Consider the following 72,089-nt stretch of genomic DNA (forward strand, 5'->3'; position numbering starts at 1 on the left):
ATACTTAAACGCATCGGATTTCGTTCACCATAGATTGGTTTCAACAGGTGATGTACATTTCATCATGTTCATTGTTATGTATCTTTCTCCGCCAGATAAGAGGCCTTTTGGAAAGTGGTTTTTCCCCAAAATTTAAATCAAATAGATAACAATAACAATATAACAACAATTATAAAGATTTTTTTCCTAGATAGCAGAGCTTTTCCCCCGTTTCGGATCGAATCCTTTCATCGCTGATATGTCAAGTTAATGCACTATTATAGTATTGTCTATTTATTTCACTTCTCTTGATTTTTCTAATACCCGTAACGCTGTAAAGTACGTGACTACATAGAAAATACTTTTAAATAAAATTCATCTGTAAAAGACAATAATGATAGGACATTCAGTATAATAAATTAAATAACACCTTTGCCGCGGTTGACAATGTTTTCTCGGGTACCAATCTGCTCTATATCACCCTCTCAGCTATGTGTTATTTATGTAGTGTTTTCATGAGACATTTTAAGGTGAAGCATTCAATATCTGTCTCGCCGGTTTTTAAAATGTACATGTGTTATAAATGTAGATACACGTACTGTCAGTTTAATCGCAACTTCCAGATTCTAAATGCTCTAACTGTTTCTTTTGGATCACATCCGTAAAACGATTAATTTACAAAATTGTTCGTTACACATCGACGTGTATCATTATTCTATTACACGAAACGGTAGTGTATTCGTTTGCCTATAAATCAAATAAATTGTTTGATAATGAAGAACATTGAGGACTAAACATTTCGACAGTTTCTACCAAATACAGCAATGTTAAATCATATTTTTATTTATTTATTTCCGGAATTTTCTTTTTCCTTCAATTTGTACGATGCATCAGCGTATAATAACTTATGAACATTTTATTGATAAATCTTCATTAACACAGTTGAAAAATCAAATACTTGAATCAATAAATTTATAAAGAAACGTGTAAACTCTTTCTGTAACATAAGAACGTCAATACTATTATCCGTAGTCTATACGGCCACGTGGTTAGCTGATGTGCAACAGCCGGTGTCATCATTGACCATACTTTCCGTCCCATTCAACATGGCGAATATCTGTTTTAATTTAGTTTTTATCTTACTTTTATATGTTTTAGAAATTTTATCATTGGATTTAAAAAACGGTAAGTCTAACTATTTAAGATCCATTTTCTATGTTTACATGAAATACTTATAATATTATATTATGTGTATATGTCATGGTACACATTAATATGCATGATTGGAAATTATTACATTATTTACTAAAGCCGTGAATATTTTTTTCTGGTTGAAAAGAAATCCTAACCGCATCATATTCACTAACACTAACTTATCTGGTGCAGTTTAGGAAGGTTTTAATGTTCTGAAATGTAGTTCACTGCGCTTGCGTTACAGGAAACGTCAACTTACATTGGTGTCTATTTGTTTATTTGATAAATTTCGCTTCAGATGTAAGACGTGCCATCGTATGTATGTAGAATGAAATTCAAAACAGTGTGGCTGTGGCCATTGATTGACACATTAAATTTACCCATTGACTGGGACAATTTGCGTGAACGTTTGTATGTAACGACTACTGTTCACGACGTATCTACGATAGACATTTAAACTGTGGGGTCACCAAAAGTTCTCAACACCTTAATAAAGTAATTCGAAAAATTAATCAGAAATAACACGATGTTTTGATTTATATCAATTATATAAATCAAAACATAAAGGTTATTCCTGATTAATTTTTCGAATTATTTTATAATTAAAGGCGTTAAGAAACCTTTGGTGACCCCACAGTTTAAATGTCTATCGTAGGTACGTCGCGAACAGTGGTCTTTACATACAAACGTTCACGTAAATTGTCCCAGTCAATGGATGAATTTAATGTGTCAATCAATGGCCACAGCCACACTGTTTTGAATTTCATTCTATGTATCATGTGTATGTACTCGAGATTCCGCCAATTTAGACACACCCCTTGATTGACTGCAAGGGTACAGCGGATCCATGTACACTCCCTAAGGATTAATGGAGATGTGTCCTTTACAATATTATCCCACCACCAGAACAATCCCCACCCAACACCGCCCAAGAGGGCGTGTAGGACACAGGGAAGTCTGTTAATATGGTGGAGGAAGCCGAAGTACTCGGAGAGAACCACCGGGCCACTCGGTGGAAACAGACAAACCAGAGAGATATCAGAAGATTGATCTCCAGGTAAAAGTAGGGGACAACTTTGACCAACCGAGGCCCCCGAAGTACCCATTCTAGTTAAAACTCCTGTCTGGGTACCAGAGATGTGTGTGGGAGGGTGAAAATTACCCTTCTAATGTACTGATATTTTTAGCACCCCGAGTGAGAATCGAACTTGGGACCTTCAGCACAGTAGCAATCGGTCTTAACCACTAGACCACAAACTCACACACATATTCGGATACATCATGAAAATACAGAATGCACATCACTTTACAACTTCTAGTGAACGATCATAACTAATACCATATTAATAATATAACCATTAATTGAACATTGTAATGTGTGACACTATAGCTTTATAACAAATAGTCCAATAATATAATGTAAAGCCTTCGTAGATCCATATCATTAACATTCAGCGATTTTTGATTGTTTTTTTTTTTTGTACTAGCAATGCTGCAATAGTCTGACATATTGACCTGTAATTGGTTGCTTGTGACACTTATAGGTGTCTTGCAAGGGCACATGTATACGACCGGACGTGGCTGCGTATTTATACCTCCTTTTTGCTAAAAGGAGGACCCTTCTAAGCCTGTGTTTAACCATGAAAAAAATCCTCGAGAATATATTTTCATACCCATGTCAACAAATGTGAGGACATTTTTGTCTCATTTCCGTTCATGCTAAACAATTCCATTAAACTAATGAATCAAATTGTGGAAGGGTTAATCGTTGGTTTGCAAATAAAATGAAAGAATATCAGTCATACGTATGAATACATGTATATTAATAAGATAGGACAATAATATTAATGCTGTTCACCTTAATCTAGTCTGTATGTGTGTTTGATTAAAAGGGGTAGGGGGAAATGGGGGGGGGGGGGGTAAAAACATATCTAATGTTACAGTATGGTAAGTTTTCCACTTTAAAATGAATATAATAGAGACAATTGCATGTACGACACAATAATCCTTCTAGGTATATGTAAAATGCAATAAGTGTTATCAATAATTCAATACGGTGAACAATATAAATTAAGTACTTTGTAATTGTGTGATTCGCTGTTATACAATTGAATTAAGTACAGATTTGGATCTGTATTATATATATTTCATTGATCGTAAAGTTGACATATTTTCGGTATGATAACGATTAAATAAGTAATAGTATATGCACAATGAACAAATGTGATTTCATATATATATATATTAACAGAATTTGCACTTCCAGTTAAATTGGGACGTTTAGTCCTATGGAACGTATAGGGGTAGTGCAACGATCTCCTCGGGTCAAAATATCTTGACAAAATCTCTCTACATAAGCGTGAGTTATATATGCAAACGAAAACGTCTGTCCCAATATAGAATTCCCTCTGTCTTCAGTAACAGTCTTAATTTCCCGTCTTTCGTCTAGTTAAATTATTTTACTGAGGCATAATCGTCTCCTTTACAAAGTAATTTGTAAGGCTTGGGTAATCATAATTTAAGTGCTTTCTTGGATTTAATATATTTTTTGTTGTCAAATGTTCTCATTTTGAAAGCAATTTAAGAAGTTTAGGTTAAGGATCAGTTACCATAATTCTGAAAGCTTGACCAAAAGCGTTGTAGAAAATGTTTTAACACCTTTATGGAAAGTGACATTTCTTATTCTGATGAGCAGTATATGTAATAACATTTTCTGTAAATAAAAGGAAGATATTGTATATCTATTCGAAGTACTACAAGGTTCGTATTTGAATAAGCGTTCAAACTTATTTCGCTCTCAAATCGCTTTTACCAGGTTTGACACATCAAGTGTTCTGGTTTCATTTTAAAGTGAATTTGTATTTCTAAATTTCAACATTACTTTGGAATTGTGCATGTCTAATTTATTTATTTTCAGTTATTGATCATTATGAGAGATACAACTTAATGAAAGTTTTAGAAGGTGGTAAATTTCTTAAAGGAATAAATGATCCGAAATCGGAGACGGGAGAATATCCGGTAGAGGTAGCAGAGGTGAAGCCATTCTATATTGATGTGTATCCCGTTACAAATGCACAGTTTTGGTAAGTTGTTATCTCCATCTATCATTAATATATATCATTGTAGTATATATAGCCAATTCTAATTTTCGATGATTATATCGATTTTCAGATTCTTGTCATGTTATTTTCGAACCAATAACACAATATCCGACCCAACAACATCATATAATAACCAAAACTATATCCTAGCCAACATCATTAACTAATCAACAGTACGATAGCCTAATTAACCACACTATATCCCGACCAAATACACGATATTCTAACAAAAATCACAAAAGCCTAACCAACAACCCAATATACTAACCAATAGTATCACATCGCAACCTACAACATATATATGATATCCTAACCATCACCAATATAGCCTGACCTATAATACGATATCATGAACAACAAGACTAATATCCTAACAAACAAGATAATATCCTAACCAAAACATTTTGTCATAACCAATATCACAATAACATAAACAAACAAAACACCCGCTATAGGGAAAACGGTACTATTACATTTTCCCAGCATTAGGTTGGCCTTTTGTGTACCCAAGACAGGTGAAGGAAGTCAACTTAGGGGCGCCGTGGTTGGATGCAAGGGTACAATATATTTTTTTATTTATCTACGAATAAATGGAGTGTTTATATTTACAATATACATTTTAAAACCTATTGAAATATTTCCTAGAGAATTATTCGAAAAGGCTTTCAAAATTTTATAAATTTGGTGCATAATGACAGTGGGCATGGATGACATAAACAAGCTCCGTTGAAAATTGGCCATGATGCTATTTGGCTTTTGATCGGGAGAGGAGCGCGAGATATTTCGATGGAAATTCCCAGGCGTTCGTCCCCTCCACAAGTCGTACTAACACCACACATAACTGTTTTATCCAGGTTTTTATTATAAAAAGTGGTAAAATTAGAAAATGTTAGTATTTTCACCTATGGCAGAATAAATAGTACCGTTTTCCCTATACGATATCAGTATGTAGACAACCTGATAATTGATACATATCCATCCTGGTTAATGTATCAAATAAGCAAAAACTCTTCGTACGTTTTGGCAAAGTAAAAGGTAGTTTATATTAGTCCCTAATTATGCTAAGTGGCAAATGTATAATAATAATAAAGAAAAATGATGTACTTGTAGTTTTTGTTTGAAAAGCATAATTATTTTCAGGAAGTTTAAACAATTAAGATCCGGATACAAAACTGATGCAGAAACTCAAAACTGGTCATATGTACTGAGGCCATTTGTGAACGGAACTGATATAGCACAGTTCAAAGATGCTCCATGGGTTGAAGTCAAAGGCGCACAGTGGGATAAGGTACACACAATTTTGTTTTTTTTTATGTTGTTTAAACTACTGTCAAATTTATTCAGAAAAAAAATTAACAGATGTTAAAACTATAAATGTTACTTATGCAATATAATACATAAAAGATTAAGCATGGAGAACTATGAACGATGTTTATATTAACAAAACATAATTAAACTTTAAGAAAGGGACGTATTTTAAATTGAGAATGGCGTACGATCAAAGTAACATGATTAAATACAACACGGAAACGATATATATTATATAAAATTTTAAAACACATCATACAGGGTTCCCATTCTTTTCTAAATTAGTTATAGCAAGCTTAGGTTGTTCGGGTTTGGCTTACAGTAGAATCACTGTTGATTTTGATAATCACCAGCTAAAATAACTAGCTCTATAAACATTTGGTAGCGACCATGACGAAAATGAAGACTATACTTCAATAGATCCTAGAAAAGCCATGTAAGGGAGCTACCATTTGATTTTTATGGGGGGGGGGGGGCTAGGATGAAATTTGAAAAAAATAGGCAGGACAGGAGTTTTGAGTAAAAAAAAAGGCAGGATGAGACACTTGCAAAAAAAAAAAGTCAGGACTACAATTTAGGTAATAAAAAGTTAGGATAAACTAAAAAAAAAGCAGGACCGAACAGAGTGAAAAATAAAAAGGCAGGACAGAGATTACAGCTAAAAAAAATGCAGGACAAAATTTTTCATCCTAGCCCCCCCATAAAAATCAAATGGTAGCTCCCTAATTGGTATCATGTATATATATTGCTTAAAGCAATAGCATTTTTTATTGAGGAAACTACAAAATAATTTTAATATATGTTTCATAAAATATATTAATTATGTGAAGATGATTTATTAGTACAAGACAGATTATTAACGATACATAATTTTTTTGATTTCTAGCCAGAAGGTCCTAATTCCACCGTCGTAGATAGACTGGATTATCCCGTTGTACATGTTAGTTACCATGACGCCAAAGCTTTCTGTGAACATTATAAGAAACGTATACCATTGGAAGTGGAATGGGAGTTTGCAGCACGTGGAGGATATTATGGTATATATTCATATTTGCTCATTAAGGACGAGGCAATTAAAAAAAAATCTAGAATTTAAAAATGATAATGTAATTCAGAAAAAAACATTAGATATGGAACGAAATAAACTTAACATATTGACAGGTTATTGAATTCCTTTTTTAAGATTTTGATTCATAGAGTTTGAGGAAAGTTAATCGAAACACCGTATACCTCTTGCTCATACTTACAGATCGTTATCTTAAAAAACGCAATTCATTTCATTCAATATTTCATAATATTGTGTTTAACATTGAAGCACTTAGTTGAAGTTGAATCCTGTAACAAATATAGCATTTTATAATAACTGCAAACATTAAAAGCAAACCCAACTGAGTAGAAAGCATTGGGTGTAAAAATACGTCCGTTGCGAAACCCATTTGTGTAAACTCTTTAACTTGTAGCAATTATCATCACTTGAAAGAAAAGTTGACTAAGGAACCTCAGTTATATTTTCATACTTTTGTTTTTTCAGCAAAAGATTATCCTTGGGGAGACAGATATCAAAAGAACAGAGCTAATTTGTGGCAGGTAAAATGGGTCGATCATTAACAATGATATTAGATAGGGCTACAGCAACTATAATAAATCTAAATCAAGCTGCGATTTGAAAGAAAGAAACAAAACACGTATAAAAGTTGATCAAATAATTAGGATCAAAGTTTGGATTTTGGTTTTTATCTCAGTTTAACAATTTTAACGATATAATTAATTTTGCAATTTCTTTTTTGTCAAATCGCACTATAATTTTAGTAATAGGAAATGGGAGATAACTCGAAATAGAAACAGAAGAACATTGTATACATTGTTACCTGTAATACTGTAATCAAAATTAAATACAAAGTATTTTGCTTCTTCTTTTCTGTGGTATATTGCAACTGTGATATATAAAGAATTTTTTAAAGGATGACTATCTTCGATCAATCGTCTACACCCCTGATATCACGATAGGCAGTCAATGCATTGCTTTTTAATAGAAATTTAATTTGTATTAAAAATTACAAGGCACTCAATACTTACCAACAAAATTTGTATTACCAATTAATTTATGATTCTATAATATTTGATTCTGTCACACTGACATATATACATGTGCGCTTAAATGGGCTTTGGCTATTTTAATTTCCGCTAAAAATGGTAAAAAATCTTGCGCTAAAATGGATTATACTTTGGCGCTAAAACGTCCAATTTGTTTCGCAAAAATGTCCTCTCAATACGCTTAAATGTCCTCCTCCGAACAGTTTCTACTGCAATTTTATGTACAGAATTGTATAGGGGCCATTACGTACGCTCTTTATGATATAAATTCTATGCTAGAACGGACTTTTATCATTTGATTTAACCTTTTATTCTTTTAGTGCTGTATATTAATGGACATGATACTTTTTATATTGTGCTGCCTTGTTTATGTTGGAAAAAATTATTTATTATTTGTTATAAAATTGGTTAAAAAATATTGCTCTTAAATGGGCATTGATTATTTTAATTTTCGCTTAAATGGGTTAAAAATCTTGCGCTAAAATGGGTTATACTAGCTTTAACGCTAAAACGTCCGATTTGTTTGGCAGAAATGTGATATCAATGCGCCAAAATGTCCTCTGCCGGTCACACCCGCATATTTTTATAGAGTAAAGAATTGACTTTTAATTACTCATTCAAATCATCTATTAAATTACAATGTCATATGAACAGACACATATTACACATACATGTTTTACTACGTTATTATTTGCGTGAATGTTGCAGGGAAAGTTTCCAAATGGAAATACTAAAGCAGACAAATGGGAAGGATTGAGTCCTGTTCATGCATTTTCTGCTCAAAATGATTTTGGTAGGTATGAACAAGAGATAAATTTGATTTTCATAGACTTCTTAACTTCTAATAAAAGACAAAAGGCAGGAAAGGTTTGACTTGAAACTCAAAATTTCGACTTTTTTAAAACTCGAAATTTCGACTTTTTCTAAACTCCAAATTTCGACTTCTTTTAAACTCAACATTTCGACTTTTTTTAAACTCAAAATTTTCAGTATTTATACGTTTGCGATTATCACATTCACAGTCATAGCGGAGAGCCATATACATTATAAACTTAATAGAATGAAATTCAAAACAGTGTGGCTGTGGGCATTGGTTGACACATTAAATTCATCCCTTGACTGGGACAATTTAGGTGAACGTTTGTATGTAACGACCACTGCTCACTATGTACTTTTTAAAGACACTTAAACTATGGTGTCACCAAAGGTTCTGAACACCTTAATAAAGTAATTCGAGAAATTAATCAGAAATAACACGATGTTTTGATTTATATCAATTATATAAATCAAAACATAAAGGTTATTCCTGATTATTTTTTCGAATTATTTTATAATTAAAGGCGTTAAGAAACCTTTGGTAACCCCACAGTTTAAATGTCTATCGTAGGTACGTCGTAAACAGTGGTCGTTACAGACAAACGTTCACGTAAATTGTACCAGTCAATGGATGAATTTAATGTGTCAATCAATGGCCACAGCCACACTGTTTTGAATTTCATTCTAATAGATAAAGACAGATGTGGTATGAGTGCCAATGAGACAACCCCGTTATTCCGACACACCTATATTACGACATAGTTTTATTTAACAGTCTAATATATATAAAGACAAGGGGTAATAGTTGTGTCATAAGAATGCCAACTTGTAGAGAATGTTCCAGAAAAAAGAACCAACATTTCAAAATTTCAAAACTAGAAAACTGAGCAGCTCATTGGTAATCCTGAAAATGCATGGCGTTTTTGGCTACTTGATTTAAACAAAACAAAGTCAGTGACTTGCAATTGCTATTGGGAAACTAAACAGGACTTTGAAACTGTGATGCTAAATGTCCTCAGATATGACGATCCTATAACAGTGTCGTGGAAACTAAAACATGGAATATGGGAAAATATTTTTTTTCTGTCAACATGCATGTTCTTTCCGAATGAAACTCTTCTATATTAAATGCTAATCCATCTCTTAATTTAAAAACAAAACCAATTTCTGAATATAAATTGCCAAAATGTGTGGATGACGCTTTAATAATTTGCGCCCTTGTATACTCCTTTTAAATTGTAATAGCTCTTTTTGAATACTAACATCCAAGTTTTAAAAGTACTTAGAAAATTAGTCAAAATTTTAACTTTAAAATAAAAATTTCGAGATTTAAAAAGATGAAATTTTGAGTTCAAAGTCGAAATTTCGAGTTTAAAAAAGTTGAAACTTTGAGTTTAAAGTGGAAATTTCTACTTTTTATAAAGTCGAAATTTCGAGTTTAAAAAAGGTCAACATTTCGACTTTTCAAAAAGTTAAAATTTCAAGTTTAAGTCAAAATTTCGAGATTTGAAAAGTCAAAATTTCAAGTTATAGTCAAAATTTATTTATCTCGAAAAACTAAGGATTTTCTTATCCCAGGCATAGATTACCTTAGCCGTATTTGGCACAACTTTTTGGAATTTTGGATCCTCAATGCTCTTCAACTTTGTACTTGTTTGGCTTTATAAATGTTTTGATATGAGCATCACTGATGAGTCTTATGCAGACGAAACGCGCGTCTGGCGTACAAAATTATAATCCTGGAACCTTTGACAACTATTTACACCACTTGGTCGATGCCACTGCTGGTGGACCTTTCGTCCCCGAGGGTATCACCAGCCCAGTAGTCAACACTTCGGTGTTGACATGAATATCAATAATGTGGTCATTTTTATAAATTTCTTGTTTAGTACAAAACTTTGAATTTCTCGAAAAACTAAGGATTTTCTTATCCCAGGCGTAGATTACCTTAGCCGTATTTGGCATTACTTTTTGGAATTTTGGATCCTCAATGCTCTTTAACTTTGTACTTGTTTGGCTTTATAAATGTTTTGATATGAGCATCACTGATGAGTCTTATGCAGACGAAATGCGCGTGTGGCGTACAAAATTGTAATCCTGGTACCTTTGACAACTATTTATAGTCAATAAATAAACAAACATTTTCCGTATAGAAAAGAGCTACGGAATTTCAATCTGGTGACAAACAGGTAGTGGCTGCACGACAGATGTCAAAATCACGTACACACTACAACTCAATATCATCAAGCTCCAGACCAAATGAAAAAATATTCACTTCCAATAAAGCCGCGAAAGTTTTCTGCACAATGTCTTTCTAGTGTAAACATATTTTATTAATTAAATTCAGTAATGTACACAAATAGGCATTTACTTAATAATACATGTGAAATAATTAATAGGATCCAGAAACAAGCTGTTACCTTATATTAATCTGCTTGATGTCTTTCTGATGGAAGGACAGAGTTGGGCGGTAACCATGTACACTGTCATCATTGACGCTGCCGCTATAAAGCACAAAGAAAAAACATCTATGATAATAAAATGTAAAATATTAAAGGAAAGTACTTAACAAAATCGCAGAAAGTTTTTTAATCGGTACCAAACATAACTCCGGAGTATATACTATTATTTCACATACGATACAGGGACTTTCTATACTAAGTTAGTATAGAAAGTCCTTGTCAGTCACATATGACAATCATAATATTCTATATTCCTTATAATTAAAGCGTATTTAACCCTATATTTTTTCAGGATTATATGATATGCAAGGCAATGTATGGGAATGGACTGACACTAGATATTATGAGCGAGTAGTACCTCGACACGTACAAGACCGGATGTATGTTGTCAAAGGTTGCTCCTTTGTGGATACTAGAGATGGTAGAGCAAACAGCATAGTTAGAGTTGCTCAAAGGTAAAATCTAAGATATATCAAAACCATTGACCGTGTTATATTCCTATAATATGTGGTTAAGTCATGCAACACTCACCCTGGTCTCCTTAATTTCTAGCTACTTAAGTTAACACTTACAGAATTGCGTGTAATGGTTCAGTAAGATCGGGAGGCAGCACTGAATAGGACAGTACCATGCATATTATGACCATACAAATATTTATTTTGATTATGGCATAATGATGTTTCCATGATACAAGCGCATACAAGAGACAACTTTTAAATCGCTCGAGACTAATTGAAAAAAAAAGAGATATGTCGGATAACAAGGTAGCTCCGTACGATCCAAATAATTAAGACAGTTTTTTAACTTTCTTTTGACCATAGGTAAATAAATTTTAACAACCATTGACAACATCCAATTTTGGTTACTTTGAATTCCTTGTTCGTTGGAACCCTTTGGGTCCAAAATAGGTAAAACTCAGAAAATTAAAAGGGCACCAAGCGATGTAACAACATTGTAAATTTTCAATCAATGCAACAGATTTCAAAATGTACTTAGTTGTAAAAAAAGTATTACAAAATACTGAACACTAAGGCAAATTCAAAACTGAAAAAAAAAAACGTAATAAAAAACAAGTGTACATTGTAATGAACCATTATTGCTATTTGTTGAATTTTTCATCTTGTATATCAGTATACTGAATGTGTTTATATAGTACATGTATATATTAAACCTAAAGTAAATACAATTCATTGGAATTACAGAATGGGTCTTGTACCGAGCTACACAGCACAAAACGTAGGGTTTAGATGTGCAAAAAGTGCAAAGCATTATTGGAAGCCACCAGTTGCTCCACCGAAAAAGGTCCTGCCAATGGATAGACCATCAGGACCAAGACATCATCTAAGATCGGAAATGGCGGACCCTGATTTAGCAGAAAAATTAAAACAACAAAGATTGAAAAGGAAAGAAGAATTATGATGAAATGAAACTTATAGATACTTTAAAATTACTTAATTCATGTTCAATGTGTACTTAATAAGAAACTTGCAGTTTGCTTGTTTAGATTTTTTATATTAAAATGCATTTCTGAAAAAAATGATATTTTTCAATTTGTTTCATCCTCCTCACTTTAAAGAAATAATGTTCTATAATTGGATTATGCACACCTTGTCTGTATGGCTTTATGTTCAATTGTAACACTTTCCTGTTGTCTATATGTGCAGTGATTTGACATTTTCATAAATGGTAAGCAGCTGTATTTTGTCTTATGTCATAATGAAACAAGTGACCTGTGTTCACCAATGTTTATCTCTGCTCTGACTCTTGACTGATTTATTTACTACACAAAATATACAAACATTACATAAAGATGCAAAGGTTAATCCCTACAGTGTGTTCTTAAATGTGTATTTCTGTAATTACTCTGACTAAATTCTTTTCCACAAACACCACTTTCATAAGGTTTTTCTCCAGTGTGTGTTCTTAAATTTCTATCTCTGCCATTTCTCTCAATAAATCTTTTTCCAAACACATCACATATATGAGGTTTGTCTCCAGTGTGTGTTCTCATGTGTCTCTGTAAGTCAACCCTTTGAATGAATTCTTTATCACATTCTCCACATTTATAAGGTTTATCTCCAGTGTGTATAAGCTCGTGTCGACGCAAGTTTCGAGGTTACTAGTCGGTATAATTTCGGTTTGTGCCCTTTGAACTTAAGGACGCTTAACTATGGCAACAGAATACGCATGCTCGAATATCCTTTCTGTGATTGGAAAAAAATGCTGTCTTGTTAATTATATCGTGATGGAAAGCAAGTGAAAAACTATAAATATTTGAACTAGATCTTACAAAGATTTATATTTTTATTAAAATAATTGTTTCTCCAATAGCTCTTTGCATCCATGACAGCTGTTTATTCGGGACAATTATATAATTTTTAATGTTTACTTTGTTGTACGAACGTACATGACTTTGAGAACGCACCTACGCATGTGAGATTTCCGCGGGGTTTTGGTGAATGTAAACAGAAAGATACGACTCGACATAGAATACTGAACAAAAACAGAAAACACGTTATATTTAAATGGTAAATCACTTATTTAAATATAATCGGAATATTCACAAACCAATTTGTAACGTTCTTTTGTTGGTAATTCATTGATTTTTAGATAGTTAGAGCATTGTTGTTCACAACATGAAGGTAGTGAACGGGCGTTGCCACCAAGGACAAATTGTGTCAAACTATGCAGATTTTCAGTGCACTGCAATCGCCATCTTGTAGTTACATTCAGATGGAGATTTAATTAAAGAGGTCATGCATCATTAAGTCACGGTGCTTCTGAAGGTCATCGAAATGATAGTTTTAAACATATACTCAAATTTAAATACGTCGGATATCTTTTTTAAAGATAGTTCTTGTTTAGGAATGTCACCTGTATGTATTCTCATGTTGCCCTTTGAGTAATGATTCATACTAAACCTTTTACCACATCCTGTACATTCATGGGGTTTTCATCCAGTATGTGTTCTTATGTGATCCTTCAAATTATGACTTCTACTGAACCCTTTACAGTATACAGTACATTCAAAGGATTTTTCACCAGTATGTATTTTCATGTGCTCTTTCCATTTTACACAAACTAAACCCTTTACTGTACATTCATGGGGTTTATCATTAAATGTATCAGACATTTCTTTGTTTTCTATATGAATTGCCATCTTTTTGTTTCATCAGAATGGCATGAAATAATCATAAGATAGTGAGAAGCACCCTGTGGGCAAAAGCATATTTGTAATCTATATGGCTTTTGTCAACTCAGTACATGTACATCATGCACAAAAAGTGACATGCAACAGAAAAACTTTTTTTGTCAAGAATCAAGGATATAATGATTTTTAAAGGCAGTGCTTTAAGGCCTGAATTTCAAGTCATGAGGTTCATCTTTCCTTACGCGACATCCAACAAATCTATGCTGGGGGTCATTTGGCCAGAAATAGATCCGGAGATGTTTGATTTTCTCCTCTTCTTTTTGTGGTGTGAAAGGGTTTTTGTTTCTTTCATTTACATTGGGAAATAAATAAACGATCAGTGTGTATTGTTCGTTTTAAAAACTTTTTATTAATGTGTATTTTGCATTATAAGCAGTCAACCTGATTACAAACTATCATTATTTGAATTCCGTGTGGAAAGAGGTCGGGTCAATTTCGAGTACTATCTGCGATCTAAAGATATTTTAAAATCATTTCAGTCGTTGATTTTACAACTAAAAGTCGACTGAACATAAATTATATTGCATATTATTCAATTTTAAGCATTTCTGTACGTGAAGCCGTATGCATAGTTATTTCGGTCTCAGTTATATAACGTATGAAATTATCGTTCCTGAATCTGGGTCTCACTAATTAGAGACAAGAAACGTCAAAAAGTGATAAGAAGTGACAATAAAATTAATTTAGCGATAAGAAGCGTCAAGAAGACTATTTAGCGACGATACATAAATAAAAAATATCATTGCAACAACTTATTCCCAATAGATATTTAAAATAAAATGCATTATTTTTATTACAGGGGCGGTTATAAAACATTTTTTTTTATATATTACATTGATAGATAAAAAAAAAAAATTAAAAAATTATAAACAAGAAAGTGATTGTCTAGTTTTTATTAGATATAAAGAATATGTTTAATGCAAACGCTAAAAATTGGAATCAAAACAAAGATTTCCCAACTTCCCTTTAAAGAATGTTTTTAATCTAAACCATGCAATATCATTTCCTTTCTAGTAAACAGTGAAATTCGTCGTTCTTATATTTATATAGGTGTGGCTTCACAATATCACACCAAATGAGAATAACCTCGTGAGAGAATAGCGATTTGCTTGTCCCTTGTTTGTTATTGTCGTTTCGTCACTAAATTATTCTTCTTGTCGCTGTTTGTCGCTAAAATTCTCCTTGTCTCTTATTAGTGAGACCGGTCAGTTCCGTCCTTAACTTCCATTTCTGCACTGCAAAACAACCACACAACTAACGATGCATAGTCCTTGTTGTTGTGTACCTGAGTGTCATTTAAGAGGAGGACATGCATTTCCAAATGACATAATAAGAAGGAAAAGATGGATCAACGCCATGGCTCATACGTAGATTGTCATGATGAAATCGTAGGGGTCCATCTCAATCAGCTGTTGTTTGCAAGGCACATTTTACCGAAAATGACTACGTTCAGGAAACTATTCATGGTAAAACTTTATTTTCTTTAAGAAATATATACTGTTATTTATATAACCGCCATGCAATTAAACCAAAGTCTGTTTGCAACCGCAATTATCGTTTTAGAATAAAAAAAAGGGGGTTACGATTCAATGTCATCTGTTTGAGATTTTTTGGTGAATGCTACAATAATAAGGTTTTCCTACAAGAGGTAAATCATACTGATAATTATTTTAGCAGTAATTATGTTAATTTAGGATGTAATGACAAGAATTCATGAGCTATATGCCTCAGGCTTTCTTGAAAAATATCAATGACAATGTAAACAGGAACAAAACATTGACATGAATGATGCTCTTTTCTATGTTATAGTTATATAGGGGTATCGGATCCATTTGCCCTAGTAACATGTTCGCCCTAGGTCCGTCCGCCCTACTAAAATAATATTCAGGTCATTGAAGTTGGATAAACTTATTTAAATATTTATATGGTACCGTATATATTTTTGAAATTTAGGAAAACGTATGGAATTATTTAAAAGTTTATGGCTTTTTTTTTTAGGATTGTTAATTGTTCAATGACACAATAATTCTCACTGATAGTTGCACTGGCACTTGTCTCAGATTTGTTTTTCCTATATCCCTTAATATAACAATCTCAAACAATGAGAAAAAGTCATACCGTGAAGAGAATTTAATATTTACAAGTAAGTTTTGTTTTTGCGTTGAATAATTTTCTTCTATTGTCTCAATTGCAAATATGGGAAGTGGTTTGAATGCTAATGAGACAGCTATTATGGCCACCAGATGTCATTGTTTCCTTAATTAAAAACTCCTTATTATTCATACCGGTAGATTACTTTTTATCATGTTTATACTGAAAAATAGTTTTGCTTGAAGTTAGAAACATACCTGCCAACTTTTCAAAATGCCCATGGGGGTTTTACATGAAAGATGGTTATTATAGTCCTACAAAACCTTCAAGGGGGCCTTCAAATATATTCTAATGTGGTTTTTTGGTTTCTTCATGCTTTAACAAGCTCATAGCCATTGTTAGATTAATTGTTTTCTTTAAAATAGTGGACGAAATTGCTCTTACAAAACTTCCACTTGGGAGCCTCCATGGGTGAAATCCCCCGCAAATAGTGACAGTTGGCGGGTATGTAGAAAAAGTATGGGCATCAAAAGAGTTGACATGTTACTATGTACATTTATTATTATGTTACTTGATGTTCTTGCAATACACACAGTACGGAGACTAGTCAATCTTTGTGAACTATTTTTCATAGGATGGGAGTCATTGAATATGCGTATATAATCAATAATTAAAAATAGTCTATTTACATGTATATTAAAAAGGAAAAGTTCTTTTATGACCTAAAAATGCATTTCATGGCGAGGTACAGACAATATACTGTAAACAGTAGACTAAAGATATAGGTGACCTAGGTACAAGAGAACTCTAAATCTTAAATACTACAAACCACCTCTGTTCTATGGAAGATAATGATATAACTGGACCAGATATACACACAACCTATAATTAACTGCCTTTACAGCGCTTTCGCGCTTTGATTATTTTCTATTATGCATTTTTTATATATTTGAGGATGAGCAAATCAGGTGAGTAGGTGTGTTCGTATGCTTTATTACATTTATTGTTTTGGGGAAGGTTAACTTTCTGGTAGTAAGACCTGTCACAGCCAGACTGGGGAAACTGGATAGGCAAATGCTCACATTAAATCTATACCGATACAGTGTGTTAAATGTCTTCCTTTTTACACCATAACCCATAGTGGTTTTCCTACCAAAGGAGGGAGATACAGAACAAGCATACATCAAATGATTATTATCCTCTAATGATTTAATTTTGGAAGTAACGTGTCTTCTGATAGACACAAAATAATAATAAAAAAAAAAAAAAAATCGTAAAAATTTTTCCGAAATTTTCATTGTACTAATGAACTCAAAATCGTTCAATTTTTTTTATGTCATGTTTTAAATTCCCGCATCTGCGCAGAAATCTACAATGTACTTCCTTTTCAGGTCTCGTTTGTATGAAACTTTGAGTAAAATATATATTTATCAGTCTAGTATAAAATAGGAAGGAACGCAATACCAATTTCATTTTTTAATAATTCCTTGATATGAAAAAACGTTACCTGGAATCACGGTCATAAAACTTTCTATGATAGCGTTTCTTTGTTTACACTGCAAATGACGTCATAACTATAGGAAACATTATGGTATTTCCGTTTCTTTTTTTTTTTTTTTTAACAAATATATAAGTTATAAAAAAATAATTCACACAGACTTCATCCCAATTTACAGGTAATCCCTGCCTCATATTAATGATATGCAAATGGTTTGACACCTATCAATAAGCCAATCAAAAAAGTTTATGAATGTTTTGGACTGACGATTTCTTCGTAAATAAAATGCGTTACATCCCTCTACCTCACGATAAACTTTGATCAACTTTCAAGATCGTCTAAGACTCAATTTCATTGGTCGAAAAAGACACACCTACGAGGTCACTCACATGTGACCTCAAAGCGGGTTTGTTAGATCTCCCACGCAATATATCAGAAAAAAGGAGCGCAGATCGGATTTTAATTAGAGTGAATAACCCACTATGTGTGTTATTGAGTGGTCACCACATTTTTTATGTTCTTTCTTCATAGACAGAAAAAATATGATCAAATATTACAGTCATTCCTTAATTATTATTTTAGCTACCTGACCCTTGGCCAAGTGAGCTTTTCGCAATGGCTTGAAGATACAGCAGTGTTGTCTTTTATAAACAACTGTCATATACCACAGTCGGTAAAAGGATTGTACATTAATTGTTATGAGTATTTTATCAGTTTTCGAGATCTAAATTGACAGCTTGGCATACTTCAAATACATGAAATAGCTATATAGTTTTCAATTTTAAATTTTGTAAAAGTTAGTTGGAAAAGCAATGGGTTTAATCTTGAATTTTCAAAGTATAATTAATTATAGGTGAAATATTTCTTCATATAGTCATAATTTTTTGGTGTTTGACTTTTTGAGATTTGTCTTTTTATAAGTTTTTTTTAAGTTAATATTCAACACGCGTATTTGATAATAAATCATATGACTTTTATGACAACACTTCAATCCATAACACAAGAGTATACGAATACGTAGAGTATATTCTCACCAAATAAATAAGCTCAAATACATTATAAACACTGATCAAGTAACATAATCTTCATTCACAAAATCACCGTTTTCCGTTGATGTCAATATCTAGGATGTAGGAAAAGTCGCCCCACTTTTTCACCATCTCGCCACTATTGAGTATTGTCATGCAATTTACTTGCCCCACTTATGAAAAATGTTAAAATCACTAAAAATAGGATAAAGATCTGCAACTCGGCCGCTTATGAAAACGCACCTACACGGAATGAAATGAATCACTTGTGATTCTCATAAAAAATCGAAAATTCAATATATAAGTTCAAAGTTCAAAGTTCTTTATTTTCCAATTAAGGCTTTCACCTCATTTCCTCATCAATGAACCATGTCAAGATGACATTTTTTAGAATTCTCAATTCTGACTATTACAGACGAATCTACTGACAAATATTATTTGTCAACGAGTTGTATCTCAGATGTAGACTCTAACGTAAACTTTAATCCGTCACTCATTTGAGAAATGTGGGTCAAGATTACTTCATGGTTAAAAAAGAAAAAGACAAACAGACATATAATAGTACAAGACACAACATAGAAAACTAAAGACTTATCAACACTAAAAAACTGCGGTTGATCTCAGGTGCTTCGGAAGGGTAAGCAGATCCAACATACCAACGTACGACCTTCACTGAGCAAAACTCATACTGTATAGTATGTTATAAAAGGACCCGGTATGACATAATGTTGACACGTTTAGAATTTCCTTATACAATGTAGTTGTTTTGTTGGTGTGTTGCGTTTTTGTTAACTCTATAGTCCGTCGGAGATGAATAACAGTATTTTACAATCCAAACAATTTAGGTCCGGTTTAGATGACAGAAGGTTTATACTGGAAAGTTGTTATAAATCAATATACGAGACTGGATACATGAACGTTCACATACTTTATTTTTCCATCCAACATATATACAATCATAGTTCATAAAGCATATTTACAAAACAGTAATCATGGCAACATACATTAACCCGCCGCTGCTCGTAGATCGAGAGCGGGGCGAACCGATGCGTCACATGGTTCCCTCTATTTCTCTGCTATCCCTTTTCGTTTTAAAAGTCACCTTTATAAAACATTATCATAGAAACGTTTTTGACCAATGAAAATAGAAAAGGGTACTTATAAACAAATCGTTTCCAAACAATGAAACATTTTTAAAGCATATTAAATTAAGACTTAGTGTTAATTGACATTATTCACTCTATATACAGTTTGCGTGTTGACAAATAAATTACATTGATGACCATTGTTGTCAAAAAGTATTCTCACGACATAATCTTAATCTTAATCCATAAATTTTTCCTAGTAACGCTAAAACGACTAATACATGTCTTTTATAAAATTATTTGAAAAATAGTTCAAAATCTTGTTTTCCGACTAAAATGAACTTCTAGAGTAATAAAAATATTGAAACTTAATTACTCATAAAAATTATGACTGTTGATACCAAACACGACACAAAAAGATGAAAATGCTAAAATTCACAATTTCACGCATTTTTACAACATGACAATGTAATAGAATTCAAAAGAGCAACCCACACTCCTGATTTATAACAACAATGAGCTAAGAAACAAAACAAATGACACACTGCAACCAACCTCAACCAAAAGGATACATTTCCCTGGAGGGAAACTAAAAATTTGCATGAACCGAATATTTCATTTATTTAAAGGCTTTTTTTCGAAGGTAGTTATTTTCGAAGGTTTTTGATTGTTTGAAAATGTGCCATAACTTTATGTTTTGAACTTATATGCCCTTTTCAAAGATTACCAGAACTAAGTTACTTAATATCAGATTATTTCTAAAATCTGCAATTAAAATAATGCATTCGATTCAATTTATTTTGATTTCCAGTTCTTCAAATCTCTAATTCGTGAAGTTTCTTCCCATGAAACAAATTACGACCAAAAAGAACGCAGCAGTTTTCAGATAATTTTGTCATTTAATCAAAATCACGTAAAAAAAAACATCAGAAAAATCAAAGAAAGATAAATAAAATTGATTGATGAACGTTTCGATTCTACTATGTATAACCCATTATAAATAGTTCAGGCAAATTAAAGAATTTCATTATCTCCCACGTGCAAAGCACGTGTAGAGAATATTACAAGACTTGTTAACAGGTCGTTGTATATTGACATTAATAAATCGAATGTATACCAATAGTTTAAGCTGATTAGCTGCATGCTATGCCCCCTTACGAATTGACCCATCAATTATAACAGATATTTGATGAATGATGTTTCTTGTGAAGAGAGAGTTATTCTTAGTTAACTACTGTCTGGGAGCATACTGACATATAGATCATTATAACAAGGAGAATGGCTTCTATTATCAAAATGTTGACATTCAATGTAGTTACTGTATTTTTATTCGGAGTTTCTCTAGGAAAAATAATTTATGATGTCGATTTTGACGATGATGATGGAAAGTGGCTCGCGGATGATGAGGTAAGGTGGAATTTTGTAAAAAAAAACAAAAAAAAAAAAAAACAATTTAATTTTCAGAGGCCTGTACTTCTATATATATACTGTAGTCTTTCACATTTCATATTATTTTATTAATTTTCTTCATCTGGACATTTTCTGAGAAAAGAAAATCCACAACACAGCAAAATAAAAACTCTCCGGGAGTCCCTGGAGTACAAGTCGGTGGTACTCTTCCGAGGAAATAACGATGGAACAATGCATGCTATGCAACCATTGTGATGCACAATGTAACATTAATCACTACTACAAAAAAAAACACAAAAAACAACAGATGCAGAGTTTAAAGGAATCTGACTATATATATATGTAAATTCTAAGAACCATAACTTCATACATGTACATACACGTAAGATATGTGAGGGGGGAAATAAACTCTTTATATATAGCCTTAATGTTTTAATATCAGACACGAGTAAAAATGTAATTTATTTTATTTTTATAGCAACACTTTCCCCAATTCATTTTTTGATATTTTATGCATGAAATTTTTTTATATTTCATGCATGAAATATTAAGTAAGGGGATGAAATTACATGTTATAAAAATTTGGGTGCTGAATCTTTATATAGAGAGGTGATTTGCTCTAGTTAAGAAAGTTAAAAAAAAAATAGCATGTCTGAAAATGTCAAACTGAAATTTAGACCCCCTTTAACACAGAATTGTCCATATTTTGAGTAAGAGCAGGTAGACTTTTCTACAAATTTGAAATTATTTGTCCCAGTAGTAATACATTACACTGTACACATGTTTTTAGATAGTGCCGGTGCGATTGTTTTGGTCGTCATTCAGAAGAGTTCGATAGGAACAAATATCTGACAATTCAACAGTCTTGTACAAGCCTAACTACGGAACTCCAAAATAATTGTTTCAATAATTCTCTAATAAACGTGCAGAGAGCGTGGCACTTTCTCTACGCAGGGATATGATTAAAAGTTTCCGTTCCGAAGACTGAACGTTGAATTGAGCACTGTACATGTGTATCTTTACATGGCAGCCCCTTGTGGGTTAAGTTGTTCCCTCAAATAAAAAGGCAATAGATCAATCTCTATATACCTCAGAGTACCTGCCGAAATAACCTTTTATAATGATATTTTTAATTGAATGCAAATCGCATCGCATTCAGAAAAGTTTTTACCATAAAATAATTGCAGTGCATTAAAAGACCAACACTTTTGGGACTTACTATGGAAATATATTTGTCGATTTTATAATATGTCATGAATTTCGTGGCGCTAATACGCTTCCGTAAATTTCATCATAGTCATATAGAATTAAAAAGAATTTAAAGCTGTGAAATTCGTTTCTATTCATTAAAAAATTAAAAAAGAAAGATTTCAAATTTTGAAAATTTCAAACATGAAATAGTTACATTAATTTTAGACATTTCCGTACGATTGTGTTTTCGTCTATTTGTGATGGCAATTTCTCTATGAATAATTGAAAGTCTGCAATAACATTTCACAGTGTTTTATAATTCCATCATCTTCATTTCATCGACACCTGTTTGGCTCAGTTACAATATAACTATTAAAAGACGTCTTTGAATACGACGTAGACTATACAAATAATTCTAAGTTAGAATGTTGAGATGCACAAAACATAATTGGTTTTAATGGTAATTAGATTTAAATATAATCATTATAACTTTTCAGTTATGTAATATCGCTTCGTGAAGTATGTGAAAATATTAACGAAAATAACGCTATTGATAACAAATGTTTATTGTTTGTCTTGAAATCTTTTCAACTCCTACAAAATCAAGATATTTATTTGTTTAGATTCAAAATGGAATAATCATACGATTTGCAAATTCTAAATTTCTTTATATTCGCTCACTTCGATGAAAAATACAATTTCAAAATAAAAAAAATGAGCTTATTTTCTACAAATGAGAAAAAGAGAGATTCAGATAACACGACAAGTGTCCCTAATGAAGCAGGATCTGGATTAATCAAGATGCTTTCGTTTGTGAAATGAACCGTAGTTTCTCCTTTCGTCTGATTAGCATTGACCATGGATTAACCATAGATATAGGAAGATGTGGTATGAGTGCCGATGAGACAACTCTCCATTCAATTAACAATTTGTAAAAGTGAACCATTAAAGGTCCAGGTAAAGTTTTCAACACGGTGCTGTGGCTCACACCAAACAGAAAGCTATAAAGGGCCCCAAAAATTACTACTGTAAAACCAATGGTCCATTCAAATGACAATTCAGATGTCAGTTTATATTTTGTTTTCCGGCTTGTCCACTTTTGAATGTTTAATTGATGTCACAATATACATTATGACCTTTTACGGTTTCCAATTCTTTATGAATTCAGGAGTTAATTAATTAGACTTATTAATAAGGCTAGATTAGGTTCAACATAAAAAACATACAAAATCTTTATAACAATACATTGTTTCAATTTTGCTAATTAAAGACGCATTCTTCTGTTCTCGCAATTTGAACATGTAGATATAAGCTCACAAATCATTCTGCAACAATTCACAGAACGTGCTTAAAAAAGAAATAGGTTAATGTTTCATGACTAGACGTTTAAACGTGACGGCTTATATTCGATGCTACTGCTTCGTATTGTATGGTCACATGTAGATCTTCAGCAGTTTTATATCTTTTAAGTAATTCACCAAGTAATTCCTGATTAAAAATGGCTGTAATATTGTTTACTGGACATAATATCACATTAATTAATGAAGATGGTATACGGATAGCTGAAATTCATTGAAAACACGCATGTCTGGGTTCATCATTTTGCATAGTAATTTTCTACATTTATTTCAAGCATGCCTATCGTACTCTGCAGAAATCAACGAATCAAAATACCGGTGTTGGTGTACCGGGCAGAGTTTTGTACTCCGAGTTCAGAGTAAGATTTTAAGACCACAAAGCCATGACTTACATCAAATTTTTCTCTGATTTATATGTTTTGCAATAATGTCTGCATAAATGTCCTTCTGTGGCACAAATCGTGTAACTCGAACAAATGAATCAACGAGTAATTCGACACCCCAAAACGTATAAAACTATGGTCCCATAGACTTACATTATAACATATATGGTTTGTCTCTGACCCAAAGGGTATCACAGAAGGTTAGTAAAATACGATACCGACGGCCAAATCCATAGATTTAGTAATATATATACAGGGCTGAGGCCGAAAGCCGAATTGCGTATAGATATGGCTAACCCTCTCTACGTCCAAATTGGTCAGTTATGAAAAATATAACGAATTTGTCGCACACAGGAATTTTTCTGCCAAGATTTATATAAAATAAACTTTGAAATATTTAATCAATTATATAAGATGTGATATGAAATCTACTGACCCTCTTAGAATTCATTGGATCACTACGTGGCGGCGTTAAACCAATCACATCGCCACTATAACTAAACTGAGGTGCGATTTAATCTGATAGTAAATCTTTTCTAAAGAAGAGCGTAGAACGTTTTACCATGTTGGATACCACACCATGTCTTATTGGAATAAAATACGATGGTTACTATCTATCCAAGCAGCCTTTGTCTTGCAATCATATTCTGCAACTATTTTACTTAATATTTTGTATAACTTTTGCTTCTATATTTTATTAAGCATAAAATGTTTAAAACTTACAATTATGTGCATATGCAGGTAAAAGGACCAACTTAAAAAAACATAAATGTCGATTCATATTCTGAATAAACAGTGCAACGCGAAAACGATTTCTTGAAAAAAGTATTCTGAGGGATGCATTACGGTAGGTGGCATGACTACAGGGACATTTTTTCTTCTACCCAACATATAACCCTTCTTAATTTTTAATCCTTTATCCAAGTAGACCATCTTTGTCGGATCTCCTTTATTTAACTTGTTTTCGTCTTCAAAAAGGATGAAATACTTGCTACTGGACTTTACGCATTAACTTATCGATCGTTTCCCTGGTTTAAAAATTTATTCGTGCAATGATCGTTTTATTATTTGCTTCCATTTAAAATTATCTGTTTTATTCCGATCCTCTATATTTTAAACCACAAGAATTCATGTTTCTATGTAATCTATCGTTAGCTTTTAAACTATGACATAACGCATTAACATCAAAGAAACCCGTTTCTCATGTCAGCACTTTTTATGCAGTCTTTGCATCATTTTTTCGTTAATTTCACAGCGCGAGCAGATCATTATTTAACAATGAGGGATATAAAAATAAATCGAAACACATTTTTCCTGATTAATTTCAACATTTCATTTCATTTGTAGATAACATCAAAGCTACTAAATTCATTTCTTTTCTAATGATCTACCTCCTACCTGTATCGTTCAACCTCTCACATCATCACGGAGATACAGACATAAGTTTTTGTTAAATTGTAGATAGGGTATCTAACATTCTGTGTGATCTTCATTTGAACTTTTCGAGCAGTTGCAATTTATTCTCATTATTTAGTAAAGGACATAACCCTTAAAATAAGTCTACCTACATGTAATCATCACACGTACGTGACCTCTTTATTTAACTCTCATGTGTGATTCCAAAGTTCTAAACGAATCTCTATGAACATAATTAAGGCATACTGGTATTAAATTTAGATAGAATGGATCACATTGAACACTTGGCAGTAATCATGGTAATCACATGACATTATAATCACATAATCTTTAATCATTTTTTTTAAACCAGATTTTCAAATAATCAGGTATACAGCTATGGACTATCAAAGAATCATAAAATATTTGGTCTATAACTATAAAAACGGCCAATTAATCACAAAAGCAAAAACCAAACGATGAAGCTCATTTGACAGAAACCAGTTTCTATACTCTTGATCATATGCTGTGGATAAAATTGCGAATCCAGTATTTTCACACAGTTCAAGACATTTTAAACTTATCAAATATGAAAGCTAAAGAAAATTGTGCCCATATACAATTTCGCATTTTTTGGGTTAATTAGGCTTCATTTAGATAGCTTGTATTTATCAACAGATATATTATAAAGCAAACAAAAACCTTCAAGTATACTTTCGGAGGAAAACGTTATTTATGATCGATTAGACCAAGGTGTACAACCGTTCAAGTCCGAGAATAAATTTGAAACGAGTGAATTCAAAACGGAGTTTGAACATACTTTTTTTCTCTAAAGTTTATATTCAGTTTTTGTATTGGTTGATAACCGTACTCAAAATATTTATGACAGAAAAACCTGATAAAAGTAAAGACAGATACGTAGAAAAAATAAACATTTTCAGCAGTATCTCACAAACCCTTTACGCTTTGTTATTAAACAGTATAAAGAATACATAAAACCAGACATCAGTAAACCTTTTCAATTCATAAAGACATGAAAATATTATTCTTGGAAAGATTCTCTGTTGATATTCTTCACGAAATTTGGTTCAGCCTGATACAAACATCTACTATCAAAATGGATTGTTTATACTGGAAGGTCAGACTGTCTATATTTTCTTTAATTGATATGATCTTTATTTATGCAGCAAAATGCATGTCTCCTCACGGTCAGTATCCTCTTGTGATACCATAGTTAAAGATGTGTTTCCTGTAAATGTGCGATATACTCGTATTCAAAACCTTGATAATCCTCATTCAAATGCGTTGATGCAAACTAATCCGGCATTGTATAGAGATATTATACATATTTCTGTGTCCCTCAAGAACAAGTTACAAAACTGTAGATTATTTACGTGGTTTTTGGTTTTGAATATGTCTGATCATTTTATTTATTTTTGCTGAAACAGTTTTAACGTTCAAATTTTACAAACACGAGAAAATTAGATTGAATTAGATTAAAAATCTATCTAATCTTTTTGACGAAACGTTTCAATCTCGTTTAAATTCAACCAACTGAAGGTTCGAAGATAGGTTACATCAGTATTATTCATCTACATGTGAGGGAAAAAAAAACAGAATTTAACTGCACGACGAGTAACGAAAAATTATGATAGTTAACGATAGCATCAAAATGTAACCCAAATATAGCATCTGTGCTTTGTATAGCAATTTATACTTCTTTTCATCATATATTCTTTTCCAGTGATAGTTTGCATTACTCGGTTTTGATCCTACAAGACCAACTTTGTATAAAATAATTTGCTCCTGTCCTGAAAATGCCACTAGATGTTGAGCAAACACCACTCAATTTATCGAATGGTCAAACGCTTATTGCTAGTAGCCGTACGATAACAATGAGAACTTCAGTTTTACAATCTTTGGTAGGTGGTTGTCTTAACTTATTGCAAGTAGCGTATTAAAATGATTGTTATCTCAAGCCAAACTGATTATAATAATATATATCAGTAAGCATATCGCATAATATATACATGACATATTTTTTTCTTTTTAGAATTATGAGACATCAAAAGATTATTTAGGGGATTCTGTTGCAGGATTAGTACTCCAAGACAATGAAAAATGTCCACCATTACCGGAAGTTATATCATCGTCTGCTTGCATGGCCACACCTTGTTTTCATGACAAAGATTGCGGGACATCGGAAGGTCGTTGCTGTGATAATGGTTGTGTGTTTACATGCTTTTCATATCCGATAGGACCAACATGTACGTATAACGTTACTCCATACTTTATAGATTTGAAAGTACAAATAAGATGTCGATTCAAATTCCATATTTTGGTTTCAGAGGTGATTTAGTACCATGATAATATTTCCTCGTTTGTCCAGTATTTAAGCCAAATAAATGTAGTAGAAAAAACGGATTTAATCTGTTAAATGCAAGCTATTTTTAAACACACACACACATGGCTTTCAATATAAAAATTGAAGTCCGCACAAACTCATAAAAAGGGATAGCTTCCACATTGCTCAAAATCTCAAATAATAATTATCATATACAATGTAAACAAAAGTAATGAGCATTTTTAGAGTCCCAATTTTGTACTAATCATAATTTTTGTTGACATACGATTTCAGATATTGACTGGGTTCGTGAACCAAGGCGACAACAAGTAAATGGTAAGATCGTCATACAACTTCATATTAATAGATTTACAAAATATCAGTCGACCAGATCTTATTCATACATCTACTTACCTAACCCAAACAGAACTGTTCATGTATTGGTTACTAGAATGTTTAAGTGTAAGACACATTAATCTTTTCGTTGATGCTTTATGGTTTATCCGCACATTTGATCAACATTTACCAGTATAATAAAAGAAATAACACTACGTATGTCATTATAAGTAGATCGGTATATTTCGTAAGAAATAATTGCTACAACTATAGTATTTATAATGATATTCAAATAGGGTTCATTGTAAGACTTTTCACCAGTTTCCTTGGCAATGGCGACCATTTGGACAATTCTTGATACTGCATTATCATCTAGACATAACATTCAACAGTTCCACAAAGTTTCAGTAAGTTCGATGAAAACAAACACAAGACCAAGAATTTTCTAAAGATTCAAATTTTCGCTATTTCCAATGAAAACGGCGGCCATCGTACAAATTCCAATGTCAGGCGCACACTATATGGTATACTTCCATTGACATTGGTCCATACATATCCGAAAACTAAAGTGGACAAAAAGAGTGAAAGAAAAATAGAATAAAAAAAGGAACGAACAATGACAAGATGTCATTAGAACTCCGTTCAGGGTGTCATAGTAATGTTGATAATCCTGCTTTAAAATTGGGCAAATACATAAAAAAAACAGCTAAACATTGTACATTAAATACATTTTTAACTTTAACAGGAATATCATGGTTGATGAAAGGACCAAATTTAGCTGAGGAATGTGAGTAACTAAATTTTATTATTTATTCAAGTTCAAGAATGTGTATTACAAAAGTTCTTGGGCACACTGTTTTAAATAAAATTAGCTTCTGCATGGTTGAGGAAAATATACTGCATATCGAAATGGTATTTTGGTGATAAAAAGATGTCACTGAATTATAATATAGAATTTGCAGGAGGATGAAAAAACGCGTTTTAGATTACCTTAGCTGTATTTGGCAACACTTTTATGAATTTTGGATCGCAATGCTCTTCAACTTTGTACTTTATTTGGCTTTTTTAACCTTTTTGGATGCGAGCGTCACTGATTCATGAGTCTTTTGTAGACGAAACGCGCGTCTGGCGTATATACAAAATTTAGTCCTGGTATCTATGTTGAGTTTATTTAGCAATATGGACATATGGACATACTCTTGGGAGAAAAGGTTTTTTTTCGGGGGGGGGAGGGGGGTCGGCACGTATGAAAGTTTTGCCTATTATTTAAAATTATATCTTCTGTGTGCATTACAATGAAAATATATTGAACTAAATGGAAATCAATGGAAAAACACTGCTCAAATATATATAAAAATATCTCTTGTTTAGTTTTAACAATGTGTTTGAGTAAGTCGTTCGTAAAAACGTATCCCGAAAAGTTTATTATACCAGTTAGAAACAAGTATATATTTGAATAACATTTTTAAATTCCAGTAGAGCCCTGTAGTACTACATATCATGAAGATGAAGATCCTCTCTTGTGTCCGACAGGATATATCTGTCACGTGGAGAGGCTGGGAAATTCGAAAAAGGACGTACCTAATTTAGGTCATTGTATTCCTGAAAAAGACGGTGGGTGAATCTATATGTAAATCTATAGAAGCTGCTTTATCGAGGCTACGCATGACTTTGGCTTATTTTCTATTTTAAATATATTATTGGTAATTTAACTTTTGTGGTAAAATAACAATATATCAGTAATGAATGAGGAAAAGCAGTAAGTCATCTTATTCTTGTTATTTCGAATTGCTATATTCTCTCACTCAAAGTCATGTGTGTAATCCATACTCATTCAAATATACGATTATCTGCACATCCTGATTTTGACTTAATAAATCAACACAGCGTTACAAATGATCATTATTAAACGTTAAATGCTTTCTTGTGGTCAGTATTGTGTTTTGATAACTGTTTGCAGTTGATACATGTACGATTTCTGTTATTGTTGGCTCCGAGTTTGTTTTGACGCGACTAGCAGATGTTCCTAAAACCAATAAATTAAAGAACAATTTCAGAACATGCTATTTCCATGCCAATGAATACAATTGTAATTGCATATTGTAATATTAACCTACCGTTGATTACTTCCTGCTAATATGCACCATATGGAATATTGAGAGACGAGAACTGAATTACAGTGCTTTAGTTTGGGAAATTGCTTTTTTTGCCTTATATTTAATATTTTAGTTTTTTTCTTATTCCATTATATGTTATGCTTGGTTTTGAGGTGGCATGAATCAAAATTCAGGAAATTAAATTATAAATCCTTTTCATCTTGACATCAATTGCAGAATGATACCTCATTATGACATATACAGTAAAATGTGTTCCTTTTAAAAGCATATATACATTTAACTTCCAGTGGCAAATATTACAGTGTTATCAGGACGAGAATATATCAAACCAAAGACTTGAAGAAAATCAACATATGCTTGCTCTTTTTTTAAATGCGGAGGATAAATATATTAAGGATTGATTATTTAACGTTCAGTAGCAACTATTTCATCATCTTCGCTAGCCAAGGGTTACGATCCACTCTCGCTCTCTTCACCCTTGGCAGATTGAGCTAACATTTGTGATATCAATGTTGCGCCATCTATCGGAAGATTAAAGTCACGCCCATTCCGAATACATTATTCTTGACCAATGGTAGCACTTGAACTCTTCAATTTGGAGGTAAAACACTGTAGCGTCTAGATTCTACACACTTGGTAAAGCCGGAAAAATATACGTCAACATTCATGCATTTGTGAATGAAACATACACAGGAACTTCTATTAGTTGATTAAAACATTCCAGTTGTCACTAAATATAGTCGTATGTTAAGTGATGTAAAGACTTGTTGCGCAATAAACACGTGGCAATTGTTTACAAACACTTTCTACATCTACACGTGATCATTTTATAGGCGCTTTTTGATTGGATGCAGCGAGTTTCTACTGCAACCAATAAAAATCCTTACCTTGTGTCTCCGAAATTTTATCTCAATCCGCCAAGGGTGAAGAGAGCGGGAGTGGATCGTAACCCTTGGCTAGCGAAGATGCTATTTCATATATAGATTATGAATTAGATAGAAGGAGAAAAATGGTTAACGCGTAGTAATGACCTGTAGATTGTTTCATAGTGAAAATATATGATTAAAAAGTAGCTAAGCGTAGTTGGTGTAGAAAAAAGTAGGATGTAAACTACTTTTTATCATACATAATTTCTACGCATTGAATATTCATGTTATAGTTGCCACTAACCATCCATCGATCATTATTTACATCTGCCCTATAATTTTTATTTTACTAATAAATAAAACACTCGAGCACACACAGGACCTACAGTTGTTACATTGTGTGTCATTTTGGTCTCTTGTTGAGAGTTATCTCATTTGCAATCATACCACATCTTCTTTTTTTTATACATACACGTACATCTACTAAAATTGCAACTTAGATGAATTTTTAGAAATATAAAAACATAACCCGTGACTATGTTTTGTAGTGTTTCCAACAGTCGATCCAAATCCCAGCAGACACTTAGAAACCGACTGCTATTTAGAGAAATATTTAATGGCAGATGGCGCAAAAATAAAAGTTAGAAATAGGACTTGGTAAATATTTTGTCTGATAGAAAAATATACTATCACTAGGATTTTTCTTATTATTCCATTTGTTTATATGAAAAAACTCTGAGGAATTTCACATGAGAAAGAATTCGTGTTATTCCAGAATTCTGAGTATCATATACTTTTAAATGAACTTAGAACGCGTAAAGAAACCCAACGAAATACACAAAAAATGTTAAATTCGAATTCGTAAACAAACAGTACTACAACACTCACATTCGTGAATCAATAAGTTGTTTGGTACACTGGTTGGACTATATTTTTCAATAACTGTCGATTATTTCGAAAAGGACTTTTAAGACATGTTTGCAGTTTAGCTATTTTGTATGTGGATTTGCTGGAGCAGAAAAAAAAGAAAAGAAAAGAATGAAAAACATTACTGCTTTGTGGTTTAAAAATGTTCGTATACAAATAGACTTATTTTTGTCATTTGCAATCATACCATATCTTTTTATTTTAATACATAACCAAATGTACAGAGAGCCATAAAGTAAAAAGTAAAATCACAAAAATACTGAACTCCAAGGAAAATTAAAAAAGGAAAGTCCCTTATCAAATGGCAAAATCAAAAGCTCAAACACATCAAACGAATGAAAAGCAACGGTAATATTCCTGACTTTGCACAGACATTTTCTTATGTAGACAATGATGCATTAGACCTGGTTTTATAGCTAGCTAAACCTTTGAAGGAATGCTCGGGTATTTGTGTTCCTCAATCTATTATCGTTATGATGATCACCAACAAAACATATAATTCTTATTTCAGTTACTGTAAACAGGGTTTCTTGAGTTGTTTAAAAGACTGACTATAGAAGGTATGTACATCTATGTAATTGTACTGATATTCAAGAAAAACTTCAAACATTGTTAATACGCACCAAATGTCATTAAACTGAAAAATGTATTCAGTGAAGGCCCGCTATATGATCTTGAAAGAATTGTATAACAGGGTTGTTGCTATTTTTTCTGAAGAGATGATTGAATTCACATTGTATAATGTTTAAGACATTTTAAAATGACTTATTGTCTTCCTTTGAATATGATTTGGTGTTATGCGGACTCTACAAGATTATGTCTTGTAAAAAAAGGACATGATAGTTATCAAAGGTACCAGGATTATAACTTAGTACGCCAGACACGCGTTTCGTCTACATAAGACTCATCAGTGACGCTCAAATCAAAAATATTTATAAACCCAAACTAGTACAAAGTTGAAGAGCATTGAGGATCCAAAATTCCAAAAAGTTGTGCCAAATATGGCTAAGGTAATCTATGCCTGGGTTAAGAACATCCTTAGTTTTTCAAAAAGTTCAAAGTTTTTTATACGGGAAATTTATAAAAATGACCACATTATTGATATTCATGTCAACACCGAAGTGTTGACTACTGGGCTGGTGATACCCTCGGGGACGAAACGTCCACCAGCAGTGGCCTTGACATGACACTTTTCACCTTAATATCTGAATTGATATTGGTTGAAAAGTCATCTCAAGTAGATGTGGATGTAAATTTCAAAAAGACAAATTGGTATTGCGATATTTCGTAGAATATATCCATAGTGTAACTTTATTAAACAAAAAATAGGTTACAAACTCGACGAAGTCTGTTCTGTCTCAGATATTCGAAATAAATCATGTAAGTGGGAAGTATTTGAATGCATATGTGCATGCAATATCTTTTTAATGAATATTATCAGCATGCCTGAATAGATGGTGAACCCAGGGGCGGATCCAGCCATTGTAAAGGGGGTTTCAACCCAGGATACAGGTGAGGGTCTAACAATACATCCCCTTTCAAAAACATTGATTGTCAGAAAGACCACCACTAATACCATAAGTTCATTTTATTTTTATATTTCAGATGCGTCTAATTCTATACATTCCAAAAGGAAAACCATATTTACAGAGGTAATGAACCAACTGACAGAACACAAGTCCAAAGGAAAAAGGAATAAACTGTATTTAAAGGAGCAACAGAAAAGATAACACATATACTTCAGCCTGCTACACCTTTTGTGCCAAATTAATAGCTCGACATATGCAATATATACTATATGAATATTTTTAAAATAAATTTAAAATTGAGAATGGAAATGGGGAATGTGTCAAAGAGACAACAACCCGCCCAAATAAAAAACAACAGCAGAGGGTCACCAACAGGTCTTCAATGTAGCGAGAAATTCCCGCACCCGGAGGCGTCCTTCAGCTGGCCCCTAAACCAATATATACTAGTCCAGTGATAATGAACGCCATACTAATTTCCAAATTGTACACAAGAAACTAAAATTAAAATAATTAGCATGTATATTTAACAATCTACAATGGTTTCATTTTCATGTTTTTTTTTCTTTATTTCGAATTGAAACTATTGTTTGTTTTCAAACACAATTGAATTTCAATTCTATATAACTATTTTAAGTTCAAAGATCAAGCTCTCCTGGTCGTGAATTATCTATTTGCAAACAAAGACTACTATGGAAATATGAGGAAACTGATTCCAACACACTTTCTCTCTCTATATATCTGCACCACTTGACCCGGAATCTCTGGGACCTTTACTTGCTACTTACGTCATACAACATTAGAAGCCTAAACATTAGAAATCCAACACTAAAAGATATAGCATATAAAGCACTAGTTCGACCGATCGTGGAATATGCCCGTAAAACTTGGGATCCCTATTTAATGGAGGATATACATTCATCATATTGAGATGGTTCAGCGAAGGGCATGCTAGACATGTCGAAAACTGGTACCACAACACCTCATCTGTCACAGACATGCTAGACAAATTAGAATGGGCATCATAAGAACGAAGCAAAAAAATCAAGATTAGCACTATTATACAAAATTGTAAATGGACTAGTCCAAGTAGATGTCTCTGATAGACTAATTAAACCAACAAGACTTAGTCGAAACATGAATAGCGGTTCCTTCCAAATACCATCGTGCAGCACAGTTGCTCGGAGGGAATCATTCTATCCAAGGACTATAAGAGACTGGAATGCCCTATCCACTAATACTGTCATGGCTAAGAGTCTTGAATCATTCTATCCAAGGACTATACAAGACTGGAATGTCCTTCCCACTAATACTGTCATGGCTAAGAGTCTTGAATCATTCTATTCAAGGACTATACGAGACTGGAATGCCCTTCCCACTAATACTGTCATGGCTAAGAGTCTTGAATCATTCTATCCAAGGACTTTACGAGACAGGAATGCCCCATCCACTAATACTGTCATGGCTAAGAGTCTTGAATCATTCTATCCAAGGACTATACGAGACTGGAATGCCCTTCCCACTTATACTGTCATGGCTAAGAGTCTTGAATCATTCTATCCAAGGACTAAACGAGACAGGAATGTCCCATCCACTTATACTGTCATGGCTAAGAGTCTTGATTCATTCTATGCAAGGACCATACGAGACTGGAATGCCCTATCCATGGCCACTAAGGCTGTCATGGCTAAGAGTCTTGAATCATTATATCCAAGGACTTTTAAGAGACAGGAATGCCCTATCCACTAAAACTGTCATGACTAAGAGTCTTCAATCATTCAAGACTCAATTAAATGATTAATCTATATCAGTTTGTTCTTACTATAGCACATTATTTTCCTTGTACAACACTGTTTGTCTGTTTTTGTGATGTTTTTAATTTCTATAAATTCCTTTTAAATTAGCGTAGGCGCAAAGTTACACCATAGTTTGAACAAACGTGGCAGAATAATACAAAATGATGGCGGCCACCAAAAAACAGAAGAAGAAGCAGCATTAACTTAAAGTTTCCTTTGTGGCGTCAGATATTTTCCTTTATTACGTCAAAAAACGTTCGGGAACCTTTGGGATGCCTAGTAATGGCAGACACATAGCGATAAGGTGTATGGATTTATACTGAAACATTTCAAATAAAATAAGATACCTTTATTAACTATGGGAATAAAAAATAAATACTTATCATACATTGAAACAAATATATGTCAACTATCACAATTTCAAATTAAAACATAATCACATTGTTTTGCATTGACTCAGCATTATAGTTTTGGTTTGGCGCGGTTTTTATTCTGGGTCATCCTCTTCATCTATATCTTGTAACCTAGAAGAATAAAAAGTCATAATTGTATTAATAGCCAATATTAAAGAATATACAAAGGACTTCAACATTGTTGTTATGGTCTATTAGTAGTTAGAAAAGTACATGCATGTCTTGAAATATAATAAAATTGATCACCTTTGTAGTAAACTGCTTGAATAATTAGATCATATCAATGACTAATAATGAGCAGAATAATATAAGAAGATGTGGTATGAGTGCCAATAAGAAAACTCTCCATCTAAGTCACTATTCGTAAAAGAAAACAATCATAGGCCGAATTGCGGTCTTCAACACGGAGCATTGGCTCACACTAAACAACAAACTATAAAGGTCCCCAAAAACGATATCCAAGTTACTACTAGTATATATATTACAAAGAAAATTGAGTAAATTGAGGTTATACCTAAGAAAAAAATCAACCCTGCTAATATAGCTATAACCGAATATAAATATACTTCCAAAGTAAGCTCTCGTTTGAGAACTGTGTAAAGTAGGTTACATTCAAACAAGCTACCCTTTGGCAATAAATGTATAGAATGAAGATGTTTTATTAATAAAATTATGTTCCCTCTATTCAAATTGCTACCCAAGCATCTTAAAAATACTTCATTATATTGAAATGAAAATTCAATGACTTTCTATCAAAGAATCTTGATCATAAAAAAAATGTTTCCTTATTAATAATTCATTTAAAGCAGAAAGATCATTTTGTCTATTTGACTTGGAGGTTTCACAATTGTATGACATTATTTTTGATCTTTCAATTTTAATATGACTATATACTATATCTATTTTCTTGTTAAATTATATACTTTTCTGATGCACAAATCAGTCTTAATTTATGTATAATTGCACTTCAATTATTCCATTATTCCTATGCATATTTATTATAATGATTTGGCCTTGTATGTATGTTTCTTTTTTTATCTACTAGTAAATCACATCCGAAATGAATGACAGACGGACATATATACAAAACTTAATGAATAATTGAAATAAAGATGTTTGCGTTATATCGCAAAGGTTTGCGTTATAACGCAAAGGTTTGCGTTATAACGCAAAGGTTTGCGTTATAACGCAAACATAAGAAGAAAAATAAAAAAAAAAATGTGTGGCGCTAATACACTTCCGTAAGTTTGACTTACTGTGGGTTCACTTATTTTGTTGGTGCCAATATTCGTGGATTAAGGTGGTACCTAACACTACAGGGAGATAACTCTGTAAAATCAGCTTAACGTTTTAATTACGTTGTGTTGTTAAGGGAATATTAAGCTTCTCAATGATCAAAATAAGTGTTTGTCAAACTGTTATATAACCAGTGTAATTTTTCTGATAAAACGGTTGGTTCAATTTTTTTAGAATTTTTATATTTTTGTCAAAGGGTTAAAGTAAATACTTTATCAAAATTTCAAGAAAACTAAACGCGCCAAATTAATTTTAGTTAAAGTGTTGGGTACCACCTTAAGAAAAACTTACATGTTCGTGGATATTTAGTTTCGTGGATTTGCCGAAGTTTGCATTCAAGCCTGTTGGAAATTTGTCCATCATTGGACATTTAATTTCGTGATTTACCTTTACCCACGAAATCCTCGACATTTGGTATCCAACGAATAATAATGAATTCACAGTACACCAATTTTGATCATTTTACAACGTGATCAAAACGTTAAGCTGATTTTACATAGTTATCTCCCTGTAGTGTTAGGTACCACCTTCAGATTTTTGTTTGTTCGATATAAGTTATTCTGAATTTGTTTTGTAAGTGACTCAACTTACTCAGACTGACTATAATACCACAGTCCTTTCTCCATTGGCTCAGGGCCGCATGAATTGTACTTACTCAGTCTCACTATCATACCCACAGTCCTTTCTCCATTGGTCCAGGGCTGCATGGATTATACTTACTTAGTCTGACTATCATACCAACAGTCCTTTCTCCATTGGTCAAGGGCTGCATGAATTGTACTTACTCAGTCTGCCTATCATACCCACAGTCCTTTCTCTATTGGTCCAGGGCTGCATAAATTGTACTTACTCAGTTTGACTATCATAACCACAGTCCTTTCTCCATTGGTCCAGGGCTGCATGAATTGTACTTACTGCGTCTGACTATCATACCCACAGTCCTTTCTCCGTTGGTCCAGGGCTGCATGAATTGTACTTACTCAGTCTGACTATCATACCCACAGTCCTTTCTCAATTGGTTCAGGGCTGCATGAATTGTACTTACTTAGTCTGACTATCATACCCACAGTCCTTTCTCCATTGGTCCAGGGCTGCATGAATTGTACTTACTCAGTTTGACTATCATAACCACAGTCCTTTCTCCATTGGTCCAGGGCTGCATGAATTGTACTTACTCAGTTTGACTATCATAACCACAGTCCTTTCTCCATTGATCCAGGGCTGCATGAATTGTACTCACTCAGTTTGACTATCATAGCCACAGTCCTTTCTCCATTGGTCCAGGGCTGCATGAATTGTACTTACTCAGTCTGACTATCATACCCACAGTCCTTTCTCAATTGGTTCAGGGCTGCATGAATTGTACTTACTGCGTCTGACTATCATACCCACAGTCCTTTCTCCATTGGTCCAGGGCTGCATGAATTGTACTTACTTAGTTTGACAACATAGCCACAGTCCTTTCTCCATTGGTCCAGGGCTGCATGAATTGTACTTACCCAGTCTGACTATCATACCCACAGTCCTTTCTCCATTGGTTCAGGGCTGCATGAATTGTACTTACTGCGTCTGACTATCATACCCACAGTCCTTTCTCCATTGGTCCAGGGCTGCATGAATTGTGTCTTGTACGTACTTCTCTATAAAAGCTGAAATGTTAATAAGGTATGATAGGTAAAGAAAACTGTCAAAGGAGTAGGCCCAGTAAGACCCCTTTTTGTGCTCAAAACATAGCAGTTTTACAAAATTGTTTAAATGTAAACTTTTACCTATTTATTGGAAAATATAATGCTTCTGCTTATACATGAGTATGGGCTGTTTTTTCTACAATACAATGAACATGTATCGGAAACTAGCATCATTAAGTCATGCTAAATTACTGAAATCTTCACACAATTTGAGCATTTGAGTGAATTATTTGAGTGACATTTTCTGTCTTAAATGGAAGTGGCGGCATTTGTTTTCATTCTTAATATTTAAATGTAAGTTGTATTAGACGATAATACGTAACATATATAAAGGTTGAGACTGAACACGGATGCGGTCACTTTCATTTTTTGACAAAATACATATGAAACGTGATATATTATGGCATATTTGATAAGATTTTTCATATTTAAGCTTGAGCGTCTTTGAATTACTAAATGCGTTCAAATCTTTCACATAAACTAATCGAATCGACTGAAGTAGACATTTACATGTTGAAAAAGTGTTCAAATTCTTTCATCAGATGAACCTGAAGTTTGAGGCCAAAATCGGACCTACTTTTTTTACCGAACGTGGCTACGTATCCACACATCTCGCCAACTCAAATGAATGATAAGCTTTATCAGTACGGGTACTGCTGACCACAATTTCATCACCAAGACAACCCATATGGCATAAAATATAAAAGATTGAGTAAATCGTTTAAACTGGAAACTAATTATAAAAACCCTGAGATCTAACGATCTAAAGCAATTTCAGACGAAGTATATGTCATTCGTGTTTAGTCCGGAATAATTGTATGCCTCCTAGTGTATGAATGTCTCGCTGTGTTGAAGACCCTTTTGGAGGCCTTGGACTGTTTTCTGGTCTTTGGTCTGGTTATTAAATCTTTGACACATGCCCCGTTTCCATTCTCGATTTTACCCGATGGTCAATTTTATAATGGCCGTAAAGATGTGGTAAAAACATTTAATCGATTTCTTGACGAGTCACACAGATTAATGAAATTCTACATGCTTTATAAGGTTTGTGTAGACGAAACGCGCGTCTGACGTATCAATATATAAGCCTGGTACCTTTGATAATTATATACATATTTTACAATAGTCATTTTGGGAGTCTTTTGTTATGCGTTTACTTTTCTACATTGGCTGGAGGTATAGGGGAGGGTTGGGATCTCATAAACATATTTAACCCCGCCGCATTTTTGCGCCTGTCCCAAGTCAGGAGCCTCTGCCCTTTGTTAGTCTTGTATTATTTTTAACTTTAGTTTCTTGTGTACAATTTGAAGTTTAGTATGGCATTCATTATCACTGAACTAGTATATATGTAGGACTCAAATCTATGGCGGGTTCCAAATCTATGGCAAATATGACGTTACAAACGGCAAACAACTCAAATCTATGGCAGATTTTTGTTTACTCCAAATCTAGGGCTGGCCTTGCGGTCATAAAACTTTCGAGCACGACTTTTGTACTCAGACTCAAGAATCAACCAATCAAAATACTGGATTTTGTGTTTCGAGCACTTATTTTGTACTCGGAGTACTGAGTAAAGTTTTATACATATAACGTCACAATTGAATATCGCCATATTACATCTTTACCGCCGCTAAATATGGCGAAAATCCATAGATTTGAACACCATTCAAGATGAAGATATTAGTTTTCCCTGACAACAATTTGCGGGTGGTTTAAAGGAAGATGTGACCTATTATCCCGAAGATGGACAAAATGTGCTGTACTGGCCGAATCCCGCGATGAACTATGGCGCCGCTATTTTCAGTACCGCATATTTTAGAAAAAGGATTTTTTGGGCCCTTTATAGCGTAGCTCCGTGTTGAAGGCCGTACCTTGACCTATACTGATTTACTTTTATAAATTGTAACTTGGATTGAGAGTGGTCTTATTGGCACTCATACCACAACTTCCCATATCTACATGTAGTTACATCTAGTACTAGTTTACTGTCTACGGCTGGCAAAGTTAATTAAATTATATATAAAATTACCGTATACAAATTTGATTAAAAACGGCATCAAATAAAAAAAAAGATGTATTGACGATATCGCTGAAATAAATATTTGAAAATTCAAACTGTTTCTTTTGTACAGAGCACCTCATTTTAATCTTTAAGTGTGTATTAAGGCATATGAATTTATCATTTATGATTTTTTTTTGGTTGACCATTGTGGAATGTATATTTCACAAATGTTTATAGACATGCTCCCGTTGTCGTATTTTTCCACTTGCTTAAAACAAGTCATTAGTCGAAAATGTACTGCACTGTTTTCCATTTGCACAAAACTTGCCATAGATTTGGAAACAACATAAATCCGCCATAGATTAGGAAATTACAAAACTTGCCATAGATTTGGGATGGCATGACGTCACATTTACCATATATTAGGAATCTGCCATAGATTTGGTACCCACCATAGATCTGAGTCCTACATGTTTAGGGGCAAGCTGAAGGACACCTCCGGGTGCGGGGAATTTCTCGCTGCATTGAAGACCTGTTGGTGACCTTCTGGTGTTGTCTATTCTATGGTCGGGTTATTGTCTCTTTGACACATTCCCCATTTCCATTCTCAATTGTATTTACCGCTTGCTGTTCGGTGTGAGCCAAGGCTTCGTGTTGAAGGTAGTTCTATCCCCTGTAATGGTTTACTTTTTACACATTGTGACATAGGTTGAGAGTTTTCCCATTGGCATTCATACCACATTTCCTTATTTCTATTAACTAATTATATTTGCTTTGCCTTGAATCTATCCCAAATTGTTATGCAATATAAGTATATTTGTAAAAACGATTTTAACTACACAACGTCATGTATATAATCCACAGTTTACCTGTCTGTAACTAAAGGAAGCTACCATTGTGAATTCCGGCATTTATTGGTATATTATTTCTTCAATAAAAAATAATATATAACTATGTCTTCTTGATATTTCTACTAAGTTTGTTAAAAAACCCACAGAAAGAGGATTTTAACCTAAACATTGTATTATTTTTATCTATATTGAAGCAATTTTGTCCATGATTGGTTGTTTGTAGACTAATATCAGTGTATTTTTGGCGATTTAATTTTAATCATGGAGTCTGTTTTTCTCCGGCTAAATGCAAGATTTTATTGTTCACTTTGAACGTTTCGAAAGCAATAAAACTGTCAATTAGTTGATAATTGTAAGGCTTTTGTCTATTTTCTTCAAAGTTTAAAATGAAAAAGCAATAAACGCTTAAACTCACTTAACTGATTGACAGTTTGTAGAAGAATCATTTTTAGGAAGATGATTGAGTAAGAACAGTTTTAACGTTTGGGTCTATTATCTTGAAAACAAAAACTAAACCGTAAAACAGCAGCACTGATTGTTTAGCCAAGATATCATCTGTATGACCCCAACTTTAACTAAAGTGTGTTTACTAGAACTATTGCCTTAAGGTTAGGATCACTTCACAAGTTTACAAATTATAATTTACCATGGATTTAACGTAAATGAATAGTACACCCATAGCATTAAACTAGTGGTCCTAGTTTTAATTGAGTGGACTTGAAGAATGTACACAATGTATTTAAAAATAAATAACGGATAAAAGAAAGCAAATTTTAGATCGGAAAATCAGTGCAAACTAATATCATTTTGCTTATGAATTGTTATTATACCTTCAACTGTTAAAACCTCTCCTTCCTCGTATTCCGATTCAGAGGATGATTTATCTGAAAACCGTTCATCTAGTAAGGCTGTGGTTGAAGAGTTTTCTTCTGACGCTTTTTCTTCACTGGCTTTCAGTCGATCGTCGTATGTGATCCCATGATCACTATTGTCGTCTGAGCATGTTTCGTCTAATGACTCTTGATGTACAAATAGAGGCTCTACCTTGTTTACTTTTGCTGCAAATGTCTGAAAACAAAACAATATACAAACATAAAAAGAAATAACTGGCAGAATTGCTTAAAAAAAATCTATTTTGAAAGCAAAAACGAGATAGGAATTGGGAATGCAAGAAATGCAATTCAGTACCGAAACTGCATGCGCAATGAGAATAACAATAAAAACACAAAAATGACAGGCCCTGTCTTTAAAAATACATATTATATATTGAGGATGTTTTGAAGGTCCACGGGAAAATAGGACTAGTTTAATGAGTTTAATATCCTCTAGTTATAAAGATTATTTGTGCGTTTATTGATTTATTTTTTTATTAACATAAAGTCTAGCACTATAAATGTTAACTATTCATTAGCACTGCTGATGTAACGCATAGCTTTGCAGATACATTTAATTATTAAGCATTGATGGTGTTAAGTTTTGAGAAGCTTGATATACTAATATAATAATGAGCGAAGAAGAAGTGTAGTCTTCAGTTGCACTACAGACATAGTCTAGTAATATGGAGAAAACATCCAGTACTCAAGATCAACGCTAATGATATAAGGTCCAGCGCTAGAGATGTATAGATTTTTCATTGTCTAAGGTTATACAGTTGCATATACTTGCATAAAACCACTTTATTTGATCTTTGGTGGATAGTTGTATCATGAACACTCACACCACATCTCCTTTATTTCATATGTACAAATGTACGTATCAAGCACTGGACCTACTTTTATAGCATTGGAGTTTACCACTAAAGATCATTACTCTAATTCTGCATCATACCGAGGAAGTTATATGAGACTACCTATATAACACCCTTGATTTTACTGACGGAGCTTCATATATCAATCACCCATTCTGACAAACATTTAAATGTTGACGAATTATTTTCTTCATTTGCTACTTACAACACGACTCCTCTCTCGTCGAACTTTTGGTTTCCTTTGGTTGATCGGATTCCATTGTCTTTTTCGTCTACAGCAAAAATATTGTCGCAGCTGACAGTAAAAAATCAGTTTAAGTATAATGAGCAGAGATGAAAACCATAGATATACATGTGTACATGTACTTAGGGTACAGGACAATATTGCAAAAAGTCCGTTATTTTTTCTACAAGTTTAATTTTAATTATTTTTCTGTGTTTCAATTTGCAACTTTATATGTATGTGTAGGTATATGTACAATTGTTGAAAAATCTTTCTAGAATATATATCCAAACCTTTCAAAATTTGCATATATTCAAATTTCGTGGAATTGAATAACTTTTCTGTTTTGACTAAGCGAGTGAACCCAATATAGTATATATTTATGCGAGCTCAACGCAAATTTACTAGGATGTAACTGGCTTAGTCTAAAATATAGTTTTGTGTGTAAATTATGATATTCATACATGTATGCATCAAATGTACATTTGGAACAGTTAGAAACGTTGCCATATTTTTTTTTGTAAATTGACCATAAGCAGCCAGTCTTGCCATAATCAACACCATCACCTCTAGTCTAGATCATGTTAAACCCATTTGAAATAACCCATCATATAACTATTCCTGTTACAGTTAGATTGTTTTTGAAATAGAGTTAAGATAAACCACAAAAAACAAACAACACAAAGAGATAAAAAAATCATCTATCCGCAGATATATATATGTTATGATAACTGGAAATATTGTCAGATATTAACAAATGATAAAAGGTATAACCGGGAATTTTAACATTTACCAGTTTTATCGAATTAGTTATGAATTGTTTATTAATACTTCTACAAATTAAGATAATCAAAGTTTAAGAAAACAGACGAAAGCTAGTCCCAATAAAGGCAGTAAAATTAATTGATCAAAAGCTACTTACGAATATACAAATATTGTCCGGAAGCGGCTGTGTTCTGACCTCCATCTTGAGGACTTAATAATAAATGTAGACACAAGCAGAATTTAATGAATGAAATATTCGTTGCTGAGCTTATTTCTATGCACAAAATATGCCGAGGCCTTTGTGTAGAGGGATACAGAAATTAACATTCTTTTATAACGTTAATTGCAAAATAAAAAAAACAGTAAATTATCTATCTCATGTATTTATATCAATCTTTTCTAAATTTATATTAATTGATTGAATGTAATTACGGATTTGTTGCCATACTTATTTCATAATTTCAGAAAATTAGTTTTATAAGTTCGATCCTGCTTTTAGCACCTCTGTCATGTTGTAAAATCCTCCGACTAACCGTTTTATTGCCAATCACTATTTTTAAACATTTTAATAAACGTTTTATGTATGGCTTTAAATTTATAAGTTTGAATTGAAAAGTTATGGGTGAAATGTCGAACTTGACAATGTAATTATTCATTTGTATCTGATCACGAGGGTCTTCACCACGAATATTTCATTTCTAAATCTTTCTTTTGTCAAAATAGTTATAAAACGGATAGAAAACTGTATTTTACAGAAATATTTTCTATCATATAAAATATTCACATATCAACTTAATTTCTTTGTACTAACATTTAATATTTATATTCTATTTATTTGAATGAATGCGAATAACTGAACACAAGTTAAATCCGTTAAAACCTCTATTCCAAATAATTAAGTTAAAAAGAACTTAAAATCGTTTTTATAAATCTTCAAGACATACTATGATAATAATTTCGAGATCATAATTTTGTAATTTTTAAAAAAAAAATTATAAGTCTTAGCGTAGACAGTAAATGCGGAAAAAAGTCACACCGAGTTCACAAATGAAAACTTTTTATTGACAGTAAAAGTGTCATTAAAAGTAGGATGGCGGTATCATAGACATAAAAAGATGATATTGTGTATGTAAATCCAACGATTGATAAATTAAGTTGTGTTATAAAAACACATTGGATCCAGGGAAATAAGTGACCTTGCAAATATTCCAAGGTTACTTGTATTCAAGTAGTGACATTATTTAATATCAGACAGTTTGTGATAAGCAATAAATCATTACCTGTTATTCAATATAATATCTGATTTTGTTTTTTTTTTTATTTCATTTACTAGTATTGAAACCCATAGAAACTGTAGTAACAGTGGTTTGATTACATCAATTTGTCACTCATGCCAAATGTGTTAATTGACTAGGATTACTATATATATAGTTTTTTTTGCACTATAATTGAATGATCTAGAAGAATTTTTAGGCCAAAATTTGAGCCATGGTTTAGAATATCTAGATTCAGAATGTATACATAGCATAGGTATTTATTTGAAAATGTTTATATTACTATATGCAGATGATACAGTTATCTTTGCAGATACTGCTGAAGATTTACAAAATTCTTTAAATATCTTTGAACAATATTGTAATACTTGGAAACTTACTGTCAATGTCTCAAAGACAAAAATTGTAATTTTTTCTAAACGTAACTGTAACAAGAAATTCAAATTTAATCTATGTAATGATGAAATTGAGATCCAAGATACATATACATATCTTGGCTTGTTATTCAATTATAATGGTAATTTTTGTAAAGCCAGAAACAAATTAGTTGATCAAGTTCAAAAAGCTTTATACAGTCTGTACCAAAGAATTAATAATATTAGTATCCCTTTAGATTTACAGATAAAACTATTTGATTCTTTGGTAGCTCCAATTTTGACTTATTCCTCCGAAATCTGGGGATATGAAAATAAGATGAATATTGAGAAGATACATTTACAGTTCTGTAAAAAAAATCTTGGGATGAGGTCATCGACCGCAAATTTCATGGTCTACGGTGAACTTGGCCGATTTCCTATCGAAATTAGTATCGTATCAAGATGAAAATGATTTGTTTCTGGTATAAGCTTGTAACAAATGTTGATAAACTGTCTGGAAAACTCTACAAGCTTATGTTTAATTTATGTGAAAATGGAAATAATTCTTTTAAGTGGATTAATTATGTAAAATCTATATTTGATGAAACTGGTAACAGTGAAATTTGGCGGGTACAAGGAAACGTTAATTTGAATTTTTTAAAATTTAACGTTAAACAAATACTCCATGACCAGTTCATACAAAAATGGTTTTCGGATATCGATAACTCATCAAGGGGGAAGTTTTATTCAAAATTTAAGACTGAGTTTTGTATGGAACCGTATCTAGTTAGACTTGTAAAATTTAGTAGACTTTATATTTGCAAACTTCGTACTTGTAATATCAAATTTCCGATCGAAACGGGGAGATGGAATAGAATTCCAGAAATTGAAAGAAAATGTAAGATTTCTAAAACTGGTCTTGGAGATGAGTATCATTACATAGCACTTTGTAACAATGCTGATGTCATTAAAATAAGAAATGCATATATTCCTAATTACTACAGAATCAACCCAAATATCAATAAACTTTATGGAATGCTGAAATATTGCAATTTACATGTATTAACTAACCTTTCTATTTTCATACAAAAGGTTGAAAAATTACTGCTTTCTCTGTAAATCAGCACATATGAATATATTTATATATGTTACACTTGTTGTTACTATCCATTATTGTTTGATTGTGTTCATGTGATCACGTGGTTATTTAAACTTACAGATTGCACGGACTTTTTGTGGTATGGTCAATAGATTTAGTATACATTTAGCTTTGTAAAAATGTTTCATTGTATGTATTCTACTCATTTCACTTCTATGTTATTTGTAAATGTATGTATATTTGTCGCTCCTGTTACGCAGGAAATCTGCGTCTGAGTGTATTTTGAATAAACAGTTAAACAGTTAACTTGTCCGGTCGAATGTCGATGGTTCTCTACGGACTCTCCGGACACTCCGGCTTTCTTTGACCATCAAATATGAAATAACAAAAACAAACACACCATCCTCATTATGGCATTGGTCACAATTATGTGAATGTCTATGAAAAATGGTATCGGTGGGTTGGAAAATTAGACATTCTTAACCGTAAAAATCAACCTACAGACTTAAGATGATGATGGAAGTTTTTTACCACTGGAGATGTGCCACCTTTATACTTGCATAGTTACATATAAGTTTGAGTTAAACAAACATTGTTAAATTACACATTACACCGAATTTTAAAGAAATTAATTCCATTTCTTTCTTCAAAAAAACACATACAAACTCAAATTACCACACTCGAACTACATCTAGCATAAATCAGCCTTATGCATGGATTATGTTATAGTTTTTTTTTTTATTTGTACTGATGAGCAATATTTGCTCAAAATAATAAATAATTGAATTGAATTGTTTAATTAATATACCTATACACACTACCGACATTATTTGATATCTAAAATGAACAAGAATGCATGTTTATTTGTAAAATGATATATATTTGACCTTGAACAATTGAAAACATGGGGCAATATTTCAAATAAACAATATCTTTTAAAATAATAATTCCCAAAGCACAAACACGTATGTTATATTACTATCGATACACAATTTTATACATTGCAGCAAATTTTCCGTTCCGATTGCTGACCAGTAGAACGGAGTTTTCTTTGTCAATATAAATAGTCTGAGGACGCTCTAGTCCAACACTTTTCCCGAGAAGTATCCGAATCTTATTTCTATCAGGGGAGATAACTACAATACAATGAGTATCACTGCACGCGACGAATATATTGCCGTATTTGTCTGTTGTTACGCTCTGGGGCCCTCGCATGTACTCATTTTGGTACGTCCACATCAACGTACCCGTTAGAGAAACGCAAAATAAAATATGCTTTTTGGTGTCTGTGTAATAAATGCTATCTGTACCGATATGGAAGTTTTCTAGCCTCGACTTGATAGTTGTACTCTTAATCCTGTTTCCAAAGTAATCTAATTCAAGTAACTCGTTGCCTTTCATGCCAACAAAAATAGCATAGTCGTCACTACAAAGTCCCCACCCTGACTTTTGTAATGGAATCGTGTCTATAATATCCCCGCTCATACAGTTGATTAGTTTCACCTCGTTTTGGTCGGGATATGTGACGGCGATGGTGGTGCCATCTAATTGAGTTACGTCCCATGGATCGCCAGTTATTTTTATTTCTTTTAGATATTTCCCTAAAGCGTTGAATAAAAAAAGATGGCCGTTTTTGTAGGACGACTCGGCCACTATTATTTTTTTGTCTATTAACCTAATAATACTAGAAATTATACCAAGTTGTCCAACAGGAATTGATATTTTCCTATGAAAAAGCAGTGATATTTTCCTTACATCTATTTCGTGTCGATGTTTTTCAGGGATTTGAGTAAGTGACGTTTTACCGCTTTTTAACGTAATTTCTCTTGACGATCTTGGCGTTGTTAGAGATCTAGATCGAACCACTGGATGTAAATCAGATTTATTCGCAGTCACTACGTTTATTTTACCGAATGATGTTATTTTACCCATGATCAGTTTGACACTGGGGGACGTTTCAAATGAAATATCAACGTCTATCGTCGTATCACTGGTCTGCAAGTACTGCAAGTAACTTCTGCTCGATTCTAGTTGGGATTCTGTATGTCTAATGCCATTAAATGCTTGTATATCAGTAGCATGTAGTTTAATGCCTTTCAGATCTCTTTGTAGTGAAACCAAATTATCGCGCCTCTCGTTTACTTCTCGAAGAACTATATCAATCTTTGAGTGCTCGCGAGATTTAACTCCGTGTAATTCGTTTGATATTTCTTCCTCCAGTTTGTCTAAATGTTCGTTAAAATGTGTCCTTAACGTCAATATTTCACTTTTTATTCGTGCTTCTTCCTCTGTGATTCTATTCAAATTGTTAGACCTACTTCTGGCTAATTTATCAAAGTCTCCAACCACACATTCGATGTCTCTATCCAGTTCCTGAAAGGCAGACGACAACTTGACTGACGCAGCCACACTTTCCAATGGCGTCACATCGTTACATTTATGATGGTCAGTAAGGATACACTGCATACAACATGATACCTTGTGAGATGGACAGTATAATTCTAATTTTCGCTTGTGCTCGGTACAGTCGGGATTGATCGTGTGAATGAAAGATGGAAGTTTTTCATACTGATTGGCGTCTATTGTGGTATGACCACGTGACATTTTCATCCGTTTGTGGTGGTCGACACAATCGTCACAAAGTCCTTCTTCGCATTCTAAGCACCATCTAGTTGATTTTGACTTTTTACGACTAATTGAACATGGACCACAGAACAGTTCTATGTTTTCAGTTGCCATTTGATGGGGAAATTTATCTTATTCCGAAATCTGTTAAATAAAATGAGAATATCAATATTAACAGTCAAACCAATAAATAAAGATATACAAATGTATCTCAACGATATAGTCCCTCTCCGTGTAATTTCCTTAATCATATAACACATAAATGATAAATAATCGGATTCTTTTAATTACGTTTTTAAAATTTTGCAGTGAATTATAAAATGTAACCTCTGACATGATTTCAATTCTAAATTTTTGTTTTATTAATTAAAAAGTCGTTCATTACGTCCAAGGATAAAACATTATGGGTATTTGATTAATCATGGTCAGATATTCTGTCCATAATTCCAATAAAATCATTTGAATAGTTTGGTCAAGTGTCAACTTTAGATGGTTATATTTGCGAAAATTAATAAAGAAAACAGAACGTTTGTGTCCCAAATGATATTGAAAACTGGCATTTCAATTAAAAAAAAAATATAATGCAAATAACTTCTTTTGCATGATGTCAGACTTTTAAAAAGAAAAAAATATGTCTAATAACAATGTCAAAAACAACCTACCTTGATTTGAACAGGAGACACACATAATTGATCCTGTAATTATTTATTTAAAACTAAATGTCTTTTGTTATCTGCGTGATTTTAACGACACTTGTTAAAAAGACGTAATTAAATCGTTAATGTTTTGTCTTTTAATTTGATATATTGCAATAGATTCGTTCCGTTGAAAAGAACAAGTCATATGACTGACCGTTAATGAAAGTTTTTGTGTACACTATTAGAAAGGTAATAAAGTTAAACTTTTCAACAGAACAATTGCAGCGAACTATCGCGAGCTAAACAGCTTATATTAACGTATAGTAAAGTGTTTTCTTGTTTCAACATATAAATGTTTTACATGTACTATTATATAAATCATCGTTGGGATATAAAGGGATACAAATTCTTTCTTTTGAAGATATTTTTACCTTCCGCTACTGCTGCTAAGCTATGTCCGCTTATCCCACCACCTTTTGTTCATGTAGAACCCCCCTTATTAGTTCCAAAAGTAAATGCCAACAGTGAATACAATAAAAAAAGAATTTCATAAAACACAGTAGAGACAAAAGCAAATAATAGAAACTGAATGCAAATGCAAGTTTATAAAGCAGTGAAAGAGAAATAAAAACATTAACAGCGCCAATTTAACTGAACAACACTAAATGCGCTTTTGTGTCATTATTGAAGCATTGGATTAAATAAAAATTATAGAATCAAAATGTGTGTTTTTTTTACCTTTTTTCATCTATTAAGTCTTAAAAGTTTGATGCCATTGTGTGCAAATTAACCAATTAACATCCAATATGTCTATTAAATTGAAATGTTTTCGTCACATCAGAATTGATTTTTCTACATTTGTGTTCTACAACAAAGTTTTCTGTCATAGTAAAATTTTATTCATGCAATTTTAGTTTTCAACATGTTTTATTTCTGCGGTACAATTGTAATAAAACGTACCCTTATCAAATAAACTGTATTCGTTTAAACTTTTATCGTTATTATACTAGAAACATATCAGGCATTATATTTGTTCTATTTCCGAATAAAGATTTTGGAAAAGGATCATATCCAAACAATCTAAAGTCATCTTGATATACACTCTGCAACTTGTACATTAAAGGAAGAGGAATACTGTTATACGCTTGTATAAAAAGTTTTCGTTTTTGTCCTGAAAGATTGTCCGTTTTAGATTTTTCGTGTTTAGTTGAAACAATAGTTAGTAATTTTGATAACAGTATGTTTTGCGATTCTTTCTTATTTAAGGGGAGAGATTGATTCTCAGAAATTATTCCTCTAGACTGTAGTTTCTTCCAAATTCTTTGCAAACCTGTATACGGACTCATGCATTTTTTAGACTCGTGGCGAAAAGCAACAAAAGCATGTATCGTATCATAAATGGCATCCTTTTTATACTCATCTCTGAAATTTTGTGTAATGTAAGGGCTTGAGTTTATTTGAAATTTATCAAAGATATTGACTGTATCATTTAGAAAAGTTTCCATTTTACCAATATAATGGTAATGGACTTTGCATGGTCTACAGATTGAATGGATTGGTATGAAATGGTCGTCTAGTTTCTCTATTGGAGTTTGAATGATGTACTCTACAAGATCTCTGAAAGTAACAGCACTACCACACGAAGGTTTTTTACCAACTGTTTTCATAATTACGACACCAAGAGTTTTCCAAAAATACGGATTAGGTGAATATAATTTATCGATATATGCTGACAAAATACGGGAATACGGATTTCTGGTGAACATGAAATTTCTGGTCTCTGTTAACATGTTATAAGTCCAATTCAAAGTATTCTTTGCACACGAAACACTATATTTGTTCTTTTCATCCTGCGGTTTTATACGAAATAGGGATGATTTAATGTTTCTTTGCAAATAGGCGAGAAGGCGTCTCCAAAATGTTGATCCTCCTTTGTAAACTCTACAATAAGCAAGTTTCTTCCTGGGTAATGGCATTATACTGTTCTTAAAAACGTTATCCATTTTAGTTTCATTGACACTCTCTGCATTGCACAGATCTTTAGGGAAATTGTAACCATCTTTCCAAGACCCATTTGTTATAACTGTCTATAAAAAAATGATTAGTCTTTGAGATTATGTTATCGATCATTTGTCTGTTAGTCTTTTCTTTTTTAAGCCGTGGTGTTGTCAGTTTATTTTCGACTTGTGAGTTTGAATGTTTCTTCTAGTATCTATCGCCACTCTTTTATTGATTATAGTATTATCATCAAATTTATGGTCAATTGTGTATTATTATCTTTCCTTTATGATTATGCTCTTTTTTGTATTTCCTTTTGTTTTTCTTTGCTGACTGTTGTACCCCTATTGACATTTTTAGCTATTATGTCTGTTTGTTTCGTTCACAAATTGTTGTCAATATATTGGAATTCATTGTCACATAAGTGAGAGCCTTTGCATGCTATAAAACTAGGTTCGATTCATTATTTTCTGTACAAAGAAGTGCCTGTACCAATTCAGGTATATGTAAATTGTTTTCCATGCGTTTGATGTGTTTGAGCTTTTGATTTTGCCATTTGAACTTTTCATTTCCAATTTTTAGTTGGGTATTTTTGTTATTTTAATTTTTTAATTATCAGTAACAAATTGAGAATAGAAATGGGGAATGTGTCAAAGAGACAACAACTCGACCACAGAATAGGCAACAGCAGAATGTCACCAGAATGATTTGGAATGGATTGATTCTATTCTACAGTATAGTGAAATATATTATGCTTATAAAGAATATTTAGACAGCAGTTAGATTGTATAATTACCAAAGATAGCATTCTATGACAACTGTAACACTACTACTGCAAAGATGCATTATATTTGTATTAAGATACAATTAGTAAATTGTTGTTTGCAAAGGCTATTTAGCATATTGTTTGAAATTCTTGCATATCAGTACCAGATATAATGCAATGGAGGCATCTGACTAACTGAGTGGGAGTGTTTTACTTGTCAATATATTTATTGCATTCCGCTCCATTAGTGTTCGTTCAAATTTACTATGTAAAGTTAATGCTTCTAACCTCTGATGTATGTCGTTCATAATTCAAAACGAGAAAGGTGTCGTTTGTAGTGAATGTGTGATCATCGGGATACGACGTTAAATACTCATTCACATTTTGTTTATCTAAAAAATAATTGAAAAATATATGTAATAAGTCAAGTTAGGAAACTAAATATTGTGACAAGAAGTAAATCACTGAAAATTTGATTTAAAAAAAAAATTCGTGGACATATTTTTCCTTTCCTTTTGTATTTTTTTTTCTACTTTTCTTTATGTATTGGTTTTTGTTATCAAAATTTAGTTTTCATTTTCGATTGATTTTTTTTTCAACCGGACAGCAAATATCATAATAGCGTCGATCTATTTATTCTGGTCAGATGATTATGTTCAATTAAAAGTTGACATTTTCTGCAACGACAATGACGCAACGAAAACGAATACGGGAAGACATTGTATTTACTTTTTTTGAAACATGCTCGATCAAATATTTCGCGGCAGTAAAAACATATAAGTAAAGAAAAAATATATATCCTATGTTGGCTTTTCTATGTTTATTTATGACAATGGGCCCTCTGTTGGTAGAATAACGCTCCGATGCATCTAATCTACCCAACTGTTAGTATTATTTATATATAAATTTTTCTATTAAATGTAACTTATTACTTCTATCTTTGAAATAGAGATACATACTGTCTGATAATTGAAAATTAGTAATGATTTCCCATATAAAGATCTCGGCATTAACAAACCACGTAAACATTATCAACAATGAAGAAAGCATTTTATAATGATTTGGGTATAACACAATGTTTACCGTTTTTGCACCTGCATGTTTGATAGTTGTACCTATGTTGGTATGTTTCACTCAAACATCGTTGTCAACATAAATGAACCTTATGCGACTGTCATACAAGCGAGGAGTTAGATAGCTATAAAATCAGGTTAGATCCACAATTTTTAACTTAAGGAAATGTCTGTACCAAGTCTTGAATATGGCAGTTATTTTCTTTTCGTTGAATGTTTTTGAGCTTTTGATTTTGCCATTTGATAAAGACTCTCCGTTTGAATTTTTATTGGAGTTCGATATTTTAATTGATTTTTACTTTTTAAAACCCGAAGACCATTTTGTGATTGGGTTGTATCAGTAATACTTAAACCAAAAGTTTCGAAATTTAGATATAAATCAGAACATGAGGAACCTTTAACCAATAGGCACTGAAATAGCAAAAGTTATATGAGATTTACTTGACCAAGGGATTTGAATGGTTGAATCAGCTAAGAAATAAATATACCCTACAACTTAATAAAAGCTAGCAAGGAATTCATGTGTAATACAAAGTAATGACGTTTTCATTTTCTATTGGTATAAATAGCATTCAATTCTTTTCTTTGATATAAAACATTTTAATCAAATAAAAATTACCTCGAAACAATAGTAGTGTATTCAACGAGGTTAAAATACCACACCAAACTAAAAGTAATACAAACAAACGGGAAAAGTTTCGAGCCATCAATCCATTTACAATCATTATGAAATCTGAAATGCAAAAACAAAGCATAAGGCACCAAATCACAATGAAGACATTTAATTAGTGAGATGAGATATTTTAATCGACACATCCAATACATGTGCAAGCAAGTTATCAATTTAAATAAAACAAAACACGTCAAAACTGTTTTTTATATTATTTTAGTCAAACAAACTAGTCAAATGCATACATATTGAAAAATTATTATTTACTGTTAACACACTAGAGTGATCAATTGGCATTTGTATGCATTTTATGCTAACATAATTTGACTTCTGTATGTAAATTTGCAAAATAGTAAAATGTTTTATAAAAAATCAAAACAAATACCGAACTCATAGGAAAATTCTACAATTAACGGTTGTAATTAGTTGTGCTGGTTAACATGGAACGCCAAATGCATGAACTGCTTACCATGATAAGGCAACCATCACTATGCTTTACGTCTATCAGATATCCTTTATTACGAACGATCGAAGTCAGTAGAGATTACTGACCTATATATATACATATTTATATATATAAATTAGTTTTTAAAATAATCGTGATGTGTAATTTTAATTACTATGACCCAAATACAAAGAAAAAGTTATACGTTAATTGTCTGTCCATTACCGTGACTAATTGTAATCAACGCTGTTTGTTTGAAATAATACAAGTCAACCTAATTATTACTACATATGAATATAATTGTAACAGTTGCATATACAGTTCAGTAGTCGTTTTGTCATGGGACTAATATGCGCTATGTATGTTGTAGGTGATCCATATTCCCGATAGTATACATTGATTGATGCGTAAAGGAAAGTATTCGAACATGCTTAAATAATTTATGAAGTTTTTCTTTCCTTGATTCTGATTCTATCTTTTAGTGTGCCGTCACTGAGTAATTGAAATCCATATTGTTTGTTTGAAATTAATAAACATAGTTAGAATGGTTATCAAGTCAATTAGCTTTTAGAGATATCATGAAGAAACACATGCATATTTAAATTGTGAATGATAATATTATATGAAAGAAGTTATCCTGATATTTCCATCTCTCAGTTATCATTTACATATAGACATGATGTTGTGACTTTTCAAATTATGTTGATTTGAAAAAAAAGATAGACGAAAGAAAGAAGTAGTCTTTTTTATATGGCATCTTTATAACTGAGTTGATGTAATTTGTAGCTGGTTCACATTCCCGATAGTTTAATTTGTTTGGTGTCTATAAAAGAAAACTTTATTTTAACATGCTTATATAATTCATGAAGTTTTCATTGATTTCTGAATTCTGTAAAAACACATCAGTAATGCATATCATAATAATTAAATTTTAAAATGATTTTAATGACTTGTCAATTAAATTATCAATTAACGCGGATGTCATATTTTGTACAAATCTTTTAATATAAGTAAAACTTGTGTTTATCCTATGGATCATTAACAATAAGGCACACAGTCATTTATAGAATGAGTCTTAAGGAAAACAAATGTCAAATTAATCCTGATGCTAAGCATTACCAATGGCGATTAAAAATTTATGCTGGTAAATGATTTAGTAGCATTTCGCTCTACCTATGTGCCTATGGCATTAAAATAATATTTCTTGATATGTTTGTAGCCTTGTTTTTATACATAAAAAGCATTCAACCCATCTCGTTTCTATCCATATAGTTATAAAATTAAAAAAGGAATTACTTTGGTTTTCACGGACAATAAAGTGACATCAAAGAAATTAAATCCTCTAAAAGAAGACAATGATCATGTGATGCAGCGAAAAATGTCTAAACTTCTTACCATTGCAGGCGATCCATTAATAGAAGGTCCGATAATTTCTTTCTTTAATAACATCTCTAAACTGAGACAGTCAAGAGAAAGATTGAAGTCAAGAAAGAGAACTGACATTTAAATACATTTTTTCGTTAAATAATCGTGATTTGTAACTTCAATTGCATAACCCAAATAAGAACTCGTTTGAAATTAACTAAGAGAACGACTGAAGTCAATAAAGAGAACTGACCTATAAAACATATTAGTTTTTTTTAGATAATCGTGATTTGTATTTTAATTTCATAACCTAAATACAAAGAAGAGTGCACAACATTCATTATCAGTCTTTCAGCGTGACTGATTGAAATCTTTAATATTTGTTTAACGCACACATATTGAACCCAATAACTGCATAGGGATTTAATTGTAATGATTTTGTATATTGTATATATCATGTACATGTAGTAGTTTTCTGACATGTGATCATTATCAATGCAACACACATAAGCAATGAGCTTTTGAGGTGATCCACATTCCCGGTAAAATAATATGTTTGTTGTTTAAAGAAAAATGTACATGCCCAAATAATTCATGAAGAGTTTCCTTGGTGCTTGAATTCTGTGAAAAGAAAACCCCATCATTTAGTTAATTATAATATAAAAAGAAGACCAAAATGACACAGAAATTATAAATCAACGTACGCCCTTCAACAATGAGCAAATTCCACATCACATGGTCAGCTATAAAAGAATGTAAATGTGAAAATGTAAAACAATTCAAACGAGAAAACTAACGGCATAGTTTATGTACAAAAACATGAACAAAAAACAGAAATTTAACACATTAACATACGACAACCACCACATTACAGACTCTTGACTTGGGACAGGCACATTCATAGAGAATGTGGTGGGGTTAAACATAAGTATGTCTTAATAATTAAACTAATACAAACGTATACAGAAAAATCTTTATTTGTCTATGAAATTACACACCTTTTTTTTTCAAACCTTTATATAGAATTAAAACATAGACCAGTGGTTTTGGAAAAGACATCAGAATTATCTTTTTTTTAGGAAGTTTCGAATATCTAAAAACACCTTCGGAAAACAAAATGTAAAAATCAATTTTCTAAACAAAGTAAAATCACAAATATACTGAACTCAGGAGAAAATTCAAAATAGAAAGTCCCTTATCAAAAGGCAAAATCAATGATCAAACGAATGGACAACGACTGTCATATTCCTGACTTGGTACAGGCATTTTCAAATGTAGAAAAATGGTGGATTGAATTTGGTTTTATAGCGCTAAACCTCTTAGCCGACCAGTGGCGGTAAGAAAATTATGTAGGTAAATCGACTTTGTAGACAAAACTTGTGCACCAATCTTTTGTCTCCAAAAAACAAAATCATAAAAATACTGAACTCCGAGGAAAAATCAAGAACGAAAGTCCTTAATCAAATGGCAAAATAAAAAGCGCAAACTCTTCAAACGAATGGTTAACAACTGTCATACTCCAGCACAGGCATTTTCGTATGTAAAACATAGTGGTTTAAACCTAGTTTTATAGCTAGTTGAACCTCTCACTTATATAACAGTCGCATACCATTACATTATATTGCCAACTATATGTGAACAAAACGAACATTCATGTAAGTAATACAGGACATCTGGATTTGTTATTGTGTGATATGACAAATGAAAGAATAATCAACAAGCACATCACGAAATCAACAATAATAGATCACACTTTTTGAACATTTTATTAGATTTTTATCGCACACTTTCAATGAAGGTATGTTGGACTTCTACATTGCTTGTCGCCAAAGAAATCAGTAATACTGTCGCCTACGATATTGGTTAGAATGTCGACGGGAATATCGGTAGGATTGTCGGCTAGGAAATCAGTACGACTGTCGTCGAGGATATTGATAAGACCGTCGCCTAGGTAATCTATAGGACGGCTGTAATGGTTGATATCCAATGCTACCCGGACATTCCTGTGGTATGTTTCCCTCTGTGTAACAAACAGAACACAGTGTACAGTTATGGCAGCATGTACATTGAGGTGGTGCTGTACATTCAAACGGTTTGTCTGCAGGACCTAAAATATATATGTTATTGATATCTTATTGCTTCTATGTTTGTTTCATTTGATGTGTATTCTGATCGGGCAATCATACAGGACTTCGTACAAAACAAAGGCGGATAATATTGCAAGACTAATGAGATCAATTAAAAAAAGAAACAAAAATTGTTAGAAAACAGTTATTAATAATAAAAAATTCACCAAACTAATTGCTTTGACATTTGTATATAATCACTAGAAGTCAACAACTTTCAAATACGAACAACATTGAAGATATATATGTATATTCTTACATTGATACCAGTGGATTATCGGATTTATCCAATCGAGATAGTTTGAATTATAAATTTTAAAGTCCGAGCTTTCATTTTTTGTTAAACAAAAATCCTCTTCGAGTGCCTTCCACATTCCACAAAGTTTTCAATTTCATTTTGGATTATGTACCCTTGTGTTGATTCAATGTTAAACATATCGAAATTTTATGAAAATCAACAGCCGTTCTCCTTGTATTTTCAAATTTGGTAACTCGGTACTTGATAGATAGAGGTTTAATAGGTGCAATGCTAGTAATGATTAAAACATTAGTAATTAAAACAACTTATAGACATTGGTCAAAGCAAAGATAAATATGTGGAGCAAATAACGTACACCTTCTAGGGTGCGCTCAGCACAAGTTTTGTTTTGGAATTTAAAGATTAATTAACCCTTTTATGTAAAAAATTTAACGGTAGCACATCACAGAAAAGCAAGTGAGTAATCTAAGTTTAAAATTAAAAAAAAAACCTTAGTATTAAAGTCTGTCAATTTTTCTACAAATCCCCTATTTCTATTAAATGCATTGAAACAATAAATAATAATGATTTACACGAAGTTCACCCTTGGTAAATGTACAATATTACTCATTATTTTTGTTGTTTTGTTACTATTGCAGTTTGGAAATTTCGTAATTCACATGGCTACCGACGAGGTCATAAACCTTAACACCTGTTAGCATATTTTGATTCATCTAGTGAACTGATTAAGATTATGACCCTTTAACTCATCTAACCACATCCTGAGATCACTGGCAGAGGCGGATTTAGAGGGGGGCCAAGGGGGCCCGCCCCCCCCCCTTTTTGGGAAAAAAATTTGGTTGCTTATATAGGGAATCACTGAAGCGTGACTGGAGCGGGTCCCCTCTTAGGTCAGTCAGTGGGCCCCCACTTATGAACATTTCTGGATCCGCCACTGACTGGCAACCACATCATGCACATGTTGATTGATTTTTGTTATACATTTGGAGCAGAATGGTTTAAATTGCCACATTATTAGTAACATTGTGAAAAAAAGTTTTATGAAGTTCATAATTCTATTTCTATACTAGACTTAAAATTTTGCATTTTGATTTAAAACATTTTGTTACTACGGGGATATTTGACCTTGATTATCCCTGATGGTAATGTGAAGCAGGTTTTGTTTCAAATGGTTCATGGAGATATGAGCGCTACAACTGAATGTTATGGCCGCCATTATTTTCACTAGACGACATCAGCTAAGCACAAACATCAGTTACTTATTTCTTTGACGTGCTATCACATGTATCACCGTCTCATTGTAATTGTTATTTTAAATAGTTGTATATTCCTAATCAGTTAGTTTGCTAAGCAGCGGCGAAGCAGCAATTATCAAATCTAAAATCATTTGGTTTGACCCTGTCGTTGTTTTAACTCATCGACCCTCCACTCGAAGCGACTACGCTATCATGAGACCCCCAGTGGCAGATAACCTGAATGAATACATATAATATTACTTACGTGTATTTCCAGATTCTGCAAAGTATCGTAATACATGTATATGATGTACATTTTTTTTCAAAGGCGAGAACATGATTTGGTAACATATTTCAAAATGTAAGAAGTACACGAATATACATGTAGTACAATTACATACATGTGAACGCATGGACAGTGTAATATTAATTTAAGACAGAAAAAAACCCAGCAAATATTCAAGGTTCACCATTTACTTGCCTCTTTACATCAAGTAATGAGCTCCAAACTTAGATAAAGCCTAAAAAAAACGGCATCACTCGACAAAAACTTTGAAAATTAACATTTTGTAGTTCTCCAGGGTTCGTAGGTGGCCTGTTGCAAGGCAAAATTTCAGTCCCTATCCAATATATCCTCATTTTCCAGTGGCAGTCCAAATTTCCTCGACCGTCATCTCTATTACAAGACCCACCTATTGTATTTATCGATAATTTGTCCTCGTCCTGAACATGCATGAAATATTTGCCACTGGACGTTATGCAAGCTACCAACAATCAATCAACTTTGTATCAACCTCGATTCTAAGCGTATGAAGAAAAAGCGTTACTGTAACAGTGTTTTCCAGATGAAGAAATTACTGATCGTTTATTTTCATAAAGTGTTCTTACCCACAAGTACATATTTGAAATCTGGAAATCCACAAATGTCGCATATATCATTGAAGGGATCAGTTTTGTTTGGAATTATCTGAACCTCTGCAAAATATAAAAGTTTAACATTATACTATTTGTATTTTAAATATATATTAGAAAGTTTAATCATAAAACCAATTAAAAAATAAAAAAATACAACAACTTATGTACATAAACCCCCAACTGATATGATACTTAAATTCGGTTTGCATTCAAAGTAAAATAACAAAAAAAAAAAAAAACACTCCAGGAAAATGCAAAACGGAAAGTCCCTATTCAAATGGCAAAATCAAAGCTTAAACACATCAAACTAATGGATAACAACTGTCAAATCTCTTACTTGGTTAAGGTAGTTTCTTATGTAGAAAATGGTTGGTTTTATAGCTAGCTAAACACATCACTTGGTTACGAATAACCGTTCATTCAAAATATCTACTTCTCTGAACATTCTTTTTATCAATTACTATATAAAATTTTAACTATGTTTGAAAAATTTGGGATGGGTTTACAATAAATGTATTCCAATGTTCATGTGATGAAATCTAAGTGCTCACATTGGCGTATTGGTGGTCAGAATATAAATAAAGGCGTTAGTAGTATACCACTTTTCAATAGTTAAAGTCATTAGATTAATCGAAGACAAATCTGGATCACAAACCAAACCTGAAGGCAACATCTCAGCTATAAGAGGAAAACAACGGAACAACAGAAATGCTTAACTGCAACTTACAAAAAACGCTAACATACATAGAAACGGACTTTTAAATCACATCTGCCATATTCCTGACTTGTTCCAGGACATTTTAAATCATATTAAAAATTTAGATTTAGAGTTGACATATAGTGTACAGACACCTGTCTTAACGGCTAGTGTTGAAAACTTATGTTGCCCTATAACTGTCTTTTGTCTGACCAAAATAACCATTTATAGTAGATACCAAACAGATGTCGAATTCTCCCGTTTATTGCAGGTTTAATTTTGACATAACAGTTACACTGGACATTATAGTCGCCGTCAGATGAAATTCGTAGCGGTTATCGGTAAAAATAATATAAACTATCAATCGCGTTAACTTGAGATATCGGTTTTCCCATTCCATTCATAAATCGCAAAATGAAAACCACAACTGACCTACATTTTAAGTGACCACACTGTAATAATCATGACCTTAACCTGTCTGGTTGTCAAAATAATCTGTTCAATAGTTATGAATGAAAGAATTTTTATGTTATATAGAATGTGTGTACCTAAAAGAGGATGAATTCCTTTACTAACAAAATACAACACATTAGCGATTAGTGAATAAATCAGTGTTAATTTAATTTGGAATAATTAAATGAATTGAAATATAAACTCACCACCATCAAAAAAGAACATCTTCATTGGATTATCTCTAGGGTCATAGGAAAAAACTGCACAAAAGAAAGCATCAAATTATAATACCCTTAAACAAATTAATATTCAATTATTGAACATGATCTTACATTTCCCGAGCAAGACTAGTAACTAATATTTTTTATTAATATTATGAATTTGCTATTGTTTTTAAAACGCAAAAAAAAACAATGACATATAACTAGTATGAAAGGAGTAGGCACAAAGCTTTGTAATTCAAACTAGAATATTTGATAAACGAAATAATTTAGACTTTCCAGTTGTAATCTTCCCAATTCTCAGCAGTTACAAACCCTCTGCTCCATCGTATGAAGTTTTCTTCCAATATCTAAGTTGATATGTTACGATCGCGTAGAATCATGTGAAAGTATGACTGAAATAGACCGAGATAATGTGTATGTGTATCAACTCACAAGCGACATGATTTTACGATCTTTGATTGACACAAGTTATCCGGGATGCAGATAATTCAGTAGGATTGTTTTATTTATGCGTCGTGGCCTCATTTTTGTGATATTAAGTTCTATGGCTTAGTAAGATTTCGGCCATATATTTGGTAATTAGTATTTCAATGATATTCTCAAACAATATGTTTTAAATTATTCTGTTGAGTTATCCCTTATTGGAGATGCATCCACAGCAGGGGACGTTTAATCTGTAAATTCTGGTGATCTAAATCGTTTTTGAAATAGAGCATTCTTGCTTGTTACCTTGATATCTATCTTTTAATGGATTTGTGAGAATTGAACATGCTTTATATTAGCAACTGTCTATACATATACTTTTTTAATTTTAATTTTTTTAATCATTATCAAACTGCTGACTTTTAGAAATATATATACACATGAAAAAAAGTATTGCAACACCAAATTGAAATTCGAATTAAAAACACTATATTTTGTTTTGTAATATAATTTATTGAAATAGACTTAGTTTAACATTATTTTAATCCAAACTGAGTTTAATCAATAAATGTCGACTCGATAAGTTCCAATCTGCACATGCAGCTGTTCCCGTAAACAATAAAACAGATGTTTTTATCCTCATTGTTTGCAACACTTTAAATAAAGGCAACAGTAGTATACCGCTGTTCAAAACTCATAAATCCATGGACAAAAAACAAAATCGGGGTAACAAACTAAAACCGAGGGAAACGCATTAAATATAAGAGGAGAACAACGACATAACACTAAAATGTAACACACATAGACAAAATCCCACGAGAATAACAAATATAACATATATATATAACATCAAAACCAAATACATGAATTTGGGATAGACAAGTACCGTGACACGTCTTATCGCAATGTGAATTTACACTAAAAAATAAGAGAAAACAAACGACACAACGTTATAATGTAATACACACAGAAACGAACTATAATATAACACCCAAGTTTGTAAAATTATGTGATTGATATCATGTAATGGGTCCTCCCCAACTCTCAAATGCAATAAGATGGCAGATTATCAGCGTGAGAGAAGCAAGAATGTCGCTACGACATATTGCATGTATGGTTGGTCATCACTATTCCACTATAAGTCGTTTTGTGAATAAAATCAGACAACCAATGATGTTAAAGATCTACTGAGATCAGGAAGACCCCCTATAACACCAGCTAGGGAAAACCAAGTTTAATGAAGGTTGGTCAGAAGGAAACCCTTTGCAAAAAGTAAAGAAAAGAGAGTGGTTGTCATACAGGAGCTTTTAATCAAGAACTGTTTGAAATTGACTCATAGCTACTGGTAATCGTGCGAGAAGACCATTTCAGGGACCTTCGCTTACGAACAGACATAAAGTGGCCCGAATCCAATGATATGCAGAGCTCGCCAACGTTAGAAATTAGCATCTTGGAGGAATATTCATTGGATCAATGAAAGTCGGTTTATCTTCCTTGGCCTGATTGTAGCCCAGATTTGAACCTTATCAGGCATATATGGGACACTTTTAGGCGTAAAGTGCATGACAGGACACCCCAGTTCAAACACGTCATGAAATAAACAATGCTCTTCATCAGGAATGGTTGCGGTTACCTTAGCAACAAATTCGTCGATTGGTTGCAGGCATGAAAAGACGTTAAGAGGCGGTTATCCGGGTGAATGGATGCTGCACACCAAGTATTGATTCCTTGGCGTGTAACAATCAACAATGATGTGAACAATCATCTTAAGATTAATTTTGAATTGTCTGACAATGTAAAGTTTTCTTACAAAAATTACTTCATTTTGTTATCAAAATTCTGGATAAACGAAACATTTTTTTTCATACTTTTTTTACTTCGTTTTAATGCCAATGTTATTATCAACAATGTTTCAATATTATTATACAAATATTGAATCATATTCTATCCGAAAAAGGAGGCTGATTTTCCAAGATTTAAACAATCAAGATGTTGCAATACTTTTTTCCATGTGTATAGATATAAGAAGATGTGGTTTGAGTGCTAATGAGACAACTCTCCTTCCAAGTCGCAATTTACAAAAGTAAACCATTATAGGAGTTTTTAACGCAGAGCCTTGGTTCACACCGAACAGCAAGCTATACGGGGGCCCAAAATGACTAGAGTAAAACCCTTCAAACCTGAAAACCAACGGTGTAATCTAAATACAAATGTGAGAAACCAGAAACACTTATGAATCACATCAACCACTGAACATCAGGTTCCTAGCTTAGGACAGGTGAAAACAAATGCAGCGGTTTTAAACGTTTTAATAGGCACCATCCTACACCCTTACATGAAACAATAGCGTAACAATACAACAACGAATAATAAAACGCAATATCAATTGAAATGGCTTAACTCAATCAAAAGACATATTAATACAAACAAGTTAACATACACTGAACAAATACATCTGATCTATGACACAATGTAAATATTAAATCAATAAATTAAGGGGTTAACAATACCAAAAAGACAATCACAACCTTCAATAAAATACTGTCAAATAAAATAATGTATAAATACAAAGGTGAAAGAAAATAATTTTGTTGTAAGGTATACAGTAATGGAATACGGATTTTGTTTTTGAACAAAATAAATAGTTTTGTTGTTCATAGTACGAGAACAGATGTGAACATTTATAGTCATACCAAATGCGTATAAAAGCTGGTCTAATCAAAAATAGGAGACGATATTTAACACTAAATAAGTATAAACACGTAAAATTAACACGAAAGTACGATTTGAAAGTACTCGTAGTTACTGGAGTTTACCTGATTATATTGCAAATTACTATTTTTGTTTGTAGGCTTAGTACAGGACTCTCTCACTTTTAAGGAATTTATTTTTCCTCTGTAATATTCCATATTGAAAAAATTACCAGCGTATTAATGTATTCGTGATACTGATACTTTATATCACGATCGAGCTTATTATCTCAGTTTGACTACTTCGTGTCAAGATGAGAATCCTATTACTAATTAAGAATATCAGTTCTCCGAAATATTTGACGTTTGTTCATGAGTATATTTTGTTTTATATAATTGATCGCCCCGAAAGTTTATCTTTGGCTATTTTTCAGACACACGCACATTTTGTTTTATATAATTGATCGCCCCGAAAGTTTATCTTTGGCTATTTTTCAGACACACGCACATATATAAATATATATATATATATATATATATATATATATATATTATATGTTATTCAGGTCTCAGACAGGGTATATACTGTGACATTCCCGGCTTAGAGTTTATATCCCCTGAGCCGAAGGCGAAGGGGATATAAGCCCTAAGCCGGGAATGTCACAGTATATACCCTTTCTGAGACCTGAATTACACATATATTACGGATTACCCCTGACTTAATGTTATTTTCCAGTGCAGGTATTTGTTGACAACACATATATATTGAAAAACCCAACCTGATATGTTCGGCATACGTGAAGGATTTTCTAATTTGCTGTGAACATAATTTTATCGTGTATGTAATAATTTATAATAACACTTTTAACATTAAATTTAAATATTAAAAGTGTAAAATGCGTGATTTTGTATCAAAAATGTATTATTGACTGAAGCACGTCATTATTTTCCCTCTGTGAGCCTCTGACAGTCTGATAGCTTTTGACTACGTCACATAGTAACCGGTGTTATGATGACGTTTTTGAGGTTCCAATTGGGGATAAAAACGTCGTATATACCCCGGCAGTTTCCTGAATATATACTGACATCTCTGTGTTGTTATCCAATCACAAACCTCGACACATTTGTAATCCGTAATGTATATATATATCATGTATATTATCATGACAAAACAACACCTTATAAAATAAAACAAACCTACTTCAGAACAAGAAACCGCCCTGTTGATTGAAAGCATTGGAATGTGTTGTTAAAGTTCGTTATACTCGAAGTTTTTCCATCAGCAAAAAAAATCCATTTTGTGTCAAGCATAGCGTTTCCACATCAAATATTTTGTTCCTCCATGGACACGGAAGTTGTTCCTATAAATGAAAGTATTTAAAGATAAATGATTAGTACATTTTTCACGGATTTGGCTATACTTTTTGGACCTTTTGGATTATAGCTCTTCATCTTTTATATAAGCTCTGAATTTCAAATAGTTTTGCAACGAGCATCACTGAAGAGACATGTATTGTCTAAATGCGCATCTGGTGCAAGAAAATTGGTACCGTTCATTTTATTAAAAGTTTCGCCTGATTTATTATATGACAGAAATAACGTCTAAATTATAGAATAGGAAAATATGGTATGGGTGCCAGTGACATAATAACATTTATCCACCATAGACAAGAAAACGAGAATGTAAACAATTTACCTTAGCTAGAAAAGCTGAAATGATTTACTATAAGTTGTATTAGATACAGCCAATAGTGGCAATACATAAACAATATTACTGCTATCATTTACATAATCATCCTTACAAACTATATCATTGTAAATGCAAAATTTACATCACAAACATGTTAAATGTGCATGTGCAGTTTTGAATATATAGGAATTAGGAACAGAGATTATTAAACAAGACTTGGTTGATGGCTATAAAATATCAGTTTCACTGATGATATCAGATATGTGAAACTGCCTGTACCAAATCAGGAATATGACAGTTGTTGTCCATTCCTTTGATGTGTTTTGTCATTTTATTTTGCCATTTTATTAGAGATTTTCCGTTTTGAATTTTCCTCGGAGTTCAGTATTTTTGTGATTTTACTTTTTCCTAATGTGGTCACTGCATACCCGCCATTTTTCCGAATGTGATCTACCGAGTAAGACTTATTACCGGGTATTTACAATCATGAGCAACTCGCAATGTGCCACAATTGAACAGGATATGCCTATTATTCCGGAACACCTGAGATCAGCCCCCCTGTTTTTTTAGTGGAATCCGTATTGCTCAGTATTTAGTTGTATATTTACAATATCATTTCCCCATATACATTTATTGACTTTTCCTGTGATGTACTGTACCACAATTTCATGTACTAGCGCTGGGATTATTTCTTGCTAGGAAGTTGAATAAGTCACCTGTTTTGACACTTTGTTAAAGGATCATACACGAGAAATGCATTAATTTGTAACTAAATGTCACAAATTTGAAATACATGTATTATGTGAAAAGACAGCACTTATAATATGTGGTCATTAAATAGGTAGACAAAATATAGTCATCATACTCTCGTTCTAGCTATATAACATTTACAAAACCATTGAAATAGTATAAATTTGTATAATATAGATGTCATAGAATGTGTTACAGAAACCAGAAAGGCTGAAGAAACCTAAAACTGTTGTACTTCTGAGGAATCAAACATGACACATTTACAACGTGGAGGCCTTATGCGACTTCTGGCGCGGAGGGAATAAAGGTAAGGTAAGATGCAATAGAAATTTTGTTTTGGTAATAATATTGTTAACAAGTCTTACATATAAGCATTTTGTTTATTAAATATTTAAAAATACATTAAATTCAATATCAGAAAATGCAGCCTTGGTGTGCACAAAAACTAAATTGATAGTGGCGAGCACTCAGCAATTTTCAGAGTAAAACCTATGAAAATTGGTAATGAACAATTTTTACGGAAACTTTCCGAAATCAGTTAAAATACGACACCGCTCTATTTTATCTTATCAATCTTGTATCTACCAATTAGATAATAAATCTAGAAACCAAAGACGTGGTACCATACGGTCTGCGACAATGAACAACGCCCATATCGGATAGTCAGCTATAAAAGACCAAAATTGATAAATGTTCAACAATGCAAACGAGAATACTAACGACATAATGTATGTATAAAATAATACTAATAAACGAAAAACAAATATGTTACACAGGAACAAACGACAACCACTCTATTGCTGGCTTATGCCTTGGGACAAGCATATATTGAATATGACGGTATTTGACATATAAGCTGGCACCCAAACCTCCCCCTTACCATATTTCAGTATCTCCGAACATTCAATCAAACAAAGAAAGTTCAAAGATGGATCAGAACTGTCTTCAGATGGTTTAGAGAATAAAAAATCCGTTGTGTAATTAAACATTATTCTTACCACGTGCTTCCGTCTTGCATGATTTCCTGTTTCCTGTTCTGCCTGAAAAATGTGGATTTTTTAATTTGAAAAGATAGTTATCATAGGTACCAGGATTATAATTTAGTACGCCAGACGCGCGTTTCGTCTACATAAGACTCATCAGTGACGCTCAAATCAAAAATATTCATAAACCCAAACAAGTACAAAGTTGAAGAGCATTGAGGATTCAAAATTCCAAAAAGTTGTGCCAAATACGGCTAAGGTAATCTATGCCTGGGATAAGAAAATCCTTAGTTTTTCAAAAAGTTCAAAGTTTTGTATACAGGAAATTTATAAAAATGACCACATTATTGATATTCATGTCAACACCGAAGTGTTGACTACTGGGCTGGTGATACCCTCGGGGACGAAACGTCCACCACTAGTGGCATCGACCCAGTGGTGTAAATAGTTATCAAAGGTACCATGATTATAATTTAGTACGCCAGACGCGCGTTTCGTCTACATAAGACTCATCAGTGACGCTCAAATCAAAAATATTCATAAACCCAAACAAGTACAAAGTTGAAGAGCATTGAGGATTCAAAATTCCAAAAAGTTGTGCCAAATAAAAGACAATGTTATTGTGTTGCTACACTTCAAGTATTACACTCATTTTTAGTCAGCAACTATGTCGAAAGCATGAACAAATGTACTTATGTGAACAATATTTTATGCCAATAAAAAAATAGAATCAAAACACAAGTAACATTATTGATTGGTTTTACTAGGTACCAATTGTTAGAGAACGATAATTGTTTCTTATATTTCATTTCATTGATTTTCCAAACACTACATACATACATATAAATTTGTTTTTAGTTATTTAGGTGTAGCTACATTTCACTCCAGTAATCGCCATTTATTAACTACGCTTAGCTTCTTTTGTTTTCATTTTAAAGATAAATAATGGATTATTGCATGATAAAATAATAAAACGAATGTTATTGTGGTTTGAAAAAGTGTTTAATGTCACTTTCAGTCACCTTTGCTATGTTATGGTGGCTTGTTTTCACCGAAATCAATTTGGAATTCATACCTTTGACAGGAAAGCCGTAACGTACTTAGTTTTTGACATACCTTGTTTTTCTAGCGCATAATTCGAATACCTCATGTATCTTGAAATATCCGCTGCAAAACAGTTACACTTTTAAAAAGTGAGGCATACCAATGAAAAATTAGCATCAATTTGATGTGTTCGGGCTTTTGATACAGCAATTTTATGATTTAAACTGTTTCATGTGAACTATAAGTAAAACGTATACGTGTTGGGCTATTTTTTTACCCCAGAAACGCGTTTTATCTATAAAAAGCTAAAATGCAAAACAAGATAAAATTTGAAAGCTTGGAGGATCAAAAATTCCGAAAGGTTTTCTCTAACACTGCTCAGGTAGTATATCCGTTGGTTAAAAAACTCCTTAGTAGTTTAAACAATTCAAAATTTTGTAAACAGTGAATTAATGACGATATAAGTTAATTTCTGTGTCTCTCTTTTTAGAGTTGTCTCATTGGCAATCATACCACGTCTTTTTTTTTTTTTATATATAAATGATATTTCTTGTCAACACTGAGGTGCTGACTACTGTGTCTACCAGCAATTATGTTAAAAAAAAAAGACTATTAGTGACAGATTTTCAAATTGATATCTGCCGTTTATAGCAGCATTATATTCCTTTATAGAAGAGGGACGAAAGATACCAAAGGGACAGTCAAACTCTAAATCTAAAACAAACTGACAACGCCATGGCTAAAACTGAAAAAGACAAACAAACAACAGCACACATGACACTACATAGACAACTAAAGAATAAACAACACGAACCCCACCAAAAAACTAAGGGTGATCTCAGGTGCTCCGGAAGGGTAAGCAGATCCTGCTCCACATGTGGCATGTGCTCCGTCGTGTTGCTGATGTGATAACAAATCCGGTAAATAGTCTAATTCGGTAGGTCACATTCATGAAAGGGAGGGGATTGTAGTTACGACGTAATGAACTTATCCGATATCATTTGTGAAACGGTTATTCCACCACGGTCAACCAACTCGTGATGGCGTCCGTAAAATTTACGAAGGGATGATTTCAACTTCACCATTTGGAACTCTTGGTTTAATAGCTTCCTTGTTAGTAGCAACCCTCTATCAAGAAAATCATGATAGGAAATGCAAGCACGGGAATATCGTATCAATTGGTATATATATACCCCGTATGCAGGTGTTGCTGGAATGTTGCTATTTAGAAATGGAAAGTTCACAATTGGAAAACTGAAATCATCTCTTTTATCGTAAAATTTTGTTTTCAACCGACCCTAGAATATGGAATTAAAATAAAACTGCATTCTGGAACCAGTTTAGTAATTTAAGTGGAATGGTTTTATCGAACATAAATTATAGTAATTTGAGTATAAGCGTTAAGTAAAATGACAAGGGATTAAAACAATTGTAATAAAAACAAAAATAATGGCATTGAAAATTATGATTCTAACAATATTAATAAACTTATCATACATACCAGGATAGAATTTTGTATGTACGACGGACGTCATTTTGTCTACAAAAGACTCAGCAGTGACGCTCGAATCAAAAAATTCTTAAAAGGCCAAATAAGGTACGAAGTTGAAGATCATTGAGGACCAAAAATTTCTAACAGTTTTGCCAAATAGGCTAGGATAATCTATACATGCAGACCCAGTATGTCCGCTACAGGAGCATCAAGTGTACATTTTATATATTAAAAGCACATATAACAAAATGGTGAAGATCATCTAATGTAACAAAATACATAATTTTAAGTTAATAAT

At 32.6% G+C, this 72,089-nt stretch overlaps 3 protein-coding genes and 1 long non-coding RNA gene across 4 annotated transcripts; 2 read left to right on the plus strand and 2 right to left on the minus strand.

Annotated features, from left to right (window-relative positions):
* The first annotated feature begins 1,038 nt into the window (after positions 1–1,038).
* LOC143055867 (inactive C-alpha-formylglycine-generating enzyme 2-like) lies at positions 1,039–12,485 on the plus strand. The gene is made up of 8 exons (XM_076228917.1): positions 1,039–1,164; positions 4,091–4,256; positions 5,415–5,562; positions 6,469–6,619; positions 7,114–7,169; positions 8,385–8,469; positions 11,247–11,409; positions 12,157–12,485. Exons 1-8 carry the CDS (start codon positions 1,086–1,088, stop codon positions 12,371–12,373), a joined length of 1,065 nt encoding a protein of 354 aa, XP_076085032.1. The 5' UTR covers positions 1,039–1,085; the 3' UTR covers positions 12,374–12,485.
* Positions 12,486–20,921: 8,436 nt separating this feature from the next.
* LOC143056858 (WAP four-disulfide core domain protein 1-like) lies at positions 20,922–33,942 on the plus strand. Its single transcript, XM_076230026.1, has 8 exons — positions 20,922–21,274; positions 27,658–27,871; positions 28,243–28,284; positions 29,030–29,071; positions 29,761–29,898; positions 31,816–31,924; positions 32,706–32,754; positions 33,800–33,942. Exons 1-7 carry the CDS (start codon positions 21,146–21,148, stop codon positions 32,743–32,745), a joined length of 714 nt encoding a protein of 237 aa, XP_076086141.1. The 5' UTR covers positions 20,922–21,145; the 3' UTR covers positions 32,746–32,754; positions 33,800–33,942.
* A 1,926-nt stretch (positions 33,943–35,868) lies between these two features.
* LOC143056821 (uncharacterized) lies at positions 35,869–44,800 on the minus strand. The gene is made up of 5 exons (XM_076229984.1): positions 44,659–44,800; positions 43,719–43,808; positions 42,597–42,834; positions 38,790–38,874; positions 35,869–36,040 (listed from the first exon to the last, which is right to left on the minus strand). The coding sequence occupies exons 1-5, from the start codon at positions 44,701–44,703 to the stop codon at positions 36,004–36,006; spliced, it is 495 nt and encodes a 164-aa protein (XP_076086099.1). The 5' UTR covers positions 44,704–44,800; the 3' UTR covers positions 35,869–36,003.
* A 7,347-nt stretch (positions 44,801–52,147) lies between these two features.
* LOC143057554 (uncharacterized) lies at positions 52,148–56,954 on the minus strand. The gene is made up of 4 exons (XR_012972734.1): positions 56,841–56,954; positions 54,950–55,063; positions 53,546–53,649; positions 52,148–52,580 (listed from the first exon to the last, which is right to left on the minus strand). It is a non-coding gene; the product is annotated as an uncharacterized LOC143057554 (long non-coding RNA).
* Positions 56,955–72,089: the final 15,135 nt, after the last annotated feature.

This window comes from Mytilus galloprovincialis, chromosome 13 (assembly GCF_965363235.1).
Source record: "Mytilus galloprovincialis chromosome 13, xbMytGall1.hap1.1, whole genome shotgun sequence".
Classification (NCBI taxonomy): domain Eukaryota; kingdom Metazoa; phylum Mollusca; class Bivalvia; order Mytilida; family Mytilidae; genus Mytilus; species Mytilus galloprovincialis.

Coding starts and splice junctions, on each gene's coding strand:
- LOC143055867 (XM_076228917.1), top strand. CDS start 1,086: ATGGCGAATATCTGTTTTAATTTAGTTTTTATCTTACTTTTATATGTT. Junction 7,170..8,384: donor ACAGAGCTAATTTGTGGCAG/GTAAAATGGGTC, acceptor TGAATGTTGCAG/GGAAAGTTTCCAAATGGAAA. Junction 11,410..12,156: donor ATAGTTAGAGTTGCTCAAAG/GTAAAATCTAAG, acceptor TTGGAATTACAG/AATGGGTCTTGTACCGAGCT.
- LOC143056858 (XM_076230026.1), top strand. CDS start 21,146: ATGGCTTCTATTATCAAAATGTTGACATTCAATGTAGTTACTGTATTT. Junction 29,899..31,815: donor TTGTATTCCTGAAAAAGACG/GTGGGTGAATCT, acceptor TATGTTTTGTAG/TGTTTCCAACAGTCGATCCA. Junction 31,925..32,705: donor AAAGTTAGAAATAGGACTTG/GTAAATATTTTG, acceptor TTCTTATTTCAG/TTACTGTAAACAGGGTTTCT.
- LOC143056821 (XM_076229984.1), bottom strand. CDS start 44,703: ATGGAGGTCAGAACACAGCCGCTTCCGGACAATATTTGTATATTC. Junction 42,835..43,718: donor GACGAGAGAGGAGTCGTGTT/GTAAGTAGCAAA, acceptor TTTTGTTTTCAG/ACATTTGCAGCAAAAGTAAA. Junction 38,875..42,596: donor AGAGGTTTTAACAGTTGAAG/GTATAATAACAA, acceptor TTAACATTTCAG/CTTTTATAGAGAAGTACGTA.